The sequence below is a fragment of the Leucoraja erinacea genome, chromosome 1 (assembly GCF_028641065.1).
Source record: "Leucoraja erinacea ecotype New England chromosome 1, Leri_hhj_1, whole genome shotgun sequence".
Lineage (NCBI taxonomy): Eukaryota > Metazoa > Chordata > Chondrichthyes > Rajiformes > Rajidae > Leucoraja > Leucoraja erinaceus.
In genome coordinates, this window is record NC_073377.1 from 146,981,713 (window position 1) to 147,053,801 (window position 72,089).

Genomic DNA, 72,089 nt, shown 5'->3' on the forward strand with positions numbered 1-72,089 from the left:
TGCTCTACACTGTACATCTGAAGAGGTTTGATGGAATATTCAGCAATATGCCCAATCTCCTAAAAAAGGTTTTGAGGAAGTAGTAATTGGAGTGCATCAGAGATGGGCACGCCCATAAACTTGAAACCATTGACTTTCTCCACTGCTATCCTACTGATCCAAATATGTGCATAACCCCCTAGATTTCCATCTAGACATGTTGGTTTCATACCCAAGGTAGCACCGCATTTCTCCCCTTGATGTAGAAGGGATTGACATGAAGCAGAGTGGAGAACCAAAATGGATCAGAGATATGTGTATTTTCTCACATGACAATCCATTTGTTTGATTGATTGAACAGATTGAAAGATACAGCATGGAAACAGGTCCTTTGGCCCACCAAGTCCACATTGACCACCAATCACCCATTCATGCTAGTTCCATGCTATCCTACTTTCACATCCACTCCCTACACGCTGGGAGCAATTTACAGAGACCAATTAAAGTTCAAAACCACAAATCTTTGGGATGTGGGAGGAAACCAGAGCACCTGGAGGAAACCCATGCAGCCACAGGGAGAACATGCAAACTCCACACAGGCAGCACCCAAGGTCAGGAGCAATCCCGGGTCCCTGGCCCCGTGAGGCATCAGCTGCACCGCCATGCTGCCATCTGCTTTCCAATTTCCAGCCAGGATCGTCAGATGTTTTGGTTCATGTAACCTCATTTAGGAAAGTCCATTAAATTATGCCATAAAATAATTAAAATCAGCAGGTAATTATACGACTCATGTATCACATTTCAAATGCCGGCACGATGATTAAATATATTGTCCTGCACATAATACTCTTCTATAATTAAACTCAGGTCATTTAGGAACTGAAGTGAAACACCCATCAAATAGCACGTCTTCTGAAATATTCAGGGCACATAAGAAAGTTTGGCCTCCTATGGATAGGATTATTCATTTCAAAATCAATTAAAAGGCTTTCAGCTGCTGAGTGAATTACAATTACAATTAACAATCCCCCTGCTGTGTAGCTGATGATGAACCATGATGAGCTTCTGAGGGTGTTATATTGAAACAATTCGGAAGGAGGTTTTCCACAGTGTTTGACGGCACTGGGTCTGTACTCGCTCAAGTTTAGAAGAATGAGGGGGGATGTCATTGAAACATACAGAATAGTGAAAGTCTTGGATAAAGTGGATGTGGAGAGGATGTTTCCACTAGTGGGAGAGTCTAGGACTAGAGGACATAGCCTCAGAATTAAAGGTCGTTGCTTTCGGAAGGAGATAAGGAGGAATTGCCTTCGTCAGAGGGTGGCGAATCTGTGGAATTCTTTACCACAGAAGGCTGTGGAGGCAAAGTCAGTTTAAGGCAGAGATAAATAGATTCTTGATGAGGAAGGATGTCTGAGGTTATGGGGAGAAAGCAGGAGAATGGGGTTAGGAGGGAATTCTGGAGATAGATCAGCCATGATTGAATGGCGTGGTAGACTTGATAGGCTGAACGGCCTAATTCTGCTCCTATCACTTATGACCTTATGATCTTATGACCTTATGACCTTATGAAAAAGAACATTGTCAAAGAGCCAGAGAGTCATACAGTGAGGAAACAGGCCCTTTGGCCCAACTTGCCCACACTGGCTACCATGTCCCAGCTACACTAGTCCCACCAACCTGTGTTTGGCACATACCCCTCAAAACCTGTCCTATCCATGTACCTGTCTAACTGTTTCTTAAACGTTGCGATAGTTCTTTCTCTGGCAGCTCCATACATCCACCACCTTGTTGAGTGTTCCCCTCAAATTCCTATTAAAGCTTTTCCCCTTCACCTTAAATCTATGTCCTCTTTTCCCAATTCGTCTACTCTGAGCAAGAGATTCTGTGCATCCACCGGATCCATTCCTCTCAAGATTTTATATGTTGTGTAATACTAGCAGCCAAAGCACTGACAGCCTCTAATGCATTTAAATAAATATTAGGGTTGACAATCATCGATCCAGAAACGTGGCGTAAGACTAGCAAATGGTCAACAAATCCTTCCATCAAGTTGACGGAATTGACTTGTCTGGATCTTCTGACACACAAGCTTCTATTTGTTCCAGCCACTCTATATGGTTAAGAGAAGCTGCCTGACCTGCTGAGTTACTCCAGCATTTTGTGTCCATCTTCAGGCTGATAATGATAGGTAACAGGCCACAAAAATGCCAGGCAATTTGGTCCAACAAGAGGGAGACCAGCTACCTATACGTGACATTCAATGGCATTATCACCAATTAATCCCACATCCTGGATGTCACAATTTATAAAACTGGACCATCCATATGAATTGTGTGCAAGGGTCACATTGACAACCTGAAAGTACTTCCACTTTCTGCAAGGTGCAAGCTAGTTGCCTGATTGAATACTTTGTACTTGCCAAGATGCATGCAGTTCCAAAAGATTTTCAAGAAGTTCAACAATACCTGGGACAACCTGTTGCTTGATACCCCATCCGTCATCCCAAACATTGATTCACTTTGTCACTGACACATGGTGGATTCAGTATGTTTCAACTACAAAATATACCTCACCGGCTTTCTCTGACAGCACCTTCCAAATCCCCAACCTCTACTACCATGAAGAAGGACAAGGACAAGGATACGGCCACATGAACTTCAATTCACTTGGTGAAATGCGCACCATTCTGACCTGTAAGTAGATCATTGCTCCTTCATCATCATTGCATTTAATCTCCGCCATTCCTTACCAACCACACTGTGGGTGAACTTTCAACAGAAGGAATGCAAGGCGTCAAGAAATTGGCTTATCACTATCTTCTCATGGCCAATTAGGGATGTGCAATAACAGCTGGCCTTGCCAGCTCTGAGTGCATCAAGAAAGATGAAGAAATAAAATAAAACCAATTGTGAATGTTTGTGGCTGATTAAAAGTTAATCAGAAATATCTACACCCTACATGATGGCAATGTCAGCAGAGCAAAGAACACAAGTGCCAAAGACAAGGCAGAAGCATTTTGACTAATCTTTAGCCAGAAGGGGTGAGTCAATAATCAATCTTGGCTTCCTGTTGAGGTCCCGACCATCAAAGCAGCACCTTCAGCTATGGTTATTCACTCTGTGTGCTAACAAGAAATGATTGCGAGCACAAGATGCAGCACTTGGCGACATCGCAGTAGTTGGGCCGAAACCGTATGCCTCAGAACAAGTTGTGCTTTGAACCAGGCTGCTCTCGTGCCCACCATCCAGTTTCATTCGGCATTCGGCATTCTTCCATTCTCCCTGCTATCAACAAGATCTCAACAAGTGCCTGGTGTGGCCTGAGAAATGGCGAACAACATTCGCGTTGAGTAAAAGTCAGGAAATTACCATCTCCAACAATGGTAGCATACGGTGGCGCAGCGGTAGTTGCTGCCTCACAACGCTTGCAGCGCCGGAGACGCAGGTTCGATCCCGACTAGGGGTGCTGTCCGTGCGGAGTTTGTAAATTGTCCCTAGTGTGTGTATGATAGTGTAAGTGTGCGGGGATTGCTGGTCGGCGTGGACTCGGTGGGCTAGAAGGTCCTTTTTCCGCACTGTATCTTTAAACTAAACTAAACTAAACAACAATGCTAACCATCTCCCTTTGATGCTCAGCAGCACTACTTTCACCAAGTTTGCCGTAATTACACCAAATGGAGATGACTGGCTAGAAACTTAATCTGGCAAAAATTGGCCTTTCCAACTCAGGACATTTTCGTATTTCCCCACAAATGGGAAATATTTTATACAACTGTGGTGTATAAAGCTAAGTTGAAATGCATCGAGCACACCACCCTGGAGACTGCTCTCACACCACTGTTTAGCTAAGCTAATGCCGCCCAGCATTTGACTGATGTTCATGGATAGTTTCAGCTTTCATTCCATCTACTTAGAGCTTTCTCAGCCCTTCACGAGCTCTGAAAAAGACAAGTTGCTGACCAGACACTGGATCCTATTTACTGTAAGTAGGCTGCCTCTGATGTTTTAAGTTTTGTCAACATCCTCTGGTTTTGACAGAGTTGTATAACTTTTCAGAAACATGCAGCAGGAATGGACAACAAGATGTACCTGATTTTAATAAGCAAGCAAACTCAGAGGACTGGAGTAAATATTAGTTATGGAGAAATTTAGTCCATACTTACAGTAAAAAGAGAAGGCCAGCCTGCCAAAACTAGACAGTGAATATAAGCACAAACTGCTGGAGAAAACAGAGGGCCAGGCAGCATCTCTGGAGACAGGAATAGGTGACATTTCAGATCGGAGGTTTGAAGAAGGATATTAAACTAATACATCACCTGGTTCTTTTCTCCAGAGATGCTGCCTGACCCGCCGTGTTACACCAGCATTTTGTGTCTATCTTTGGTATAATCCAGCATCCGCAGTTCCTTCCGACACAAAACAAGATAGTGAAACTGATTATAAGGTGGGCACTGCTAAATGCAAGAGTCAAGAGTGTTTTATTATCGTACCTCCCAGAGAGAACAATGAAATTCTTACTTGCAGCAGCACAACAGAATATGTAAACATATTTAGGTCGCGACCCGAAATGATACCTATTCCTTCTCTCCAGAGATGCAGCCTGTCCTGTTTAATCCAGCATTTTGTGTCTAGTTTCAATTTAAACCAGCATCTGCAGTTCCTTCCTACACAGAATATGTAAACATAGTATACTGTAAATAATATAATAAATGAGAGAGAAAAAAAAAGTTCAGTGTGTGTATATTTACTCATACTCACAAATACACAGATATTGATACACATAGACACGCACATACATATGATGTGATAAATGACGCGCTGCATCTTCATCTCAAAAACTCAAACTAAATCATTTCATTATTTAAGTGAACAAGGTATTTCTGATATGTCTTTTTTTTTTTACCATTTTCCTTCAGAAACTAGCAGCCGGGTGCATAGTTCCCAAAGAACTGATCATTTCAGTCTTACGTCACAAGGATAAAGATAAATGGCAACTTTGAAAGAAAAATGATTTGAAGTCAGTTGCTCCTTTCAGGTGTGATTACAGACAAAACATTGGCAGTTCTCCCAGGAGAGAGCTGTGAGGTTGACCTGTCATTCACTTTGCCCACATCCACCCACACACAGCCTCCAGCGGGGGGGAAGAGCAGGTCATTAATTGCATGCTCCATTAAATGCACCAGCAGCTTCACTGCCTTGCTGTATTGGTCTTCCACTCTGACATTTCTCATCTACTGTAAATAAATTAACCAGCTGTTCCAGAGAATAAAATTATCCTGAGCACAGAACAAATGGAATTATCCCGCAAAGGTTCAAAAGGTTGTTCCAAACACCAACAAGCCTCCCATTTCCGGAGAAATTTCCGTTGAAATCTCTCTGCTGGCGTTGAGAAAAATAACCTCCTTTGGAGCAATGCAGAAACAGGATAATAATAATAATAATAATAATAATAATAATAATAATAATAATAATAATAATAATAATAATAATAAAAAAATTTATTTGCGGGCGCCTTTCAAAGTCACAAGGACACCTTGCAGAAAAAAATATATATATTTTTTACTTTCAAAACATATACTCAGAGTAAAATAAATAATAAGGACATCACCAATACACAAATTAAAGAAAGAAATCGCTCCAAAGACAAAAAATCAAAATCACAATGTGAAGAGAGAGCAGCGGCAGCTAAACCGCACCAGCTTACACTCTCCCTCCCGACAGGATGATGGTTAACATTGTGTATTCAATAGACAATAGACAAGAGGTGCAGGAGTAGGTCATTTGGCCCTTCAAGCCAGCACCACCATTCAATGTGATCATGGCTGATCAACCACATTCAGTACCCGGTCTTGCCTTCTCCCCATATCCCCTGACTCCGCTATCTTTAAGAGCGCTTGCTAACTCTTTCTTGAAAGCATCCAGTGAACCGGCCTCCACTGCCCTTTGGTGCAGAGAATTCCACAGACTCACAACTCTGTGCGTGAAAAAGTATTTTGTCATCTCCGTTCTAAATGGCTTACCCCTTATTCCTAAACTGTGGTCCTAGTTCTGGACTCCTGCAACATCGGGAACACAATACGCTAAATGCGGTCTCACCAACGTTTTATAAAACTATAACATGACCTCCCAACTTCTATACTCAATGCTCTGACTGGTGAAGGCCAATGTGCCTAAAGTCTTTGTGACTATCGACCTGTCATGAAACTTTCAATGAACTATGTACTTGCACTCTTAGATCCCAGTGCTTTACAACACACCCGAGAGCCCTTCCATTCACTGTATAGGCTCTGCCCATGTTAGTACTCGCAAAATGCAACACCTCACATTTCTCTATATTAAATTCCATCATCCATTCCTCAGCCCACCTGCTCAGCCGAACAAGATCCTGCTACAATTCGTGACAACCATCTTCACTGTCAGGGTAGCATGGTGCATAACATTAGAGCTACTGCCACAAGGGCCTGTCCCACGAGTATGCGACTCCATGCGGCAAGCGCGACCTAACGTGGTCGCTTGAGCCGTACGGCCTCACGGGTCTGGTCCCATTTCGTTCATCGGAGCCGTATGGAGTTGGGCGGAGCTAATCCCGACATCACGCGGGGCTCCGAAAAACTAACCGTGTTCAAAAATTCCGCGCGGCAATGGCCTGCCGGCCCACAGCCACCTCGATGCCGTGCGCACCACCTCGACGGGCGTGCGCAGCGTCTCGACGCCGTACGCAGCATCTTGACGTCGTACGTCACACGCGAACTTCCCACGGACTTCGCTCGAACTTCACGTCACTCACTCAACCTCTGCGCAGCCCCCGCTTCTGGTTTGGTCGCGCTTGCCGCATGCAGGCGCATGCTGGTGGGACCGGCCCTGTACAGGGATCACTCGACCTCCGCGTGGCCCCCGCTTCTGGTTTGGTCGTGCTTGCCGCATGCAGGTCACATTCTCGTGGGACAGGCTCTTTACAGGGCAAGAGACCCAGGCTCAATCCTGACTACAGGTGCTCATTTATACGGAGTTTGTACGTTTTCCCCGTGATCTGTGTGGGTTTTCTCTGAGCTCTTCGGTTTCCTCCCACACTGCAAAGACATCCAAGTTTGTAGGTTGATTGACTTGGTATAAATGTAAAATTAACCTTAATGTGTGTAGGATAGCGTAAGTGTGCAGGGATTGCTGGTTGGTGCGAACTCAGTGGGCCGAAGGGCCTGTTTCTGCACTGTGGCTCTAAACTAAACTGAACTATATCATCCATTTTTGTGTCATCTGTAAACTGCTAATTATGCCATGTACATGCTCATCCAAATCATTGCTATAGATGAAAAACAGCAATGGGCTCAGCACTGAACCCTGAGACACGCCACTAGTCACAAGCCTCCAGCCCAAAAAACACCCTTCAACCATCACCCTTTGCTTCCTTCCATGAAGCCAATTTTTTATCCATTCAGCATTGGCTCTTTGAATCCCATGGGATCTATCCTTCCAGAGCAGCCTACCATGCGGAACCTTATCAAATGCCTCACTGAAATCCATGTATACAACATCTACAGCTCTGCCTTCATCCACCTTTTTGGTCACATCTTCAAAAAACTCAATCAGATTCATGAGACAAGACCTCCCACGTACCAAACCATGTTGACAATCCCTAATCAGCCCCTGTCCATCTAAGTGCATGTATATCCTTTCCCTCAGAATACTCTCTACTAATTTTCCAGCTACAGATGTTAAGCTGACTGGCCCGTAGTTCCCAGCCTATCCCTGACATGATCAGAATCAGTCCATAATTTCACAGTTCAACCCAAAATACTGACATTCTCGTATTCTCGTTCAGAAAATGATGTTGACAAATTATTTTTCTGTGATGCTAAAATTATGAAATTTAATACACTTTGTTTACAATTTTCATGTTCACACCCAACTGCAAATTCTAACATGTGCTCTTCCTCTTCCTGGAAACTCCAATGTGGTATAAAATCAGCAGATGGACAATAAGGGTTGCAAAGATGGCAGAGGTATTGTTGTCTGATGATCTTTGGTATTGAAGCCCATGGGTTTTCTCCTATACACTCCTGCTTCTTCCCTTGCATCAAGGCGGACATGACTTGACGTAGGGCATGAGGTACTGACTGAGGTGAGTGGTGATGACAGGGTGAGTAATGACTAAGAAGGGAAAGCACTTCGATCAGATGGTTAACTCCCACTTTACTTGTCATCAACATTTCCTTATAGTCCTCCTACACTTACCGGCTCAACAGTAATGTGCTGCGCACTTTAAAGCATATAGGTGCTGGCAATGAGCAGCCAAGGCTACATGCAATCGAGGGAAACTTTTTTTCAGTTTATTACCTTGCCAAAGATGCAATTTTTTCCTGGATCATATCTCCGGTCGCTCTGCGGCCTGCCATCGATGGAGCTGGAGGCCTCCTCAGACTGACTTTGAGCCCCACCGCGGGGCATGGACTTAACATTGGAGTCGATCCAGCAGCGAGCTCGCAGTCTCTGGAGAGGCTAGTCAGGAGCTCCAATGATGCAGAGGTTCGACCAGCCCCAATCCGGGGGTCCGATCACCGGCGTGGGGGAGCTGACTTCCCCGTGTGCAGGAGTTGATCGCCCCGATGCGGTGGGCCCAAACGCCGCCTGCTACCGGAGTCAAGATCACCCCGTTAATGCGGGAGAACAAAGAAGGGAAGTCAAACTTTTTTTCGCCTTCCATCACAGTGAAAAATTCGGAGGAGTCAGTTTGGTGGATGTTTATGTTAAAATGTTCTTTGTGTGTTTTGGTGCTTTTTATTTGTATGACTGACATGGCAAATGAAATTATTTGTATGTTGCAAAACATACTTGGCTAATAAAGTATCATTGTGATTGTGATTGTGATTGTGACCTGTTTCTTTCAGCACTTTGTGCTTTTATTTAGATTTCCAAGATCAGCAGTTTTTTTTATGTTATCATCATCAGTAGCAAATATGAATAGTAAGATTAAACGAGAACTTACCAGTTCGAAGTTTGATCGTTATTTTATGAGGAATAACGTTGAGGGAATACGTGGAGAACCCCGCCAGGACGCATGCGTGTCATTCTTCAAAGCAGCGGTGTGAAATCACAGATAACTGTAATGACTAAACATAGTAAGATTAGAGAAGAAGATACCAGTTGAGTATATGATCAAGGGTGGGAGCGGAGGGCACGTATTCCCTCAACGTTACTCCTCATAAAATAACATCCCATATTTGGGAGTACCTGGTTCTCGGGGGATAGACATTAAAAATTCCCCTCATGAGTTTAGTTACCAGGGGGTGTGTCCCAACAGAATGCTGCTCTGTTGCTTGCCATAGGTATGTTGACAGAGCACTTCTGGCGCAGTTGATGGCACTATAACTGAACCCTTCATCATAAGGAGGCCTGCCAGGAATTCCAGAACAGACGGGATGTTCATTGATCTGTGGTTGATGTTGTTGTTGTGACAGTACATTTCCTGATGTACACCAGGTACGGTTGTTTGGTGGACTGTCTGTGGGCCGCTGAAATCATGTCCACTGTTCGGTCCGTCAGTCCCAGATGCAGTAGAGGGGCTTTTAAACTCTACAAATTAATAAGTTCATATGGTTATGACATGGGTGGCTTTCCCTTGTTACGGGATGAACCAGTAAATTTGGTCTATGCCGGATGGTTCTAATACCATGTCGAGTATCACAGGGAACCATGGTTGAGTAAAGTCCGGCACCCCATCCAACTCATGAATCGGTGATCGGCCATGAGAAGGAGGGGTGGTGGTGTCGGCGGTAAGCGAAGGTCCGAAGGTCGGACAACTGGCCGGGCTGCCGACCGACGGGGCCACGGCCAAGGCGTTGCTGCTGCACTCCATGGGCTGCACTACGTCGGGATGGGTGAGGCAGGGCTGGACGTGGCGCTCCGACCCGACAGTCCCTTTGACCGAGTAGTAGCAGTCAAATATGGGGCAAATCAATTTAGCCCAATATACGGATGTCTCAGCTAATACGGGACAACTGGCAACCCTAATTCATCTTGGCCTTGCAGGCAATATCTTAACTTCATGAGTGAATAAAAAAACCATAGAAGTATCGCGACCTGAAACGTCACCCATCCATGTTCTCCAGAGATGCTGCCTGACCCACTGAGTTACTCCAGCACTTTGTGCCTATCTTTTTTATTAAATTACTCGATGCATTGGCTGGCTTACCAGAATATCTGCACAGAATGCTAAGGAATATGTCTATTTCCTCTCTGCCTTTCAGAAGAGGCACTAGAAGACACTAGAAGAGGCAAGCATACCTGGAAAATGGCATCAAGGAAATGCATGGCAATTATTACATGTTTGTAGGAAATATAGTTTGTAATGTTTAATGGTGCAGGCTTTTATTTTTGCATTATTCCCAAATAACAGAAGGAATATGAGAGGTGAGGCTGCTTTTTCTTTAATTGAGAATTGGATTGTGTTAGCTGGTATCATAGTTGAATAAACTGTTAATTACCAGTTCAGCCAGGAAGACCACAGTGACCTTGGCAATCAATGACAATGCAGACACAAGGAACTGCAGACACTGGAATCTTGAGCAAAATACAAAATACTGGAAGAACACAGTGGGTCGGGCAGCGTTTGTCGATGGAACAGATCGGTCATGTTTTCGGTCGGGACCTATCGTCAGACTGATCAGTCCAGTTACACCAGCACTTAGACAGAAATGCTGGAGTAACTCAGCAGGACAGGCAAATTCTCTGGAGAGCAGGAATGGGTGGCGTTTCGTGACGAGATCCTTCTTCAAACTGATGTCAGAGGAGTGGGAGGGACAGAGATAGTCTGTAGTCGGAGACAGTCAGACTGGTGAGAGAACTGGGAAGTGGGAGGGGAAAGAGACAAGTCAATGGTCATACCGCTGTAGGTTTAAGCTATCCAAATGAAATATGAGGTGTTGTTCCTCCAATTTGTGCTGGGCCTCCCTCTGACAATGGAGGAGGCCCTGGACAGAAAGGTCAGTATGGGAATGGGAGGTGGAGTTAAAGTGCTGAGCAACTGGACTCAGGTAGGTTAAGGCGGACTGAGCGGAGGTGCTCAGTGAAACGATCGCCGAGCCTGCGCTTGGTCTCGCCGATGTACAGAAGTTGATAACTGGAACAGCGGATACAGTAGATGAGGTTGGAGGAGGTGCAAGTGAACCTCGGCCTCACCTGAAAAGACTGTTGGGGTCCTTGGATGGAGGCGAGGGAGGAGGTACAGGGACAGGTGTTGCATCTCCTGCCGTAGCTGGGGAAAGTACCTGGAGAGGGGATGTCTACCTTTGATTTAAACCAGCATCTACAGTCTTTCCTACACCAGCACTTTGTGTTGATGACAATGTAGAGTTCATTCTGCACTGGTGTGGCTAGGGCAGATGATAGACCGTTGTAAACATGTCTTTAGTGAAGCACAAAATCTCACCATTTGTCCTTGCTGATGTTCAGTAAGAAAGTTACACTTTGAACATCCTGAATAGATATGTCCTCCTGTTTGGAGCCTTTCTCCTCTCTCCCACTCACTTTTCTACAAGTTGTTTTTCTCCAAGGAATACAGCGCTACTTTAGGACTCTTTCACTAAAGTATGAGACCATTTAGTGTTGTTCAGGATCGTTGAAGTCAACTCACACATTCATTATTATCTGTCATATTTCCCCATAACCTTAAAGATCTGCAGAAGCACCAAATACCCATGGAATTATTGTCAAAGACAACAGAAATAAGCAATTAACCTGTAAGCTTTTTATGATCCCCTGCAAGAGGTTGGTGCGGCACTCTTCCGGCTGGGTCCATGTTCAGCTGCACAAGGTTAATTGACTGATTTAACTTGAGCAGTGAGGTCAAATTTGTCATCACTAGCATTAAATCAGTGTTGCACTCTAATATTTTTGAGCAGTAATAGTTATGTAGGTATTAATGATTTTACTTTTATGGTGTCTGATCACACCATAAGCCTAGACAGCAGATCCACTTTGGAAGAATTCAACATCCAAAAAACCCCCAAAATACACAAACCAAAAAATGTACAGCTAAAATTCTTGCACTGAAATCAAATGGAGAAGTTGAGTTTATTCTAAAGTTTAATCTAAAGCTACTTTCTATTTTAAGATTACAGGAAGATATGCCATCTTAATTTTAGTTTCTCAAACTTATTTTCATTCATATTAATTTGGTTTTCCATGATCACTAAGCAGCACAAAAGATAACCTACTCATTTTTGTAAAGTCATTATTGTTTATAATCTATATCAACGATTTGGATGATAATGTACATGGCATGATTAGCAAGTGATGATTCAAAAGTGGGTGGTAATGCAGACAGTGAAGATGGAAGTCAAAAATTGTACCAGGATAATGATTGGTTGGCCAGGTGGGCTGAGGAATGGTTGATGGAATTTAATAGAGAAAAATGAGGCATTGTATTTTGGAAAGTCTAACATGGGCAGGACCTACACAGTGAATGGTAAGCCTCTGGGGAGTGTTGTAGAGCAGAGGGATCTTGGAGTACAGATACATAGTTCCTTGAAGGTGGTGTCACAAGTAGATAGGGTGGTCAAAAAGGCTTTTGGCACATTGGGCTTCATCACTCAGATCCCTTTGCTCTACAGCACTCTCCAGAATCCTACCATCAGTCAGAATATAGAAATTGAGAGGTCCTGTTATAGTTATAGAAGATGTTGGTGAGGTTACATTTAAAGGATTGTGTTCAGTTCTGAGCATTAGGAAAGATGTTGTCAAAGTTGGAAAGGGTACAAAGAATATTTGCCAGGATGTTACCAGAACTAAAGGATCTGAGCTACAGTATATGGAAAGGTTGAGCAGGCTGGGACTCTATTCCTTGCAAAGCAGGAGGATGAGAGGTGATCTTACAGAGGTGTATAAAATCACGAGAGGAATAGATTGGGTGGATGCAAGAGTCTCCTGCCCAGAGTAGGGGAATCGAGAACCAGAGGACATAGGTTTAAGATGAAGGGGGAAAGATTTAATAGGAATCTGAGGGGTATCTTTTTCACACAAAGGATGGTGGGTGTATGGAACGAGCTTCCAGGGGAGGTAGTTGAGACAGGGACTGTTGCAACGTTTAGGAAATAATTAGGCAGGCACATGGATAGGACAGGTTTAGAGGGATATGGGCCAAACGCAGGCCGGTGGGACTAGTGTAGCTAGGACATGTTGGTTAGTGTGGGAAAGTTGTGCTGAAGAGCCTGTTTCCACTCCATATGACTATGACTCAATCTCTATAAAAGTCTCCACAAAAAAATCCTTTATATTTTATATATTATAACAATGCAGTATTCAAGAAGTGATACATTGGTTCAGTTTAATGAATATATGAAAATCAAATCAAGCTAAATTAAACATAAAAGCTGCAAGACTATAATATTCTTTGCATTTACTTTTGCATATCTCCACCAGTCCATAACTGCATTAGGAATGATACTATTTCCACTACAACCTCATCTGATTCAAACATCTATCAGTTCCTCATCAAGGTTGTTCAATTTGCTGCAGTGTTCAATGCAGCAATCATTGTGATTAGTGAAAGGCTTGGATAGAGCGGCTGCGATGTCTCCACGAGTCGGGGAGTCTAGGACTAGAGGTCATAGCCTCGGAATTAAAGGACATTATTTTAGGAAAGAGATGAGGAGAAAGCTCTTTAGTCAGAGGGTCGTGAATGTGGAATTCTTTGCCACAGAAGGCTGCGGAGGCTGTCAGGGGGTTAGGAGGTAGAGATAGATCAGCCATGAAGGAATGGCGGAGTAGATGATAGGCCAAATGGCCTAATTCTACTCCTATTGCTTATGGCCATATGACCATATGATCATGCTTTCAATACCATTCAGTCAAGAGCACATTAGCTGTGCTTACAGATCAATTCAATGAGTCAAACAGGTATCAGCTGCAGCCATAGAGCAATCAAGTGAGCTTGGAAAACAATCCCCCGGATCCAATCATTCAAACATACCTCAGCCGTGTTCCTGAATATAATTTCCATTCCCATTTAATCAATCAAAGGATTACTTACTGTCCCACGAACGTTCCTGTCACTAAATCGCAGACACAAAGCAGTCGAATGAATCTCTCATACAACATGACATTGCATTTATGTACCATCTTAAACGTAATAAAAACAACTCAAGTTTCTTCACTGCAGAAGCCATCAAATAAAACCTATCTCTGAACCACTTAAAATAGATAGAAACAGAGAAAATAGGTGTAGGAGTAGGCCATTCGGCCCTTCGAGCCTGCACCGCCATTCAATATGATCATGGCTGATCATCCAACTCAGTATCCTGGACCTGCCTTCTCTCCATACCCCCTGATCCCTTTAACCACAAGGGCCACATCTAACTCCCTCTTAAATATAGCCAATGAACTGGCCTCAACTACCTTCTGTGGCAGAGAATTCCACAGATTCACCACTCGGTGTAAAAAATGATTTTCTCATCTCGGTCATAAAAGACTTCCCTCTTATCCTTAAACAATGACCCCTTGTTCTGGACTTCCCCAACATCGGGAATAATCTTCCTTTGGATATTGGAGCAAGTGGGTTTTCAGGAATGTCTTAAAGGAGGAGAGAATGTTTGAGAGAAAATGTTCAGCAAGTGAATTTGAAACATAGAAAATAGGTGCAGGAGGAGGCCATTCGACCCTTCAGTCCAGCACCGCATGAGAGGTAAGAAACCTGTTGAGCTAAAGGCAGAGCAGTCCATTGTGAAGCTGAGCACACAGATCACTCAGTAATTAGTTGCAGAATTACAGTGTGAGTTATGAAGGAAGCTGAAGATGGAAATTTAGAAATCAGTTGCCAATGGATGCAACCATACTTTTGGTGGAGTTAAAGAACCAGCTGCAACCATGCGCATTTGAGCTGCATTGTAATGAGGAGGCAAATACATGTGGAGAAATACAGAAAAATAATCCTACATGGATATTCTAGTAGAACTTTAATAATAAAATTGCTCTTGTATTTAGGTATTAGTCCAATTGTATTGGATCAATAATATAATCATATCTATTATATCTTAAAACTCTGTGGCTGTGTGTGTTTCTGCTGGGTGTGTATGTGGGTGCCACATTCGACCTTTGATTCCATGCTATGCCAGCACTCCGTCATTAAACGCTGTCAATGTTTTTTCCATGTCGCTAGCTCATGTCTGTTTTACATCCGTGTTTTGCACTCCTGAAACCCCCCCCCCCCCCCCCCCCCCCCACTCACTAATTTTGTTGCCTCCTGCTGGCCGGGAGCTATGCATCAGTAGATAGGTCGCGATTTTGGGGTAAAAGGAGCAAATTAATAATATTAGTATAGTTAACAAGGGGGGTAGTTTTTGTGTGCAGGGGGGGGGGGGGGGGGTGGGGGGAGTAGGAGAGGTGTAGTGACTGTGGGGGCAGAACTGTGTGTGATGCCCAATGCCCCCCCCCCTCAAATGCACGTTGGGGGAACAGACCCAACTTGTCGGCACTTGGTCTAGTTATTAATAATAATATAATCATATTTCAATGAAATATGTTCATTCATTCTATCCTGTCTGGCACTACCACCTTGGTGTCATGTTCCTATTACATTCCTTGGCGTAAAAACGTGAGCAACGTTTCACAGCAGAGAATATCCCAGCTCATTTTCTTTAAGTTCATATGTCGGGGAAATCACTGAAGGAAAGAGCAGATGATCTGTTGCAGGTTCGTGGCAGGAGTCACTGGGCAGCATTTATTCCCTATGACACCAACACAAAACACTTGTCACATTCTCAGATTCACTGTCTGCTCTCAGGGCTGGTTTGAAGTTGGCAAAACTGAGGCCAAACACTGTTTAGATATCCACAGGTTGATGCGTAACACCAAATCCAAAAACAATCGCTTAATTTTCTTCACATCATCTTTTATGACCAAGGAACTATTGCATTAAACCGAAGATAGACACAAAATGCTAGAGTAACTCAGCGGGACAGGCAGCATTTTTGGGTAGAAGGAACGGGTGAAGTTTTGGGTCGAGACACTTCTTGTTCCTACTACAATTATTGCATTACCTTTGTTTTATTTTACCATGTTACTCCCTACAAAAAAAACAAAACAACAGATTCTGAAAATCAGAAATAAATTTGGGAATGCTGGACATGTTCAGCAGGTTGGGCAGAGTTTGTGGAAAGTGAAGCAGGGTTAATATTTCTGCTCAACAGCATACTCTGTTTCTGTAACACTTTTCTTCAAATATTTTATAATGCATTGGTTGGGCAATTCAGATATTATTGACATGCCTTATTGATATTGTAAAGTCCTTGAAATGTCAGGAGATGAGTCACTCAGTGCAGTATACACAAGCTCCGACCGGTATTAATGTGGGTGATCCTGTTGAGTTTCTGGTCAAAAGCGACATCCAGGATATTTATTGTGGAGGCTCCGTGATGATAATGCAACTGAATGCAAAGGAAAAGTGATTAGACTCCCCCTTGTTTAAGATGATCTTTGCCAGGCATTTCTCTGGCACAAATGTTGCTACCGCTTCTCATCCCACACTTCCTCCACTTTGATGACCTCGAAAACAATTCCTCCACTTTGATGACCTCGAAAAGATCATCCACACATTTATCTCCTCCCGCCTAGATTACTGCAACTCTCTTTACACTGGCATCAGCCAATCTTCCCTGTCCCGCCTGCAACTGGTCCAAAACGCCGCAGCGAGACTCCAGACGGGCACCCGAAAAAGGTACCACATCACCCCGACCCTGGCCTCTCTCCACTGGCTCCCTGTGCAGTTCCGTATACATTTCAAGACCCTCCTCTAAGTCTACAAAGCCCTCAATGGGCTTTCCCCCTCCTACATTAAAAGTCTTCTCACCCACCACACCACCTCTAGGTCCCTCAGATCAGCCGACTTGGGGCTGCTGAATATCCCGTGGTCTAGGCATAAGCTTAGGGGCGACCGTGCCTTTGCGGTTGCAGCTCCTAGACTGTGGAACAGCATCCCGCTTCCAATCAGAACTGCCCCCTCCATCGACTCCTTTAAGTCAAGACTAAAAACCTATCTATATTCCCAAGGCTTTCCTGACGTCCACTGAGCGAGGGCTATATGTATATATGTATGTAATTTGCTTGTTTATACTATTCTTATAACAAATGTAAAGCACTTTGGCCAACGAGAGTTGTTTTTTAAATGTGCTATATAAATAAATGTGACGACTTGACACACTGTCCAGATCTTGCTGTATGCAGGCATTGATGCTCTATTTACTGAGGACTTGCAAATGTTGAATGTGGGATATCTACTAATGCATATTCCCATTTCTGACCTTGTGATACAAAGCAGGTTATTGTTGAGGCAACTGATGTGAGTTGGGTCTAGGACCCTGCCCTAAGGAAGTCCTGATGCGATGTTCCAGGCCAATTATGCTTCACCTCTAACAAACAGAATTACCTAACTACAAAACACTGCAGGTTTTTCCCCATGAAGGCTGTTGAGTTTGGTTTTCTTGAGGCACCAACTTGTCTATCTTGCAGCAAATATCATGTGCATTCAGTTTAATTTCATTTTTTTCCCTTACATTGCTCTAATTACAGATGCTTTATTGTGCTCGTACACATTGACCCTTCCCCATACATTCTGGTTATATTTACTGTTTTATTTCTCTATCCTGTTGCCTTTTCCTCTCTATTCTTTCTGAAATACCCTTTCACTAGAACCTCTATCTTTTATTTCCAGTGTTGCTTTTATCCTTTACGATTCTCCCTTTAGGTTCCCAACCCCTGCAAAATCCTCGCCGCCCTCATTCCACACCAAACAAGAATATTTCCCCCACTCAATATGATTTACAGAGGTCCAAGTACTCCCATAAACCTTTATAGCTCCTTGAGCATCTCAAACTCTCCTCCCTACATCAGGAAGATTCGTCCCATCTTCCTGTTTTGTTAGTCACTAACTAATGCTAATACTATTTCTATTGTCACCACACATCCAGAATATAATGATGATATTTCACATACAGGTCATGTGATAGGAGTAAATTAGGCCATTCGGCCCATCGTCTACCCCGCCATTCAATCATGACTGATCTATAACCCTTTCTCCTGCCCTCTCCCCATAACCTCTGACACATGTATTAATCAAAAATCTATCTCCTTCTGTGGCAATGAATTCCACAGATTCACCACCCTCAATAAAGAAAATAAATTCCCCCGCATCACCTTTCTAAAACAATGTCCTTTAATTCTGAGGCTATGACCTCTATTACCAGACTCTCCCACTAGTGGAATCATTCTCCCAACATCCACTCTAGCCTTTCACTATTCTGTATGTTTCAATGAGGACCCCCCCTCCTTCTTCTAAGCTCCAGCGAGTAGAGGCCCAGTGCCAACAAACACTCATCATAGGTTAACCTATAGATATAACATTCAAAATGGTCAAAGTTCTATTGAGCATGATCAAATTAGCCCTTTCTTTTCCAGTTGCCAGAGGTACTTTGAGGGGATCAACCAAACGGTATTCAATCCTGTAAAGCAAGAAATATGCCTGCGCATCAACTTTAGGTATGGAGGCCTCAAAGTTTTGGAAATTTGCAGGAAACACATGATGTGGTTGCAGTGCTGAAGCAGAAGCTCTGGCACACTGTATAGACTTGAAATGGATAATTCAATGCGGGCCAAGGCCAAGGAAATTAGAAAAATACGTTTGATAAAGGCTTTAATTTCCTTCTCAGTAAATCTGCTATTATGAGACACTCAAGTATTACAGCAGACTTTCTTTTCAAAGTTATTAAAAAAAAATAAGCAGAGTTTTTATCACAACAGGCCTTTTACAATTGCACACAAATTACAAAAAAAAAAAAAAATATTAAGATGTTAAAATTGTAAAGGCATTTGAGAAATAGAGATTCTATTTCAGAATGAATATTGTTAATTGTAGTCAATGCCTACTATGTTCTGTTGTGCTGAAGCAAAGCAAGAATTCCATTGTCTTATCAGGGACACATGACAATAAACTCTCTTGAATCTTGAATCTCTTGAATCTAATTAACGGTGAAAAATGTTGAAAATCCAAAGACCAGATGCTGGGAATATGAAAAGTAGATAGAAAATTCTGGGAGTCCTCAACAGGTCAAGCAGCGTTGGTTGAAATAGAAAGGAGTTAATGTTTCAAGGCAAAGACCCTACATCAGAATGCAGATTCGTTGCCAGAAAGGCCTGTGTTCACCTCCCTGAAAGAATGGTGAATGGTGCTAGTCTGTTAAAATTTGTGAGATAAGAGATGAATGGATTTTTGATAAAGTAAGGAAGGCAGGTGAGTGAGGATGCAGTAAGGTCAGCCTTCGTGAACTAAGTGAGCACACTAAGCAATTGCTGTACTGAATTAACAAGCTGGAGTGTGAGGTGTTGCACTTTGGAAGGTTGAATGTAAGGGGAAGGTATACGGTTGATGGAAAGACCTTTAACAACATTGATATGCAGAGAAATCTTGGGGTCCATGGCCATAGCTTCCTGAAAGTGGCAACATAAGTAGATCGAGTGGTAAAGAAGGCGAATGGCATGTTTGCCTTCATCGGACGGGGCATTAAGTATAACAGTCAGGAATTCATATTGCAGTTTTATAGGACTTTGGTTAGGTCATATCTCAGCTTAGCTTAGCGATACAGCGCAGATACAGGCCCTTTGGCCCACCAAGTCCACACCGACCAGCGATCTCCGCACTTTAACACTATCCTACACACACTGGGAACAATGTTACTTTTATTCTGAGGTTATGGCCTCTGGTCCTAGACTCTCCCACTAGTGGAATCATTCTCTCCACATATACTCTATCCAATCCTTTCACTAGTCTGTATGTTTCAATGAGGTCCCCTCTGATTCTTCTAAACTCCAGCGAGTACAGGCCCAGTGCCGATAAACGCTCACCATAGGTTAAACTACTTATTCCTGGGATCATTATGCCCAATTTATAATGGTACAGAAGTGTATGTGATCAGAAGTGTTCACTCCTTATATATGTGGTTGGCTCGAATGAGCAACAGAAACCCTCCTGAAAGGAGACGAGGAGGAATTTCTTTAGTCAGAGAGTGGTGAATCTATGGAATTCATTGTCACAGACGGCAGTGGAAACCAAGTCATTGGGTAAATTTAAAGTACAAATTTACAGGTTCTTGATTATTAAGAAAACAAACTGGCTGCTCAACACCCGGCTTGAGGTCTAACTATTCCCATTGTTTATGTTTCATTCGCAAAAAGAAGATTAAGGGTGTCAAAAGTTATGGGGAAAAATCATGAGAATTGGGTTGAGAGGGAAAGACAGATCAGCCATGATTGAATGGCAGGGTAGACTCAATGGGCCAAATGGCCCAATTCTGCTCCCATGCTTTATGAACTTTATAAACTATCCATGGACTCACAGGGAGATCATAGGACAGCAACATACCCTATATTGTAGGAACATATGTCTTCTCAGAAAGACCCAACAAGGAGGTTTAGTCATAGAGTCATAGAGATACAGCATGAAAACAGGCCCATTGGCCCAACTTGCCCACACAAGCCAACATGTCCCACTAGACCCACCTGCCTGCATTTGGCCCATATCCCATAAACCTATCGTATCCATGTGCCTGTCTAAATTTTTCTGAAATATTGCAATAGTACCTGCCTCAACTGCCTCCATTGGCAGCTCATTCCATACCACCCTTTGCGTGAAAAAATTACCTCTCAGCTTCCTATCTTTCCCCCCCTCACCTTAAAACCTATGTCCAATGGTTCTCGATTCCCATTCTCTTGGAAAGAGATTATGTGCGTCTACCAGATCTATTCCTCTCATGATTTTGTACATCTCTGTAAAGATCACTCCTCATCCTCCTGCACTCCATGGAAGAGTCCTAGCCTGCTCAACCTCTCCCTGTAGCTCAGACCCTCGAATCCTGGCAACATTCTCGTAAATCTTCTCTGCACCCTTTCCAGCTTGACAACATTTTTCCTATAACATGGTGCCCAAAACTGAATGCAATACTCTAAATGCTAACTCACCAACATCCTGTACAACTGCAACATGATCTCCCAACTTCTATACTCAATCCGCTGACTGATGAAAGCCACAGTGCCAAAAAACTTTGCGTGAAAAAATCCGATGCCACTTTCAACGAACTATGTTCCTGTACTCCTAGTACTCCTACACTGCTCTACAAGACCTCCCAGAGCCCAACCATTCACTGTGTAGGTTCTGCCCAAGTTACTGCTCCCAACATGCATCATCTCAGATTTCTCTGTATTAAATTCAAGATTCAGATTCAGATTCAGATTCAGATTCAATTTTAATTGTCATTGTCAGTGTACAGTACAGAGACAACAAAATGCATTTAGCATCTCCCTTGAAGAGCGACATAGCAAACGATTTGAATAAATAATAATAAGTGTCCGGGGGGGGGGGTGGTGATTGGCAGTCACCGAGGTACGTTGTTGAGTAGAGTGACAGCCGCCGGAAAGAAGCTGTTCCTCGACCTGCTGGTTCGGCAACGGAGAGACCTGTAGCGCCTCCCGGATGGTAGGAGGGTAAACAGTCCATGGTTGGGGTGAGAGCAGTCCTTGGCGATGCTGAGCGCCCTCCGCAGACAGCGCTTGCTTTGGACAGACTCAATGGAGGGGAGCGAGGAACCGGTGATGCGTTGGGCAATTTTCACCACCCTCTGCAATGCCTTCCGGTCGGAGACAGAGCAGTTGCCATACCATACTGTGATGCAGTTGGTAAGGATGCTCTCGATGGTGCAGCGGTAGAAGTTCTATCTGGACCAGGATCTGAGGAGACAGATGGACCTTCTTCAGTCTCCTCAGGAAGAAGAGACGCTGATGAGCCTTCTTGATCAGAGTAGAGGTATTGTGGGTCCAAGAGAGGTCATCGGAGATGTTGACTCCCAGGAACCTGAAGCTAGAAACACGTTCCACCTCCGTCCCGTTAATGTGGATGGGGGTATGCGTGCCGCCTCTGGACTTCCTGAAGTCTACAATGAGCTCCTTGGTCTTCTTGGAGTTAAGGGCCAGGTTGTTGTCAGCGCACCATGCTGCTAAGTGCTGGACCTCCTCCCTGTAGGCCAGCTCATCGTTGTTGCTGATGAGGCCAATCACCGTTGTATCATCTGCATACTTGATGATGGTGTTAGTACCATGTACAGGTGTGCAGTCAAAGGTGAAGAGGGAGTAGAGGAGGGGGCTCAGCACACAGCCTTGTGGAACGCCGGTGTTCAGGGTGAGGGTTGTAGAGGTGTGCTTGTCTAACCTAACAGACTGGGGTCTGTTGGTTAGAAAGTCCAGTATCCAGTTGCAGAGGGAGGGGTCGATGCCCAGGTTACCGAGTTTGGTGATCAGTTTTGATGGTATAATGGTGTTGAATGCTGAGCTGTAATCGATGAACAGCATTCTTACGTAAGTGTCTCTGTTATCGAGGTGGGAGAGGGCGGAGTGAAGTGCCGTTGAGATGGCATCCTCCGTACTCCTGTTCTTGCGGTAGGCAAACTGATAGGGATCCAGTGTGGGGGGGTAGGCAGCTTTTGAGGTGTGCCAGGACCAGCCTCTCGAAGCACTTGGTGATGATGGGGGTAAGTGCAACTGGGCGGAAGTCGTTGAGGCTTGCCGCAGTGGAGTGTTTTGGCACTGGCACGATGGAGGTGGTTTTAAGGCAAGTGGGGACAACTGCTTGGGCAAGTGACAGGTTGAAGATGTCAGTCCAGACGTCTGTCAGCTGCGCAGCACAGGCCCTGAGCATGCGCCCGGGGATGCCGTCAGGGCCAGCAGCTTTACGTGCATTAGTCCTACTCAGTGCCATGTACACGTCGTAGGGGGTGAGTGTGAGGGGTTGGTGATCGGCAGGTAGCACAGCCTTGATGGCTGTCTCTAGATTGTCCCTGTCGAAGCGGCCATAGAAGTGATTAAGCTCCTCAAGGAAGGAGGCGTCGCTGGATGTGGGGGTGATGTTGGAGGGTCTGTAGTCCGTGATGGCCTGGATGCCTTGCCACATGCGTCGGGGGTCGGAGTTGTTGTTGAAGTGCTCCTCAATCCTGAGCTTATGGCAGTGCTTGGCCTTCCTGATGCCCCTGAATCTGAACATGCATCATCTCAGATTTCTCTGTATTAAATTCAATCAACCATTCTTCAGTCCACCTGCCCAACCGATCAAGATCCTGCTGCAATTTTTGAAGAAGACTTGTTTAACCGAAGCAAACATGAAGATGCTAAAGTGGGCATCTCTAATCCAGAAGAGTGGAAGTACAGCTCAATTGAGATCTCTGGGAAAACCATTACCTCTTGGGATCATGTCCCATTAATCAAAGTATCTGGAACATTTTATGTCAAAGTTTTTTTTTACATTTGTGTTTCATATTAATAAAACAGAGATGTAACGTGTTGCTTAAATAATAGACACAGAATGCTGGAGTAACTCAGCAGGACAGGCAGCATCTCTGGAGAGAAGGAATAGGTGACATTTCAGGTTGAGACTATTCTTCAGACTAATAATTTTGGTTTGTACCACTTTAAGAACTATACCAACTCTTCATCCTTCAACAATGTTTAGAATAGAAGCTTGCAAAAATCTGATGACTCGGTGGAGTAGACATGTAGTCGTCATGTATCCTAGATCTGAATGTTCTTTTATTGATAAAGTACTTTGACAGTTTAATCTTCTGGCAAATCTTCAGTTCCTTACAGATTGAGAAGTAGTCAATTTAAGTACTCTCAAATTAATAGATTTCAAGCAGTCATTTAGCATCTTGTAGAATCTGACATTCAACACATTGAAATTCATTGAAACAAAAGTCAGATATTTACTAAAATTGATTCTGTGCCTATTTTTTGAAATGAGACGGGAAATTAGCCAAGGGGAGACAATGGCCATGACATAAACAGAACACATGGATGTCTAAAATGCAGCAGGGCAAGAAATGACATTTTTAGTCCACCAAAATGTGTACACTGTGATAAAACAACGATTGGGAACTTAAACCAAATTTTATATGTGTTGGCATGTCAGGCATGACATCTTCCAATACATCTCTAAATTGCAGTCAATGTCACTCTCAGTTTCAGATTTAGATTCAGATTCAACTTTAATTGTCATTGTCAGTGTACAATACAGAGACAACAAAATGCAGTTAGCATCTCCCTGGAAGAGCGACATAGAATATGATTTCAATAAATAAATCTATTTACATGCATACAGTCATAGTGTTTTTCCTGTGGGAGGAGAGTCCGTGGGGGTGGGGGGGGGGGGGGGGGGGGGGGGGGGGGGGGGTGATTGGCAGTCACCGAGGTACATTGTTGAGTAGTGTGACAGCCGCAGGGAAGAGGCGGTTCCTGGACCTGCTGGTCTGGCAACGGAGAGACCTGTAGCGCCTCCCGGATGGTAGGAGGTTAAACAGTCCGTGGTTAGGGTGAGAGCAGTCCTTGGCGATGCTGAGCGCCCTTCGCAGACAACACTTGCTTAGGACAGACTCAATGGAGGGGAGCGAGGAGCCGGTGATGCGTTGGGCAATTTTCACTACCCTCTGCAGTGCTTTCCGGTCGGAGACAGAGCAGTTGCCATACCATACTGTGATACAGTTGGTAAGGATGCTCTCGATGGTGCAGCGGTAGAAGTTCTATCTGGACCAGGATCTGAGGAGACAGATGGACCTTCTTCAGTCTCCTCAGGAAGAAGAGACGCTGGTGAGCCTTCTTGACCAGAGTTGAGGTATTGTGTGTCCAAGAGAGGTCATCGGAGATGTTGACCCGCAGGAACCTGAAGCTGGAAACACGTTCCACCTCCGTCCCGTTAATGTGGATGGGGGTGTGCGTGCCGCCCCTAGACTTCCTGAAGTCTACAGTGAGCTCCTTGGTCTTCTTGGAGTTAAGGGCCAGGTTGTTGTCAGCGCACCATGCTGCTAAGAGCTGGACCTCCTCCCTATAGGCCGACTCATCGATGTTGCTGATGAGGCCAATCACCGTTGTATCATCTGCATACTTGATGATGGTGTTAGTACCATGTACAGGTGTGCAGTCATAGGTGAAGAGGGAGTAGAGGAGGGGACTCAGCACACAGCCCTGTGGAATGCCGGTGTTCAGGATGAGGGTTGAAGAGGTGTGCTTGTCTAACCTAACAGACTGGGGTCTGTTGGTTAGAAAGTCCAGTATCCAGTTGCAGAGGGAGGGGTCGATGCCCAGGTTACCGAGTTTGGTGATCAGTTTAGAGGGTATAATGGTGTTGAATGCTGAGCTGTAATCAATGAACAGCATTCTTACGTAAGTGTCTCTGTTGTCGAGGTGGGAGAGGGCGGAGTGAAGTGCCGTTGAGATGGCATCCTCCGTACACCTGTTCTTGCGGTAGGCAAACTGATGGGGATCCAATGTGGGGGATAGGCAGCCTTTGAGGTGTGCCAGGACCAGCCTCACGAAGCACTTGGTGATGATGGGAGTATGTGCAACTGGGCGGAAGTTGTTGAGGCTTGTCGCAGTGGAGTGTTTTGGCACCGGCACGATGGAGGTGGTTTTAAGGCACATGGGGACAACTGCTTGGGCAAGTGACAGACAAGTGACTCTGCTAGATTTGCTGCATATTCTCCCACAGAAAGGCTTAATTGTAGAAGTCCAACAGTGGTGTGGGAAATTCATGACAGAACAACAGGTGAATATGAGGAGAAAGTTTTGTTTCGTTTAGTTTAGGCAGCAACTGTGGAAGGAGTGGACAGTCATGCACAGCTGGTATTCCCAGACAACCTGAGGCTCCCAGAGAACCACAACATGCAGGGGGAAGCCGCTGAGCAGGCTCCCTGTGGCCGAATGCAATTCCCAGTGGAAACTGGCCTACAAGGTGTGGCCTCCAAAATGGTTCCCTGCAGACAGGACCCGGCGGACCACAGCCTGGAAGGGGGAGCTCACCGAGCCGGCCCCTGCTTGTTCCCCGAATAGAGGCCGGTAGCTGAGGAGAGGGGACTGGGGTCTGGACCACCACACCCCCGATGTTAGCTGCGGGAGGCTCCCTGGGGCACTAAGTTGCATGGGCGAGGAGATAGACGTGGGTTCGCTGGTCAATCAACACATCCAAGGAAGGTGGTGACTGGAGGCCTGCAGCAGACTGGGGCTTGCCTAGAATGTACACTGCTCATAACCTGAGAGCGGCCTGGTCTTGGAAAATGTTGCCAGGACATGGTGGCTCTAGCATGTGGGATGTGTGCAATATTTCCGTACACTTGCTTATTGGAGATGTGCTTGGGTATGGATGCTACCAAGAGAATATTAATCTGACCTGTAAAGTGCATCTCTCCCTCAATCCTCCTGAAGCCACTCTTACAGGAGTCATTTGTCTCAATCTCTTAAGTCCCACAAAATCAGCAATATTGTTCCCCTGTGCTAATTGTTCCCCAGGTAGATAAATATCTCAGAGAGAGTAATAAATGGTCATATATCAAGGGATTCAAGGGATTCAAGGGATATAGGGTTAGTACTTGGAAGAGCACTGAGGTGGAAGATCGACTGTGATCTTATTGAACGGTGAAGCAGGCACAAGGGTCTGGAGGCGGCATGAAAGACTCATTCCTGATTTTTATTTCGTATGCTCATATCATTTAAGTTCACAATTCTGGGTTGTTAAACCCACTGGCTCATTAAAATCTCCCCTTAAACGTCTTCTGTTGAGTCCATTCCATTTTTAATCATCGTAATTGTCAAAGAGTTTGCTCCTGAAGGTTTCCTTCATGAGGATTCATCATTTAGTTTTTGCTCCTCGCCCACATATATCAAGGAATAGCAGTCAAATAAATTATATTTAATTGCTCTTTACATTATGAATAATTAAAGAGCTAGATCAAATTGCTTTAGAACTCTGCAGATGGCATAAATGATTTAATTAAAAATACAGTCTACTATTAACCTCTTGCATCTTCTCTGAAACAGGGTCTCCTTTCAGAAAACTTAATTTCCCTTTAAAAATATTTTTTTAAATGCATCATAAATATATGGAAGTATTTTTGCACAGCTGTTCAATTGTATTCTGCTGTATCCATTTGAAAACAAGGTGAAATTGATTTTGTAAGTCCATTAGGGAACAAGATCAGCAGTAGAGTTAGGAGTTCCAAAGCCTCCACATCAAATTATTCATTTCATATTTTAATGAAAAATCTAGAAGGTTTGTTTGCAGGAAATCAATAGGGGGAAGGGGGCAAGAAAGTGAACGTGAGGAAAGTTGGATCAATCATGATGTTATTGAACGGCAGGGCAGTCTCAACGGGCTGACTGTCTCTTCCTCTTCCTCGTTCTTATGGAGATAGGAACTCGGGGAGAGGGGAAGACGATAACGATGCACAAAAAAGGGAAGCATTGGAAAGAGGGACACAGGAAAGAAATGCACAGTACAAAATGAAAATCAAGTAAAGGAGAGGCAGCAGGAGGGAGTTGTGCAAGAAAGAGAGTGTGGATGATGGAGATGTTTGATCAACAGGTATGTTATCAGGAAAAGTATTGGAACTTTGAAGACAATTTTCTCCTGCTGTTCAGAGGACTTGATGGCTCTGAAGGTATCCATCAGTACGTGCTGACAAGTGGCTCAGTGGTGCAGCTGGGAGAGCAGCTTCCCATGCTCCATGCCAGCCATTCTTCCTGAGCTTTTTCAACTTCCATTTGAAGTGTTGACTCTTTAAATAGAGCTGAGACTGTACTACAAAGGTGCACATCACACCCTTGGCACAGCTCAGAGATCCAAACCTCATGTGCTAAAGATAATTAAGATGGGATAACAAATACTCCCATGTTAATTCATATTCTGGGTTTTGCCAGTCTGCCAGATCACATCACGAAAGCAGCAAGCTTCTGCTCGCTTTGGAAGTGAATCCGAAGTGTAAATCAGGCCACACAGTCAATATCATTAACCACTGCAATAATAAGCTGCATTCCCACATAGTCACATAAACAAAATCATGCACATGGCAGCTTACCCAATTCTCATAGCTTAAATATGAATAGTAGATAAAGTATGAAGTTCTATGGTCTAAAGTGCCAGTGGGTGGAAGCCTCCCAAGGTTATCATTGTGTTGAACAAAACACTTGCTGGTGGCATGAAATACATGCACTAAGTTAACGCACAGTTAATTTCACAAAAACGCTATACAATGTCAATTCTATGCCACTTTTATTTTAATTCCTAAATTACATATGATCTACATTAGTTGTGGGAGGTAATCGTAATATGGCTTAGAATGTATTCCTTGTGATACATTTACTGGTCACGATCGTGACTCGGTATCAAGAATTTTTTTTTGTTCATGTCTTTTCATGCTGACAATATAAATCTGTACATTTCATGCTTGTGATTACAAACCGTTAACAGTGCTGTGATTACCTCCCCTCATTTAATTATGTGTGAAAATTATTTAATTGATACTCTGTTTGAAAAGAGTGTTGATAATCCCTAATGGTATGAATGTTGACTTTTCCAGTTTCAGGTAACCATAACCCCATGTGTATCCTTCTTTCTCCTTATCATTCATCCCAGGTCCTCTATTATCAGTTCCCTTTCCTTTACCCCCCTCCCTGCTCCTGTCCTCATCACCCATTCCTCACCTCATCCTGTTTCTGTCCACGTGCTACCCACATATTGCATCATGTGCCAATTCAGTATTCCCCATTACTACTTCTCCATCATCATTTTCCAGTGTTCACTCTTGCCTCTCTTTTACTCTTTATATATTTGGAGAAAAAAAACTGACGGTATTCTCTTCGATGGCTGATCTCTGCCTCCTAACCCCATTTTCCTGCCTTCGCCCCATAACCTTTGACAGCCGTTCTAGTCAAGAATTTGTCTATCTCCGCATTAGAAATATCCACTGACTTGGCCTCCACAGCCCTCTGTGTCAATGAGCTCCACGGATTAACTACCCTCTGACTAATGAAGTTCCTCCTCACCTCCTTTCTAAAAGAGCGCCATTTAATTCTAGACTCTCCCACCAGTGGAATCATCCTTTTCACATCTGCTCTATCTATCCCTTTCATTATTCCGTATTATTATTACTTAGCTTACCTTCATACCATCATCTTTTCGCTCCTTACTAGTTTTTTGGTTGCCTTCTGTTGATTTTTAAAAGCTTCATAATCCCTTAGTTTAACACAACTCTTTTCCATATTTTATGCTCCTTTGCTTTTATGCTGTCCTTGAATTCCTCTGTCAGCTACTGTTGCTTTATCTTTCCCTTAGTATGTTTGGTTCTCTTTGGCATGAAAAGATCCTGCATCTTCTGAATTACTCCCAGAAACTCCTGCCATTGCTGCATTCAACTTTAGCCAGCTCCTCACTCATGCCTTTCAAGTTACCTTTACTCAACAGTTATATGATACATCTGATTTCAGCTTCTCCATCTCAAACCTCAGGTCGAATTTTATCATATTATGATCACTGCCTCCTAAGGTTTCCTTCACCTTAAGCTCCCTAATCAAATCCGGTTTGTTACACAACTCAACATCTGGAATTGCCCTTCCCCTAGTGTGGCACGGTGGTGCAACAGTGGAGTTGCTGCCTCACAGCGGCCAAAATCTGGGTTCGATCCCGACTACGGGTTCTGTCTTTCCGGTCTTTGCACGTTCTTCCCGTGACCTGTGTGGGTTTTCTCCGGGATCTCCGGTTTCCTCTCACTCTCCAAAGACATGAAGGATTGTTGGTTAATTGGCTTGGTATAAATGTAAAATTGGCCAAGCATCTGTCGGATAGTGTTAATGTGCGGGGATCACTTGTTGGCGCAGACTCGGAGGGCCAAAGAGCCTGTTTCCGTGCTGTATCTCTAAACTGAACTAAACTAGTGGGCTCGACCACAAGCTGCTCTAAAAAGCCATCTTGGAGGCATTCTACAAATACCTTCACTCGGGATCCAATACCAACCTAATTATCTCAGTCTACCTGTTTTATGAAATCTCCCATGACCACTGTGCCTTGCCTTTCTTACATGCCTTTTCTATCTCCTGGTGTAATTTGTACCCTGTGATGCCGGGTTGCTGTTTGGATTTTATATACAGGCCTCCATCGGGGTTTACACTTCCTTAACTCCAAGTATTCTACATCTTCTGATCCAATGTCATTTCTTGCTCTGGATTGGATTTCATCCTTTACCAACAGAGCCACCCGCCCCTTCTACCCACCTACCTGCCTTTTTGATAGGACGTGTATACTTTAAATATTCAACTCCCAGCCCTGGTCCTCTTTCAGCAATGAATCTGTAATGCCCACAACATTGTACCTGCCAATTTCTTACTGCACTATAAGCTCATTCACGTAAGGCATGCTTCTAAAATATTGAATTTAATTGAATTGAATACCTTATTGTTACGTGTGAGAAGTCACAATGAAATTCTTTGCTTACATACCCTGCCAAAGTATGCAAATAGTTGCCCATAAAGTGAACTTACAAACTTCCCACACCTCAATTCCCCTTTGTTCCTCCCCCCTCCCTCCCTCCTTCACATCGGTCCCCTCACGCCGAGTCCTCCCTCGGCAGCGGCGTCCTCACTCCCACATGATCCATCCTCGTCCAGGGTTCGGCGCCATCATCTGCCGCCATACCAACCTCTGCACTGTCACCACCGGCTCCTCTCTGGCCACTTCCGTGGTGCCGACTCAGGCGCCAGCCTCGGGCTCCGTCAACCCAGGCATCGATGGCCACGGGCTCCATCAAACCACCAGGCTCGGGCCACGAAGGTCCAGCCTCGGCCTCTCAGCGGCAGCTGTGGCAGCTCCAAAAGGCTTCTGCCTCTGCGGCACCTCGGGCTTTATAACATCTTCAGTTCTGAGTTCAACACCCCTCTTTTCAAAATGGTCCCCATGTTGCCCGATATTTGATACTTATCCCTTTCTGAACTTCATGTTCCATTTCTTATTCTGGAGAGTGTAGGAAGGAACTGCAAATGCTGGTTTAAACTGAAGATAGACACAAAATGCTGTAGTAATTCAGTGGGTCAGGCAACATCTCTGGAGAAAAGACCCTTCTTCAGACTGCGTAAGGGGAAAGGTGAATGAGAGATATAGACGGCACCTCGAACAACCAAATGAAAGATATGCAAAAAGGAACAATGATGAAGGAAAGTTGGAGCCACAATGGTCCATTGGTGGCTGTGGGATAAGTGATAATGTAATACAGACAGTGAAACTCAACAGGACAACTGAAACTAGTACAATGACTAAAGTGCGGGAGGGGTGGCAAGAAAGGGGATGCAAGGGTTACTTGAAGTTAGAGACAATACAATACAATCCAATACAATCCAATACAATTTATTTGTCACTTGAACCTCATGGAGGCTCAAATGAAATGTTGTTTCTGCAGTCATACACACAAGAAAAAAAGACCCAAGACACAACACAAATTACACAGACATCCATCACAGCGCATCTCCTCCTCGCTGTGATGGAAGGCAAACACTTATCTCTCCCCTGCACTCCCCATTCCCCTCCCGATGTCAGAGTTAAAGCCCCCGGCGGGCGATGGAAATTGTCCCACGGCCATTAACGCCGCGCCGGGCGATGCAAGGCCACGCTCCGGGTCTTGTTGTTGGAGCCCCCGGCGGGCGCTAGCAAAGTCCCGCAGCCATTGAAGCCGCGCCGGGCGATGTAAGGCCCTGCTCCAGGTATTCCTTGACCCCGCAACTCAGGCGGGAGAAGTCACCGTTGTGGAAGCCCCCAACAGCGGTCTCCCAGCAGGGACCCGCAGGATCCCGATATTACTGTCCACCGGACCTGCGGTTGGAGCCTCCAAATCTCCGGGGGTCGGGTCGCAGCAGCGCGCCACCACATCTCTTCCCGCTCCGAACACGGCCAGCTCCGCGATGGTGGGTAAGTCCGCAGCTCCGTGACTGGAGCCCCAGGTCGTTCCGGTTGGAGGCCGCTCCACGTTGCTCAGCCCCAACGACAACGGAGACCCGACAGGGAAAAGGTCGGGTTCTCCGTGCAGGGGAAAGATTTTAAAAGTCCCTCACCCACACACATACCCCATCAAACAAAAAAAAATAAAAACTACATTAAAACGGGACAAAAAAATAACAAAAAGACAGACGGACTGCAGAGGCCGCTGCGATGTGAGTATCAATACTCATACTGCTGGGTTGTAAGCTGCCCAATCAAAATATGTGATACTGTTCCTCCATTTTGCATTTGGCCTCACTCTTATAATGGAGGAGGCCCTGGACAGAAAGGCCAGTTTGGGAATGGGAAAAGGTAGTTCAAGTATTTGACAACCAGGAGATCATGTAGGCCGAGGCAGTCTGAGCAAAGGTGTTCAGCGAAATGATCGCCAGTCTACGCCTGGAACAGCAGATACAGTAGATGGAGGTGCAAGTGAACAACTGCCTCACATGAAAGGACTGTCGGGGTCCCTGGACAGAGTCGAGGGGGAAGGTATAAGGACAGGTGTTGCATCTCCTGCGGTTGCAGGGGAAGGTACCTGGGGAGGTTTGGGTGGGAAGGGATGAGATGACCAGGGAGTTGCAAAGGGAACAAATTCTGCAGAAAGTGGAAAATGGTGGAGATGTGAAGATGTGACTAGTGGGATCCCGTTGGAGGTGGCGCAAATGTGGGAAGATTATGTGCTGCATACGACAGCTGATGGGGTGAAAGGTGGGGACTAGGGGGACTCTGGCCCTGTTGAGACTGGGGGGAGGGGGAGCAAGAGCGGAGCTGTAGGATACCGAGGTTACGTGTGGGATTGATAAGGTTGGAGGCTATGGAGGCCAGTCAACCGGAATTGATACAATCGGAGATAGTCTGCAAAATGATGGTCTGGTGCTCATCTGTGAGTAGGAGCAGGTGTCCGACAGCAGGCGCTGGAGACTTATTATTCTGGACATAGACACAAAATGCTGGAGTAACGCAACGGGACAGGCAGCACCTCTGGAGAGAAGAAATGGGTGACTGTCAGAAATGGGTGAATCAGTCCCCTCAGTCAGTCAAGGGACAGACTGACTCCCCTGACATCAGTCTGAAGGAAGGTCTTGACCCGAAACGTCACCCATTCCTTCTCTCCAGAGATGCTGCCGGACTCACTGAGTTACGCCAGCATTTTGTGTCTACCTTCTTTATACTGACTACCTTCCTTTTGTAGAGCTCTTAGCTCTTAGGGCTAACAGAATCAAGGGATATGGGGAGAAAGCAGGAACGGGGTACTGATTTTGGATGATCAGCCTTGATCATATTGCGTGCAATTGCGGTGCTGGCTTAAAGGGCCGAATGGCCTACTCCTGCACCTATTTTCTATGTTTCTATGTTGATGTGTCCACTCTCAATCCCGACTACAGGTCTCAAATAAAAAAATCGACAATTCCTTTCCCTCCACATATGTTGCTGGATCTGTTGATTTTTTTCAACAGCTTATGTTTCGTTCCAGACAATTTCATGTGATTCCAGAGACCAGTTACAAAGTATATCTTTCATCCAGATTCTGGCATAATATTTCAGGTTTTTTACATTTCAAAATTCCTGCCCATTCTACACCGTTTTGATATTCAAGCAGCAATTTACTTTTAGCATGAAATTCAATTGTATAATATAATGTTATAGTATAAATAGCCAATGTATTCTCTTTAATGGAGTAACTGGGATTGCTTAACATAGGGAGCCAGCTGTCTAATTGGATTCTCTAAGTTAAAATCTAAATTATCAAATGTATTATCTCAGGCCAGATTGAATCAAACAGATAATAAACCATTAAAGCATTCAGGCAATTGCAACATCTAATCAAGCAAGGCATGTTGAAATATTTACTTTGCATGCATGCTCCATGGATGGATACTCTTGAGAGAATAACACCAGTTCAATTTGCAGCTGAGTCTGAGCTATTATCCTGAGCTACTAACCACCTCGTTGGGGACCCTCGGACTATATTTGATCGGATTTTCCTGGACTTTATCTTGCACAAAACGTTAATCACACTATTCCCTTTATCGTGTATCTGTACTCTGTGGATGGCTCGATTGTAATCACATATTGTCTTTCCGCCGACTGGTTAGCATGCAACAAAAGCTTTTCACTGTTCCTCGGTACACGTGACAATAAACTAAACTCAAACTCAATCTTCAAATAAAAGGATTGAAGTCTTGTGTCTGAAGATGAAACGAATGAAAGGAAGAAATAGACATAGCTGCTCATTCACACTGGAGAAGAGAGGCTGGCCAAGCAAAGCAGAGTTTATGTGTAGGAAGGAACTGCAGGTGCTGGTTTAGACCGAAGATAGACACAATATGCTGGAGTAACTCAGCAGGACAAGCAGCATCTCAGGAGCGAAGGAGTGGGTGACGTATCGGGTCGAGACCCTTCTCCAGAGCTTGGCTTATGTTGAAGTTAGGTAAAGTTACAGTAAATAAAGGCAGCACTGTGGTAGACAGCTGATAGAGCTGCTGCCTCACGGCGCCAGAGACCCAGGGTCCATCCTGACCTTAGATGCTGTCCGTGAGAAGGTTGCATGCCTTCCTTGTGACTGTGTGGGTTTCCTCCGGGTGCCCTGGTTTGCTCCCATGATCCAAAGATGTGCGAGTTTGTCGGTTAAGTGGAGAGTGGATGAGGGGGTAGGCTAAAATAGAACTAGTATGAACAGCTGATCGATTGTTAGCATGGATTTGGTGGGCTGAAGGGCCTGTTTCCAAGCTGCCTCCATCAAAAATTAAAGATGAAAACTTCAGTGACCTTATCAACACAGCAATAAAGTAATACATAAGTCAGTGGATAGATTTGATTAGGTACCTTTAAAACGGTGCACCTACCTTGACTCCTTCATCTGTCTTAACCCTTCTACTATTATTTTCAATATTTGACATTACACCCATGTCTCTCAACAGAAACGCCATCACCACTGGGTTTATGTGGCAACTAATTGATAACTGGCCATTAATCAATGGCTCTGGCACAATTTAGCCTTACCAATTGTAACAAAATATATGGAGGATTCAAGGATTCCGATCAATGACTGGAGAAAGAACATTTTGAAGAGCACAAACAACTATTTATTAAAGCAAAATACAGTAAAACTCTTAATAAAGTAACAAAGTCACACCCCTTAGAGTGCCAGAGACTCATTCAATATTGACTCGGGGTGCTATTTATTTTACGTTCTCCCAGTAACCGCACAAGTTTTCTCTGGGTATTCCGGTTTGCTCCCACACTCCAAAAATGTACATGTTTGTAGGTTAATTGGCTTTGGTTAAAATTGTAAATTGTCCCTAATGTGTAGGATTGTGTTAGTATACGGGGTGATTGCTGGTCAGCACTGACTCAGTGGGCCGAAGGGCCTGTTTCCAAGTTGTCTCTCTCATGTCTAAACTCTGACGTCTCAGCACATCCTGTCTCTGATGGCTGCCACCAACACAGTCCATGGTCCAAGCTCTCTCTCTCTCCAAATGTCAGGCCCTCTCTTCCCAATGGAGAATTTAAAAAATGGTCTTTCGCCAAATCCTTGAATCCTGCTTATATTTCCTTACACCCTAAAATTTTGAAAGTCGAAACCCTCCAATACAAATGAAAATGAATCAACTTTCTTTCTCTGTTTTCAAATAGATATCTGAAATCTGTTGTCACTGTAAGCTTTACCATTCCATTCATGTCAAAGGACGGGGGAATTGTAACCACAATTTAGGTAGCGGATTATACACTTCTCAGAAAACCACTCAAAAGAATTCTGACAGATAGTTAGAAGTTGCCCCCGAAATTCAATCAACTCCCACATAGCATATCCAAAGCTGGGATTCATGCCTCCGATAGACACAAAAAAACTGGAGTAACTCAACGGGTCATGCAGCATCTTTGGAGAAAAGGAATAGATGACATTTCGGGTCTGAAGACGCTTCTTCAGTCTGAGGGTAAAGAGGAACAAGAGATATAGACTGACCACTAGGGGCGCTGCATTGAAGGCGCCTCTCCCTACAGTCTGTCCGTTTTTTCCTATCTTTTTTTTATTTTAGTTTGTCTAACAGTTTTGTTTTGGGGATTCTTTCATTTTTCTATGTGGGGGAGGGGGGAGGGGTAAGGGGGAAACCTCTTCCCAGTCGCTTCTTGGCGAGGATGTGACTATTTCTCTGAGTTGCATCCTCGCCCCCCACTTCGCAGCCTTTCCGACCGCAGACCGGACCAGAGCTTCGGCAGCGGCGGTGCAGAGCTGGTTTCATCGTGGAGCGGGCGATACCTACTTGGATCGCCGTTCGGAGCTCCGGAGCGTTGGGCTCCCGGCGGGGGCGGCGCTGACCGAAATCGCGGAGTCCCTGGGGCCCTTTGCCGAGGGCCGCCAGTGGGAGTCTCTGCCCGGCGCGGCCTGTGGACGTCGGGAGCTGCGGACTCCGGTGGGAAGCGGCCGTTTTGGAGGTCCAAGCCGCTGAGGTTGGCCTCCAGACTTGACGTCGGAGAGCCAACATCCCAGCGAGCGGGCCTGAGCGGCGGGTTGCCCGTGGTGGCAACTGTGGAGGGCTCCGGAGACCTCGACCACGGGTGAACATCAGAGGAAGAGACTGACTGACTTTGGTGCCTTCCCCCACAGCGGGAAACTATAGATTCTGCTGTGTGGGGATATTTTATGTTGAACTATCAACTCTATGTTGTGTTTGTTATTTTATTGTATGGCTGTATGGTGATCACATTTCACTGTGCCAACTGGCACATGTGACAAATAAATGTATCTTGTATCTTGTATCCTTAGGAAAAATGAATGGAAGATATGCAGAAAGCACCATTAATCAAGAGGAGAGTTCGAGGGAATATGTAGGGCATACAATGGGTCATTGTTGGGTTGTGGAAAAAGTGACAACGAGTAAACAGGGAAACTCAACAGGATAACAGTAAAACTAATACGATGACTAGGGGGGGGGGGGGGGGGGGGGGGGGGCGGGGGGCAGAGCGGGAGGGAATGCTGGGGTTACTTGAAGCTGTAGATACCAATATTCTTACCACTGGGTTATAATGTGCCCAAGCGAAATATGAGATGCTGTTCCTCCAATTTATGTTTGGTCTCACTCTACCAATAGAGGACAGAGAGCTCAGTGACACATTGGGGAAGGGAGTTAAAGTGTTTGGCAACTGGAATATTGCGTAGGCCAAGTAGGATTTTTTGCTGTCAACAGGTTATAACAGTAACCTTAGCAAAGGCCAACAAAGGACACGCTAGAGGCAGGAAATATGTTCCCAATTTTGGGGGAGTCCAGAACCAGGGGCCATAGTTTAAGAATAAGTGGTAAGCCATTTAAAATGGAGATGAGGAAAAACTTTTTCACACCGAGAGTTGTGAGTGTGTGGAATTCTCTGCCTCAGAGGGCGGTGGAGGCTTGTTCGCTGGATGCTTTCAAGAGAGAGTCAGATAGAGCTCTTAGGGATAGCAGAGTTAAAGGATATGGGGAGAAGGCAGGAAAGTGATACTGATTGTGGTTGATCAGCTATGATCATATTGAATGGCGGTGCTGGCTCGAAGGGCCGAATGGCCTACTGTGCACCTATTGTGTATTGTCTATTTTCTATTATGGGAACATGACACTTCAAGGTGCAAAAGGGCAATTACTGTATCTGCCCCACACTTGCCTGAATTTGTGGGTAGATGGCCCTGGTTCCTTCCAGAAACCAGGGGTACGTTCCTGGTGGTTAATTGGCCTACCATTAATATCACTGTGGCTGGTGGGGATCTCAGGTCCTCTGGTAGTTTAAATTACCCCATAAAAATGATATTATGTAATGCCAGTGGAATTTTGATTGTAAACACATTCACTCATTTTAATGAGTAGGAAGGAATTGCAGATGCTGATGTATACAGAAGATAGACACAAAATGCTGGAGTAACGCAGCAGGTCAGGCAGCATCTCTGTAGAAAAAGAACAGGTGGCGTTTCAGATCAGAACCCATCTTCAGACCTTGCTCTTATAATGCTAGTGTTATGTCAATAATATATCAATAAGTATGCTGATGATGGTCTGGCAGAAAGTGGGGTTTAAAGATAAAGTAAGAAATACATGTATTTATCCAACACTGTGACAACTGCAGAATATGCCAAAGCACTTTACAGTCGGCGGAATACATTTGCAACGTGTCATGTTTCTTTTTGTAGGATGTGCAGTGGCCAGTTGGAACACAATGTTAATCCCGAAAGTGACCACTGAGCCAGCACTCAGCAAATCCACAAATTGAACCAATCTAGTTAAGAGCCTGCAGAAGGGTAGTACGGATCACCTGAATGTTTGCAAACTAAGCCCCGTATTAAGCGGGATGAACATTGCTCTGAGACAGCGAACTGAATTATTTCAATCTATATCAGTTCAGCCTCAGATTTCTTGCAACCGAATAAAAATCCTTGTAACATGAAATTCTATACCAGATCAACAAAGCATTGGTACTGACCCAGGTTAACATTCTAATGACTTGTTCACTGTGCAATTTCTATTCTTGCTCTATGTTTTTGGACTTACAGCAATTAATGCAATACAAAATGTATTTACAATTTGGATACAACAATGAAGTACGTGGATATGTTCATAAATTCATAAGTTCTAAGAGCACAACTTCTATGTGGATTGTCACCTTGTCGTGGGGAGAAGCGTGTGTGGACCTGCGATCCTGAGAGCGATGCTGACTGGAGCTATGTCCCTGGTAGGGCCACCCATAGCGGTAAGGTCGAGGGGGAGGTCTCTGACAAAGAGCAATACAACCAAGACATCAATGGTGGAACAGGCGGAGGGCGATAGCTGACCTTAGTGGAGCGTCACAACGGCTGGGAAGGCGGAAGAAGGCTGCAGCAGAAAAGTGTCTCCGGTCGTCTTGGACTCCATGCCACCGGATGCTGACCCAGATCTGTCAAGGACCGTGGGGTGGCTGTCTGTGCACCAGTCTTCCCACATTAAACCAAGTCATACACAGGCATCCTCCATATAGGGAATAGCACCCTGGAGACACCCATGGTCAGCTATGACTGAAGAGGGCCTAAGACCTAAGAAGAGCACAATTAGGTTATTCGGACACATCAAGTCTACTCTGCCATTCAATCATGGCTGATCTATCTTTCTCTCTCAATCCCATTCTCCTGCCTTCTCCCCATAACCCCTGACATATGTATACATCAGGAATCTGTTCAATTCTGCCTTAAAAATATCAATCTACATGGCCTCCACAGCCTTCTGTGGAAATTAATTGCACAGATTCACCACAAAATAAATTCTTCCTCATCTCCTTCCAAAAGGTACATCCTTTTATTCTATGCCAATGGCCTCTGGTCCTAGACTCTCCCACTAATGGAAAAATCATTTCCACACGCACGCTGTCCAAGCTTTTCACAATTCGGTAAGTTTCAATGAGGTGTCCCCTCATCCTTTCAAACTCCAGCGAGTGCAGGCCCAGTGCTGTCAAATGCTAATCATATCATAATAATCATACTTTATTAACCAAGTATGTTTTACAACGTATGAGGAATTTGATTTGCCATACAGTCATACCAATAAACAGCAACAAGAACACAAAAAAGACCACCGTGACTCCTCCACATTCCTCACTGTGATGGAAGACGTAAATCTCTTCCCTTCTTTGTTCTCCCACGATCGGGAGCCTCGAGCTTTCTGTTCATGGGATGATCTTGGCTCCCGTAGCCGGCGGTCGAGCCCTCTGCGTCGGGGCGATCAAGCTCCCGCATCGGGGAGAACTCATCTCCCCCGCGCCAGGCGATCGGACCCCGGATCGAGGCTAGTCGAACCTCCTGCAACTTTGGAGCTTCCCGACAACAGTCTCTACCCGAGACGGCGAGCTCCTCGATGTTGAAATCCACAGGCAAGAGATTGCAGGCTCTGGTAAGCCTACGGCCCCGCTCAGTCTCGAGCAAGGCCGCCAGCTCCATGTTGTTAGACCGGAGATACGATTCGGAAAACAATCGCATCTCTGGCAAGGTAAGAGATTGAAAAAAAGTTTCCCTGACCTCCTGCCCCACCCCCACATAAAACAAACCAGAGAACATTAACACATACTTTTTAAAACACACAATCACACACAATAATACTTTATTAGCCAAGTATGTTTTGCAGCATACGAGAAGTTTCATTTGCCAAGTCAGTGATAAAATATAAAGAAACAGAACACACAAAATACATTTTAACATAAACATCCACATTCCTCATTGTGTTGGAAGGCAAAAAAAAGTTCAAGTCTCTTCCCTTTGCTCTCCCATGGCCGGGAGCCTCGAGCCTTCCGTTGATGGAACATTCTTGTCTCCCGTAGCCGGCGGCGTTTGGGCTCTCCGCATCGAGGTGATCAGCTCCTGCATCGGGGGGGATGTCAGCTCCCTGCGCTGGCGATCGGATCTCGCGTCGGGGCTGGTCGAGCCTCTGTGTCGTTGCAGCTTCCCAACTAGACTCTCCCGAGACTGTGAGTTCCCGATGTAAAGTCTGCAGGCCGCAGTTGGAGCGATCCCAAGCAAGGGATCGGCTCCGATGTAAGTCCACACCCTGCGTGAGGCCCAAAGTCAGTGTGATGAGGCCTCCAATTCCATCGATGATAGGTCACAGAGAGCTCGGACTGCAATCCAAAATTAATTGCATCTCCGGCAAGGTAAGAAACTGAAAAAAAGTATTCCCCGACCCCCTCTCCGAACCCCACATAAAATAAACCAGAGATCAATAACATATACTTTTTAAAACACACTAAAAATAACAAAAAAGATGAAAAGACAGACAGACCGTTGGCGAGGCTGCCATCTGATGTTAACCCAATCATTCCTGGTATCATTCTCATAAATCTCCTCTAGTCCCTCTCCAATGCCAGCATATCCTTCCTCTGATATGGGGCCCAAACCTGCTTACAAAATTGCTCAGCGTGAACTTTTAAGAAATTGGACCATGCTTCGAAGTCTATTTCCATCACTAATTAGGAAACAAATGATCAACTTGTGACTACTTCCATCAACCTTGACTCCATAATCCTCCATTTCCAACGTTGTGTCAACCTCCATTTTACAGTTTTAAGTTGAGCAACTTTACTAGAAAGAGAATGCCAGATGTCTCCTGCATTTTATGTAACAAAGCACCTCCTGACATCAACCTTGCACTACATTTAGCATTTGTCTTTTTGCTCTGACATTGCCCAACAGAGTAAATAATTTCTATCTTTCTCACTAAATCCCTCATTTATCTTTAATACTTAAATTAGATTGCAATATTATCTCTGAAACATGAGAATAAAAGCCTATGCCTGAAAATTCATCCTTCACAGGTGACATTGAAGGCTCTAAGTAGTTATGGTAGCAGATACTAGACTGAAAGTCACAATGCTGATGTTAATGGAATTAATTTTGGAGATAGATCATAATACAAAGGTGCTTAAAGGGCTTGTCCCACTTGGGCGACATTTGCGCGTAAATTACGCAACATCATGCCGCGCACGTGATTATTACGCGCGCATGGTGACGTGGTGACGTACGCGCGGCACCCCAGGATTTTATGATGTGAAAAACTCTTTGCATGCCATCTGCGTAACGTGCAAATGGCGCCCAAGTGGGACATGCCCTTAACACTACAAGCAAAGATTAATTCATTGACACTGCTCTCTGCCGTCAGGTCATATAGTTTAACTCTTGACATTGGCAACAGATAGGAAAGTATCTGTCATTATAAGAACAAGTGAGTTTGCAAGGCCAATTGTATGTGCACTGTGCTGGAGAATATATTTGCATAGATTGAGCACATGGAAACAATGATGGGAGAGGTTTAAATGAAGCACCACAAGGGTAGTAATCTCCAGATTACTCCCAGTTGCATGTAGCAGTGAGGGTGGGAACAAGAACATTGGACATAGTTTTCAGGAGAGAGTTAGATTTAGCTCTTAGGGCTAAAGGAATCAAGGGATACGGGGAAAAATCAGGAACGTGGAACAGATTTTAGATGATCAGCCATGATCATATTGAATGGCGGTGCTGGCTTGAAGGGCCAAATGGCCTACTCCTGCACCTATTATCTGTGTTTCTATGATTCTAGTATGTGTGGCTGAGGATTTAGGCAGGGGATATAGATTCAGATTTTCAGACCTTTGGGGTCTTTCCTGGGGCCAGAGGTGAGCTGTACAAGAGGGATGGGTTGCACCTGAACTGGAGGGGGACTAGTAACATGCGGGATATATTACATGTTACTCCAGAGGGTTTACACTTGATTGGCAGGAGAATGGGATCCAATGCAGTTATGAGGCTGGAGGTCGATACAGGAGTCAAAGGCTGGTCGTTCAATAAACAGGCAGGAGCACGGCATGGAGAGAGGATAGACGGTGCCCCTCTCTACCCTCTGCCTCCTGCCCCTGCGTTTCTCCCACTCTGGTCCCTCTTTCATTCCCAATCCTCCCACACATACCCTTCTTTCTTACAACACCCCACCCCGTCCCCCCATCACCCAGCTTCTCCCTCACCCTCACCATCGGTCCAGCACCCACACACTCATCCCATCTCGTCCCTTCCTCCACCATCCCCATCTGCCTTTCCCACCTCTCTTACTCAGTAACATACTCCACCTTCTGTGCCCATCATCTCACCTCATGATTATCTCTACCATTCACATCCCCCAACCCTTTCTTCCCACTTGACTCCAATACACCCCTCCTCACCCCATCGCCTATCATGTGCCAGCTCTTGACCCACCAACCCCTTCCTCTTTATACTAGCTATCCCCTCTCTGTTCTTTCAGCTCGGAGGAAGGATGTCAAACTAAATCTGTCCTTCCATAGATGCTGCCTAACCCACCAAGTTCTTCCAGCGGCTTGGCTTTTGCTCAAGGTTCCAACACCTGCAGTCTCTTTTGTTTGCTGTGCCTGAGGCACGGCAAGCACTTTGTGGAACATGGCATTCACTGAGCTTGACTACGACTGAAGTCATTGAACTTCTTGTGGTACAGCATCCCTGACCCAGGGCAATGGGCCCAGCATTGGCCTCCTCCGCTATCTGTTGCTGCAGTCTGGAGGCCCCCTGGTCTTACCTGTCAAACCGCATCTCTCTCGTCCCACAGGTCCACTCCTGTTGCCCAGTCGTGATATTTGCTTCCTGGCGGGAGCGCAGTGACACAATCATTTCACTTGGCAAGCAGCAACATGTTGACATCCTGCCTGTATTCCCCCTCAGCTGATGTCAGAGTCATCTCTGGCCTCCACTGCTCTCGGTTTAGGTTTTTTTTTTAAATTTATTTATTTTATTTTTTTTAGCAGTAAAAGAAAGAAAAGAAAGAGAATAGTAGAGAAATAGAGAAGTGCGTGATACCGAAAAGTGAGAAGAGGGAAAGGAAAAAAGAGAGAAAATAGAGAGTGAAAAAGAAGTTAGAGAAAACAGGAGATTGAAGGAGAAATAGCTATTTATTATTCTTGACCACCCTTCACCTGATCCTGAAACAGTTTCTACGGTTATGTTGCACCATATGCTTGTAAGAAGTCGATAAATGGAGACCAAATCATTGAATTGATCTGCTTTGTCTGTTACGAGGAGTCACATTTCTTCAAGTTGTGAGGTTTCCGACATGTTTGAAATCCACATTTTAAACGTTGATGTGGATATATTGCTGACACTGCTCTCTGTTGTGTGTCAGCAAAGTGCATTGGTGCACAGCCAGAGGCCCAGAAAGTTGGCTGAAAAAGCAGCCTTCTTCATGAATGCTCTCCACCTGACTCCAATACACCCCTCCTCACCCCTTCACCTATCACGTGACTGCTCTTGACCCACCAAACCCCCTCCTGCTGCCCTCCCTCCAGGACATCTACTCTTGGCGGTGCATTGGAAAAAACCCAGAGGATCATCAAAGACCCCGACCATCCAGACCACAGTCTATCCTGCCTGCTGCCCTCAGGCAGAAGGTATCGGAGCAGCTCCCATACCACCACACTCAAACAGCTTTTTCCCCAAGCAATCAGGCTGTTGAACCAACCAGCCCTGAAACTCACCTTTAATTTAATATTCACTTTTATAATTTAATGCATGCACTTTATAATTCAATGTTAAATTTACTGTACAGAATCCTCCAGCACAAGATTTTCATACTGGATTGTACCATGTATGGACTGGGAATGATAGCAGTCAGCCTTGGAAGCCTTACCCCACTACTCAAACCTCACGTCAAAAACCTTGGCGTAATATTTGACTCAGCACTGAAATTTGACAAACAAGTCAATGCCCTGGTAAAAGCTAGCTTCTTTCAGCTTCGGACGATAGCTAAAATAAAACAATTCCTCCAGTTTGATGACCTGGAAAAGATCATCCACACATTCATCTCCTTCCGCCTAGATTACTGCAACTCCCTTTACACTGCCATCAGCCAATCTTCCCTGTGCCGCCTGCAACTGGTTCAAAACGCCGCAGCGAGACTCCTGACGGGCACCCGAAAAAGGGACCACTTTGCTCCCTGTGCGGTTCCGTATAAACTTCAAGATTCTCCTCCATGTCTACAAAGCCCTCAATGGGCTTGCCCCCACCTTCATAAAAAGTCTTCTCACCCACCACTCCGCCTCCAGGCCCCTCAGATCAGCCGACTTGGGGTTGCTGAATATCCCACGATCTAGGCATAAGCTCAGGGGCGACCGCGCCTTTGCGATTGCAGCCCCTAGGCTGTGGAACAGCATCCCCTTTCCCATCAGAACTGCCCCCTCCATCGACTCTTTTAAGTCAAGACTAAAGACTTATCTATACTCCCAAGCCTTTCCTGACGTCCTCTGAGTGAGGGCTACATGTATATATGTATGCAGTTTGTTTTGTTGTGCTATTCCTATAACAAATGTAAAGTACTTTGACCAACGAGAGTTGTTTTTTAAATGTGCTATATAAATAAATGTGACTTGACTTGACTGGAATGACAATAAACCCCTTGAATCTTGAATCTCTTCATATTGGCTACCTCCTCTCTGTCCTGTCATTGACACATTCTGAGATTATTTAAAAGTCACTTGAATGTTGTGGATTAATTGTATGCTCATTGATGACTATTCTTCATGGTCATCCAAACATCTCAGTTCACGATCACAAGTTATAGGGGTAGAATTAGGCCATTCAGCCCATCAAGTCCACTCCGCCATTCAATCATGGCTTGTCTCTGGCCCATTTTCCTGCCTTCTCCCTATAACCCTTGACACTGGTTCCAATCAAGAATCTGTTTGTCTCTGCCTTAAAAATATCCACTGACTTGGCCTCCACAGCCTACTGTGGCAATGAGTTTCACAGATTACCTACTCTGTCATAGCTTGTCATAGACATTGTCGTGGGGAGGGGGGGATCCAGTTGCCGTTTTTTTGGCCATCCTGCTATGACTATGGCAGTCGCCGGCAGTCGCCGAAAAAAATTGCCTAATTGAGACAGGCTCTTTACTCTCAGAATAAAATTGTATACATAAGAGGATCTATGAAGCAGACGAACGGGAGTAATTAGAAAGCTTTGACTGGTGGCAGACAAGTTGGATAAAATGGCTCCTTCAGTGTTGAATGATGGTGGCAGCATTGATGGTCAATGGTTTGTGGAACTGTTTAAAAATGTGTCACTAACATCCTGAGAAACTAGGGGGCATGAATCATATGAAATATGAAACTGATGAGTTTGCTACATACAAAATATTGCTCCAATTTTTTGCCACAAGTTCACGGTGATTATTATGAAGACCACACCAAAAATCATACTTTTAGTTTTAGAGATACAGCGTAGAAACACACCCTTCGGCTCACCAAGTCAGCGCCATCCAGCAATCACCCGTACATTAGTTCTATCCCACACACTGGGGACAATGCCAATTAGACTAAAAACCTACACGTCTTTGGAATGTGGGAGGAAACCGGAGCACCCGGAGAAAACACATGCAGTCACAGGGAGAACGTGCAAACTCTGTACAGACAGCACCCATAGTCAGGATCAAACCCGGGTCTCTAGCACTAAAAGGCAGCAACTCTACCACTGTGCCAACATAGATTTTATGAGCATTAAATTTGACATCTATAAGTTTTACAAGAAAATGGGTTTGCATTTGAAAATAGAACGCCTTTTTTGATCAATAATTTGTTCTTAATCCTTGTTTCGTTATTTTGTATAAAATTAGGACTTGCAGTTAAATAATTGAAGCTTTGGAGTTTTTTGCTGCTTGGCTGACATGACGATTGGCAGATCTCACCAGCAGACACATAACATGACTGGCAGATCCTTTCTCATTTCTATGCATGAACTCACACACTTAGAATGTGCACATTTCAAAACCAGATATTCCTGTCATTTCATTAAGGATCCAAAGACAAAGACGGGCAAGCTTTTTTTTGTCTTTTTCTTAATCCTGGCTGAATATATATACAAAACAAAATTAAGCCTTTAGGTTATGAAAACAGCCTGAGGGAGGATTGAATGAGCCCTACCCTTGTCCAGAATTCTGCATTATTGTGCATTCTGAACAGTTTGCTACCACTGAATCACATGGTTAGTTTTCACTAAAATAATTTAATTCAACTAATGATTTTTCAGCTGTGTTTTGAATAACTGGATACAAATATGTACATTTCTGTGATTCAATTACTAATAAAGCACAATTCATATTTGTCTGGTTCAATCCAATATTCTTCATGAAGATTTTGCAAAGAAAAAATCCTCCTGCTACCTTCTTGTCCCTAGCTGCCTAACTAAAGGGCCTGTCCCAATTTCACGACCTAATTCACAACCTTTTTTACTCATGGACATTTTTCATCAGGCTAGAAAAAAACGCCGCAACCTACTTGATGCCACGAGTACCTACGGCCAGCATCACGGCCTGCTACAACCTACCTACGACCTCCTACGACCTCGTGACGACCATGCTGCGAGTATGAGTCAAGGGCAAACTCGGCAGAGGTCGTGAATTAGGTTGTGAAAGTGGGACAGGCCCTTAAGAAAGATCATTTGTAAACCAACTATTAGAGCCTGCAGCAGATGTAGCTGCCAGGGTTTTAATCAACAGACATTCCCCCAGGAACTCACACATGATGTAAATGACATGCAACAAAGACTACTGCGAACTGCTCACACTGGACAGTGGACTACTCAATGGTTTTGAAACTCAAATAATGAAATCAGTATAGCGCCTCATAGAACATAGAACAGTACAGCATCAGAACTAGTCTAAAGGACCTGTCCCACTGTACGAGGTAATTCAAGAACTCTCACGAGTTTAAAAAAAATCAAACTCGTGGTAAGTACGTAGATTGTACGTAGCGGGTACGTCGGAGCTCGGGATGTCTCTTAGAGGCTTGTAACGCTAATGGCAGTTACTCGGGAAATGCAGTAAGCTCGTGAAGATTTTTCAACATGTTCAACATGTACCTATGGGCGGCAATTACCATAATTCTCCGAGTTCGAATCAGGGGAAGTTCGGGAGAACTCTTGAATGAACTCGTACAGTGGGACAGGCCCATTACAGCCCACAATGCCTGTGCTGAACTAGATGCCGTTAAACTAATCTCCCCCATTGGCAGGTGATCCATATCCCTCCATTCTCGGCATATCCATGTGCCTTAACTTTACTCCTCTCACCTTAAAGCTATCTTCTTCTTGCGTGTGCCGTGCACAACCTAAAGTTGCCGGACAACTTGTTCTATTTGATCTATTTGTTTGTGCACGCCGGGTTGATTGCATTACTCAAAACAGGGTGGACTACTCCCACCCCACCTTAAAGCTATGGCCAGTACTTTAGTACTGAACTCTAGCAGCAGCCAAATTTTCTCCAATACTCAGTTTGGAAGGGCCTGAGTGTTTAAAGAAATTATTTTGCATATGGTGAAACATTGAAGAATGCAGACGATGGAGAAATGGTTGGAATTGGAGTAAAGAAGAGTTTTCCCAGAGTAGTGTGTTGGGGCTGTCCCACTGTACGAGCTAATTCAAGAGTTCTCCCGAGTTTCCTTTGATTTGAACTCAAAGAATTACGGTAATAGCCGCTCGTAGGTACTCAGGGCTCTCGTGGACATTTCTCAACATGTTGAAAAATCTTCACGAGTCTTCCCGAGCTTACCGCATTTCCTGAGTACCTGCCGTTAGCGTTATGAGCCGCTAAGAGACGTCCCGAGCTTGATTGAACCTTAGAGTTAGTACTAACTGTCAGTTAGAGCAAGTTTTTGTTTAAGGAGGGAAAAGACTGAGCATTGAAAGCAATGGACTGGGTCATACTGCCACCCAATAAAATTAATTGCTTGTTAGATTACAATTAATTTATCCAGGGAAGAAAAATGTAACTGCAGCACTTTTCAAACAAGGGGCTAGATTCTGGAAGCATCTTTGGAGAATGTATGAATTATACATGGAATTTACTAGGCACATTAAAATGAAAGTGCTTTGTTACCGTGGAAAACAGGTAAATGTTGGATGGTTAGCTTCAATGATGGTGGAGGTGCAAGTGAACCACTGCCTCACCTGAAAAGGTAACTTCACTTGGACCATCTCCGACATCTTCCTACCATTTCTGGATCTCACCGTCTCCATCACAGGAGACAGACTATTGGCCGACACCTACTACAAACCCGATGACTCCCATAACTATCTAGACTACACTTCTTCCCACCCTGCTTCCTGTAAAGACTCTATCCCCTACTCCCAATTCCTCCGTCTACGCCGCATCTGCACACAGGATGAGTTTTTCCACACCAGAATATCTGAGATGTTCTCATTCTTTAGGAACGATGGTTCCCCTTTTATAGATGAGGCTCTCACTAGGGTCTCCTCGATATCCCGCAGCTCCACTCTTGCTCCCCATCCCCCCATTTGTAACAAGGACAGAGTCCACCTTGTCCTCACCTTCCACCCCATCAGCCGTCGCATACAGCATATAATCCTCTGATACATTCACCACCTCCAACAGGATCCCACTACTAGCCACATCTTCCCATCTCCACCCCTTGCTGCTTTCCGCAGAGACCATTCCCTCCGCAACTCACTGGGCCACTCACTGGTCAACTTCCCACCCAAACCACCCCCTCTCCAGATACTTTCCCTTGCAACTGCAGGAGATGTAACTGTCCCTCAACCTCCACCCTTGACTCCATCCAGGGACCCCAACCGTCTTTCCAGGTGAGGCAGAGGTTCACTTGCACCTCCACCAACCTCATCTACTGTATCCGCTGTTCCATGTGTCAACTACTGTACATCGGTGAGACCAAGCCCAGGCTTCGCGATCGTTTCACTGAACACCTCCGCTCACTCTGCATTAACCTACCTGGTTGCTCAACACTTTAACTCCCCTTCACATTCCCAATCTGACCTTTCTGTCCTGATCCTCCACATGAGGCCCAGTGCAATTTGGAGGAACAGCACCTCATATTTCACGGGTAGTTTACACCCCAGCGGGATGAACATTGACTTCACTAACTTCAGATACCCCTTGCTTTCCCTCTCTCTCCATCCCCCCCCCCCCCCCCCCCATTCCCAGTTCTCCCACCAGTCTTACTGTCTCCGACTACATTCTATTTCTGTACCGCTAGCTACCATGACATCAGTCTGAAGAAGGGTCTCGACCAGAAGCATCACCCATTCCTTCTCTCCAGAGATGCTGCCTGTCCTGCTGAGTAACTCCAGCATTTAGTGTCTACCTTCGATTTAAACCAGCATCTGCAGATCTTTCCTACACATTATGAAGTAATCATGAGCAACTTACTTTTTTTGTGGCAATATTATATTGTGAAAATGCTAAGGTGTGCATTAGTAGCTCTGTAACCAAAATGTGTGCATTATTTGGGGTAATAGTGCACAACACCAGGTTTTCAATTAGGAATTTAGTTTTAAATACAATACTGGCACTGCTACCCAATTTAATAAAGTGCATGGATAATGAAAATATCTTTAAGTTTGTAATTCGCTCTGAAACATAGAAACATAGAAACATAGAAAATAGGTGCAGGATTAGGCCATTTGGCCCTTCGAGCCTGCACCGCCATTCAATATGATCATCGCTGATCATCCAACCCAGTATTCTGTACCTGCTTTCTCTCCATACCCCCTGATCCCTTTAGCCACAAGGGCCACATTTAACTCCCTCTTAAATATAGTCAATGAATTGGCCTCAACTACATTCTGTGACAGAGAATTCCAGAGATTCACCACTCTCTGGGTAAAAAATGTTTTTCTCATCTCAGTCCTAAAAGATTTCCCCTTTATCCTTAAACTGTGACCCCTTGTTCTGGACTTCCCCAACATCGGGAACAATCTTCCTGCATCTAGCCTGTCCAACCCCTTAAGAATTTTGTAGGTTTCTATCCCCCCTCAATCTTCTAAATTCTAGCATGTACAAGCCGAGTCTATCCAGTCTTTCTTCATATGAAAGTCCCGACATCCCAGGAATCAGTCTGGTGAACCTTCTCTGTACTCCCTCTATGGCAAGAATGTCTTTATTAAACATTAAACTTATCTACTTATAACCTTATAATAACATTAAAAGGTTATAAGTAGAACTATTGAAAATCAATACTTTTGAAGAAGGGTTTCGACCCGATGCGTCACCTTATTCCTTTTCCTCAGAGATGCTGTCTGACCCGCTGAGTTACTTTAGTTTTTTGTGTCTACCTTCGGTTCAAAATCAGCACCTGCAGTTCCTTCCTGCAGTTTTGTTCTTAGTTGTGTCCTTGTCAGCCAATGTGACGTTTTGTTGAATATCCCAGTTATTCTCCATTGAAGGCCTACGGAGAAGCCGCCGTGGAACGCGGTGGTTGAAGCGAGGTTGGGACAGAACCCCGAGTTGGAGCCTCAAATGGAGTCAGGCCGGGGATGGAGTCTTGGGGTCGAGACGGGCCGAGGATGGGATCGGGCCGAGGTGGACGGGCCGTGTCACTGTGAACAAAGGGGGAAACGGCGAGTGGGGGAGGGTCACCGAGAACTAAGGGGGACCCAGATTGGGGGGTGCATCAAGTACAAAGGGGACCTGGTAGGGGGGGGACAAAGAAGGGATGGGTACTTTTTGTAACTTTGTCGGTCCCTTTGTGGTGACTCTTATGTGTACTTTATATGCAAAAACAAAGAATTTCATTACACCTAGCTCGGTACAAGTGACAATATGGTATCATCATCATCATCATCATCATCATCATCATCTAATCAGCTGTTGACAATGACACCCTCACCTATTCATCTTTATGGATTACGTGATCTACGGATGCTGCGCAGAATTCAGAAATGGCAAATACTATCTGACTTTGCTGTATTCAACACTAAAGAATCCTTTTTGCAACACAACATGAGCAGGTGCCATGTTAGGGATTACTCAGGGGTTACAAAATTATGCACAAGTAGCACCCATTAATTCAAAACAAAAACTAGTCTTCAGAATATCTGCTGTGATATACATTGAAAGCAGTAATCAGTTTGAAATTAAAAGGACAGTTTTGCAATCAGACATTGTGAGCTGTCTACACACTTGACAATGACTCATTACTGTACGCATCAATCAGCTGAATGTAAGACAATGAAGTATGTTAATTGGACTGCCTCAAACCAGAAAACTTCATCTTTAGTTAATTCACTCAATTGTGATAGAATTGAAGAAAGCTTCCAAACCATACCATGGTGCATTAAGCTTGATCATAGGCATAGACTTTGGTTTAATCCAGCATTTTGCGTAGGAAACAACTGCAGCTGCTGAATTAAACTGAAGATGGGCACAAAATGCTGGAATAACTCAGCGGGACAGGCAGCATCTCTGGACAGAAGGAATGGGTGACGTTTCAGGTCAAGGCTCTTCTTCAGACTCTGGAGGAAGTATCTCGACTCGAAACGTCACCCATTCCTTCTTTCCAGAGATGTTGCCTGTCCAGCTGAGTTACTCCAGCATTTTGTGTTTAAGAAAGAACTGCAGCTGCTGGAAAAATCGAAGGTAGACAAAAATGCTGGAGAACGTCACCTATTCCTTCGCTCCATAGATGCAGCCTCACCCGCTGAGTTTCTCCAGCATTTATGTCTACCCAGCATTTTGTGTTATTTACTTATTCTTGTCTTCTGTTTTATAACGTAAACAGTACATTGTAAACTTGATGTACTTTGAGTTTGGCGAATTCTACTGTCAAGGTGTCCAAGAGAATGTCTGTTTCTCTTAATGAATAAACACTTTTATATCAACCAAGTTCAGCCTCCGAGTGATTTACTTCTAAAAGTCACAACATGCCACATCACTGAGAAGTTTGGATCAACTGTAAAAAGAAACTATCAAAGCTCCATGCATCTTTGGTTTAATTTAGAGATACATTGTGTAAACTGGTCTTTCCCTCCACCAAATTCACGCCAACCAGCGATCCCAGCACACTAACGCTATCATGCACACATTACGGACAATTTACGAGTCGTCCTTAAATACAGGAGAGGTGCCGGAAGACTGGAGGGTGGCAAATGTTGTACGTCTTTTTAAGAAGGGCTGCGGGGAAACTGCCGGGAACTATAGGCCTGTGAGCTTAACATCTGTAGTTGGAAAGTTACTGGAGAGTATTCTGAGGGATAGGTTATACAGGCATTTGGATGGGCAAGGGCTGATTAGGGACAGTCCACATGGTTTTGTATGTGGGTCGTCGTGTCTCACAAGACTGATTGACTTTTTTGAAGATGTGTCGAAAAAGGTTGATGAGGGCAGAGGGTAGATGTTGATGGACTTCAGTAAGGTGATCAACAAGGTTCTGCATGTTAAGCTGCTCTGGAAGGTTAGATCGCATGGGATCCAAGGAGAGATAGCTGAATGGATAGCAAATTAGCTTCATGGAAGAAAGCAGAGGGTAATAGTGGAAGGTTGCTTCTCAGACTGGATGCCTGTGACTACAGGCTGGGCAGTTACTGTTTATCATCTACATAAATGATTTGGATAAGAACATACAGAACAAGATTAGCAAGTTTGCTGATGATACAAAAGTTAGTAGTTTTGCAGATAATGAAGATGGTATGAACGATTGCAGCAGAATCTGGATCTATTGGTCAGGTGGGCGGAGGAATGGTTGATGAAATTTAATACAGAGAAGTGTGAGTTATTGCATTTTGGGATGTTGAACAAGGGCAGGACCTACACAGTAAATGGTAGGCCTCTGGGTAGTGATGTTGAGCAGAGGAATCTAGGAGTACAGGTACATGGTTCCTTGATGATCGAGTCACAGGTAGATAAGGTGGTCAAAAAGACTTTTGGCACTTTGGCTTTCATCAGTCAGAGTATTGAGTATAGAAGTTGGGAGGTCATTTAAAGTTGTATAAGATGTTGGTGAGACCGCATTTAGAATATTGTGTTCAGTTCTGGGCACCATGTTATAGGAAAGATATTGTCAAGCTTGAAGGGGTTCAGAAAAAATTTACGAGAATGTTGCCAGGACCAGAGGGTGTGAGCTATGGGGAGAGGTTGAGTAGGCTGTGTCTCTATTCCATGGAGCACAGGAGGATGAGGGGAGATGTTTTTGAGGTATACAAAATCATGAGAGGAATAGATTGGGTAGATGCACAGAGTCTTTTGCCCAGAGTAGGGGAATCAAGGACCAAAGGACATAGGGCCAAGGTGAAGGGGAAAAGATTTAATAGGAATCAGAGGGGTAACTTTTTCACACAAAGGGTGATGGGTGTATGTAACAAGCTGCCAGAGGAGGTAGTTGAGGCTGGGACTATCCCATCGTTAAAGAAACAGTTAGACAGGTACATGAATAGGAAAGGTTCGGAGGGATATGGACCAAGTGCAGGCAGTAGTGGGAGTAGTGTAGCTGGGACATTGTTGGCCAATGTTTGGCACAGACATTGAGGGCTGAAGGGCCTGTCCCAGTGCTGTACTTTTCTAAGTTCTATTTTATACTTTGTTTCTTCAGTATTATCCTAGTTAATATAATGCAGTTAGCAGCAGAACAAAAGATTTCATCAAAATGATTTGCTTTGCATATTGGAGTTCCAAATTGCACTTTAATGAGGAATTAGACAGACAGGTGCATCCTTAAATGCAGGTGCCTGTTTTGTATTAACCTCTTTCCAGGAAATGTCAGCAGCTGCTGATGCTTTGCATTTTCATTTTCAAGCATGGTGAAAGTGGTTTGCATTAGCCATCTCCTTGGCAGTCCTTACGTTCTGTCCATTAAACACCAAGTTGCAGAAACATAGACACAGAGAAAATAGGTGCAGAAGTAGGCCATTCGGCCCTTCGAGCCAGCACCGCCATTCAATATGACCATGGCTGATCATCCAGAATCAGTACCCCGTTCCTGCTTTCTCCCCATATCCCTTGATTCCATTAGCCCTAAGAGATACATTACTCTCTCTTTAAAACATCCAGTGAATTGGACTCCACTGCCTTATGTGACAGAGAATTTTAAAGATTCACAACTCTCTGAGTGAAAAGGTTTTTCCTTATCTCAGTCCTAAATGGCCTACCCCTTATTCTCAAACTGTGACCCCTGGTTCTGGACTTGGCCCACATCAGAAACATTTTTCCTGCATTTTTCTAGTCCGTCCAATCCCTTAAGAATTTTATATGTTTCCATAAGATCTCCTCTCATCCTTCTAAATTCCAGTGAGATAGCATTTTTATGGTACAACTAGACTGTGTGGGGCCCGTTGGATCCCAGCTTCACGCGGGAGGGCTGGTCCCCCAACGCAATATTCCACCTCTCCACCAATTCCAATATTGTTGGCCAGTGGGGGGAGCTTTCTGGAGCGCTAGCATGGGTGTTGTGGGCCGAAGGGACTAGTTTCCAGAGGGCTACTATGGACATTGTGGGCCGAATGGATTCTTGGGCTGGCAGCTTAGTCACTGATGCCTGGCAGCTCAGTCACTCAGGCCTGGCAGCCTGGCAGCTCAGTAACTCAGGCCTGGGGGGCTGGTAGCTCAGAAACTGCCGAAAACACGTGACAGAGTGTGAGAGAGAGAAGGGGAGAGGGCGGACAATCAATTTTAGACATTTTCATCATTTTTTAGATCACAGCAATGAAGGAGGAAAGTCTACACGCGCGGATCTCCGGAGCGCTAGTATGGGTGTTGTGGGCTGAAGGGACTGGTTTCCAGAGGGCTAGTATGGACATTACAGACTGAATGGATTCTTGGACTAGCAGTTCACTAAGTCATGGCTGGTGGGCTAGCACTTCAGTTACTTACAGCTGGTGGGCTCGTAGTTCACTTACTCATGGCTGGTGGACTGGCAGTGCAGTCACTCATGGCTGGTGTGGTGGCAGTTCACTCAGTCACCATTCACCCCCCCCCCCCCCACTATGCTCCTTGCCACCCCCCCCCCCCCCCCCCCCCCCCCACGCATTCAGTTCATCTCCCCTCAACATCCCCCCATGCATTCTTAGTGGCTCTTTCCGACAGCGCAGCCATTCCTGCCTATTAGGTACCCATTGTGATGAAGAACACGCAGGCATGGGGAGTGGAAAAAAGATTTCTTAAAGTTTAAAATGCGGATGACTTAAAATATAATAACAATTTAAATGTTAAAGATGATTTATTAAGTTCAGTTATTTCTTGTTATGTCTCTTGTTGTGTTCTGCTGCTCACTGCCTCATGATGACTCTTTGCTGTTCATAAAAAAAGAGACAATTTTAATATAGAGAGATTGAGTGGTCAAATATTAACAAAGAAAATCTGAGAATTTACCTTAAAAGTCATCATTCAGTGCAGGCAGCAAATCCAATGTCACAGCACTTCAAGCAGAGTGCAGGCAGAAAATCCAATGTTACAGCACTTCAAACAGAGTGCACACAGCAAATCCAATGTTACAACACTTCAAGCAGAGTGCAGGCAGCAAATCCAATGTCACAGCACTTCAAGCGGAGTGCAGGCAGCAAATACAATCTCACAGCACTTCAAGCAGAGCAGGAAATCCAATCTCACAGCACATCAAGCAGAGTGCAGGCAGCAAACCCAATCTCACAGCACTTCAAGCAGAGCAGGAAATCCAATCTCGCAGCACATCAAGCAGAGTGCAGGCAGCAAACCCAATATCACAGCACTTCAAGCAGAGTACAGGCATCAAACCCAGTCTTATTAACTTGCCATCCCTTTGAGATGCCTTCTCCTTTTTTCCTTAACTGTAGCCTCTCCTCCCTCAGAATTGCCCCAGGTTTTAACTAAATCTACACTGTTTCCCTAAGTCTGTTCTCACCCATCTCCTCCAGCCTGAGCTAGAGTAGGCTTCCTCATCTGTTCCCTTTTCACTCACCTCATTCATTCATACTTGCCACCAGGATTCCACCACCAGACGACTTCCCACCCCTTTTCAGCATTCCAAAGTTACCATTCCCTCCAGAATACCCTGGGCCGCATTTCCATTTTCAACCACTCCTTGCAGCAGATTCATCTGCAACTGCGGACATCACCTGACATTTTTTCTCTTCCTGTTCCACCATTCAGGAGCCCAAACAATCTTTCCAGCACAGGCAACAATTTATATATACTTCTAATGATGAGATCTCCTCTAAGACTTTATTTTGCACTAAATTAAGGACGGCACAGAGTTGCTGCCTTACAGCGCCAGAGACCCCTGTTTGATCCTGACTACAAGCGCTGTCTGTTCAGAGTTTATACGTTCTCCCTGTGACCACATGTGTTTCTCCGGGTGCTCCGGTTTCCTCCCACACCTCGAAGATGTGCGAGTTTGTGGGTTAGTTGACTTCTGTAAATTGTCCCTAGTGTGTAGGATAGAACTAGTGTACAGGGTGATCGTTGGCCGGTGCAGCCTCGGTGGGCCGAAGGCCCTGTTTCCACGTTGTATCTCTGCACCAAAACGAAATGTTGTACCTTTTATCCTTTATCTGTGCTCTGTGGATTGGTTGGTTGTAATCATGTGTCATCTTGTCCTTGACCAGATAGCATGCAAACAAAAGTATTCCACTCTACCTTGATACACGTGACGATAATAAACTAAACTAAACTAATCTAAACATTGGAGAAACCAGATGTAGCTGGGATGGCTGCATTGCCTTTCACTACAGTCAGTCCCCAAGGGTGATCCTCAGTTCCAGTCACTTGTCATTTTAATTCTCCAACCCAATTCTACTGCACTCTCAGTCTATAGCCTCCTCCATTGTTCCGCAGAAGCCAAAGCAGGTTTGAAGAGCAACATCCCAACATCCACCCGAACACATGTCTTTGCAACTCGATGAATCCATCAATTTCAGGGATCTGACTCTTTTTTTTTTAAGCAGGATCAGCTGTACCTTGTCATTTCAGACAACAATCTTTCTCTTCATCAACACACACAGATTTTGTGACTTTCTGAGACGAAACTGCAAATACGTTGTTTTAACCCTTTGTTTTTTATTGCAACTATAACATAAAATCTAAGAACCATGTTCTCCACCCATTTTGCAGTGCTGCAAATGTTCAGATGTCTGCTACCCTCATAGGAGTGAATATTCTCATTAGTATCCAAGAGAGCAATTTAGTTGTGTAAGAAGGAACTTCAGGTGCTGGTTTAACCCAAAGATAAACACAAGATGCTGGAGTAACTCGGCGGGTCAGACAGCATCCCTGGAGAAAGGGAATAGGTGTCGAGACCCTTCTTCACACTGATGTTTCGGCTCGAGACCCTTCTTCAGTCCGAAGAAGGGTCTCAACACCAATTTCTTTTCTCCAGAGATGCTGTCTGACTTGCGGAGTTACCTGTCTATCTTGGAGCAAATTAATTATCGAGCAAGTTGTTCACAGGGCCTTCCCATCTGAGCTTACTGCCGTCTGCACCAGGAATCCATTGATTACCATCAAGGATTGCTGAATGTTGAGCAGGCACTAACTCCAGCAAGTTTTCCCTGCACTCAGCCGGAGGCGCTTGTTTCTGATCACCTTGTCAAATAAAGCACCATTAGATTTCAAACTTGTCGAGCCCTTGTTGGTCTAAGTTGCTTCATGATAGATGATGTGTTTATTTTGTTTCGGGAGATAAAGAGCAACACAGTGTGACTGATTGAAAATCTATCTCACTGGTCCCAAGATAGGCTGACTGATTGTTCCGAAGGAACCCCCTGCCATCAGCCAGTCGGACATCATCATGTTTTTGTCGGCTGTTGGTATATGGTCACACACTGGAATCTTAATGTTAAAGTTGGGCAGTGGCCAGCGCACAGCAACGGCAAGAAGAGGGTCTTGTTCTTTTTATTGGAAGGAACAAAGGAGGATCTGGCATGGGGGAGGAGGAGGGGGGAGAGATGGGGAGAACAAAGGAGGACCTGATGCGGGGTACTTTGTAATTTTGTCAGCTCCCTTTATGTGGCAACTATTTGCATACCTTGGATATGCAAGCAAAGAATTTCACTGTGACTTCCCACAGCGTATTCATTCACTCATTCATTCATTCACCAGAGAGTACCAGCTTGTGAATAGAAATAGCATCTCTGTGGAAAAAAAGACCAGTACAGATATGTGCATTACATAACTGACTTTATTTCAATCGGTTTAATTCCTTTGTAATTCAATGCAATTTAACTGTTTTTTCAAAAGATTTATTTTTATTATTATTTTAATTATCGCTATCTGCCGGTGAGTCATCAAAGTAGGTATGTTACAAAACGTACCTGAATCGTGGCTGAGCATCTGCCCCACCCCTTGTGTGTGATTTTGGCGCTGTTTAGAGGGGGCGGGTTTAAAACGCAATTTTTACTAGGCTGTTCCAATCGAAAATGTTCAGCCTAGTAAATCATTAACGGAAAATCGCTGAAAGACCCCGTCGCAAAAGGTATTATTAGTTTTTATGGCCTTGTATAATATTTATAGTAGTTTAAAAATCACTCTCTCACTCCGCAACCTCTCGCAGCCCCAGGGTTTTATAAAGCAAACAATTAAAGGTATGTACCTTATTTTTACATTAAATGGGGCTTGTATATAACCCTGTATATGATGTTTTCTATAGCGAGTAGCTCATTTTGGGCTCTTTATATCCCGCAGTATTTTTCTGGGCACTTGAGGGCACAAATCCAGCGCAATGTGAATGTTCTAAACCAGCGCGTTCACAGGATCCCACTAGAAAGCCGATTTAAATTGACTTTAATTTACAGCAATTGAACACTAAATTCCTTCCATTTGGCCTATAAATTGATGTAAATGAGATTTAAAAATCATGTTTTATTGTGAATTATTTGTGAATATTATTTGGACACTTAGGCTATTTAAAGATGTTAATCATTTATTAAGAAATGGATAGATGTTTAGACTAGTAATTGAAGTTTGAAATTAGCTACAATTGGGTAACTAACTAATTATATGCTTTAATTTCAGGTCATCCAAGTAAGATTATTTTTATATTTGTTTCAGAATGCTTCAATCTATGATAACTGAAAATTTCATTCAGTTCTCTTAATTTTTAAGAAGGTTATGGGCTTTTGACTGTCCACGATCACAGCTTTTTTGTTATGTCCATAGAAAATCAATAGGGAACAAGATGCTAATTTCCGAGTATGAAAATGGCCATAACTTTTTATTACTTGAGATATGAAAGTGAATTAGGTGTCAAATTAAACTTATTGTTATGCTTTATCTGATGGGATAAATTGCAGACTTGATTTTTTTAATCTCAAAATTTTGTAACATTGCTAATCAAAGGCTATCAGGATGGTTTGGGACCAGTTGGGCCTCTAGATCTGAGGTTTTGTAACAGCTCCAAGTCTGCTCCACTTCTCCGAACATCTCTCAGCTGTGGGGTAGGGAATGGGGGGGAGAGGGAGGGGGTAGAGTAGTCAAGTTGTTTGAACATCAGGGGAAGGCTGGTACAGGAAGATAGGGTGATTTTATGAAACACAGCGAAAAATATGAGAGTGTGGATTGTCTGCCAGTCACAAAAACGTACCAATTTAATTCCTCGTGAGATCAATGTAAATAGTAGTCACAGTTTTTAATAGAGAAGACTGAAACGTCCACATTGAAATGTACTGTACAGTCTGACATTAGAATTTTTATAATTTCACGATCTACTGCATTACACCATTTTAAAACCCATGGTCCATTGGCAACATTTATCTCTCCTGACTACATTAAATAAATTAATACAATCTTAACAGTTGTATTTTACAACTGGAACTCATTTGTCATTAAGCTGGAATAGGTGCAAAGAGGTTTTGCAAGGATGTTGCCAGGAGATAGAGATACAAATACAGTGTGGAAACAGACCCTTTGACCCACCGAATCCGCACCAACCAGTGTTCCCCGCATCCTACACACACTAGGGACATTTTTTACACATACACCAAGCCAATGTACCTACATACCTCTATGTCTTTGAAGTTTGGGAGGAAACTAAATATAACTGAAAAAAACAGACGCAGTCACGGGGAGAATGTACAAACTCCATACAGACAGCACCCATAGTCGGGATCAGACCCGGGTCTCCAGCTCTGCAAGCGCTGTAAAGGGCCTGACCCACTTGGGCGACCTAATCGTCGAGTTAAAAAAAGTGTCTTCGTCCTTCCAGCTCGAGGCCATTCACCTGGAAAGCCTCGAGCTGGATTGACCGTTCACGTTGAAACTGCGAGCTGGATCAACCGACCGCACACAAATACATCTTGAAGGCGGGGACCAGGAAAGGCGGAGGAGCGCTGTCTGCGCGATTGAAGAGAGGAAGGTAAACGGCTGCATCAGACGCGAAGGGGGGGTGAGAGAAGGGGAGCGAAGGATTGGGAAGGGGGCAGAAGGAAAGAGAAGGGGAATTGATTTTTCCCACAGCAACCTTTTTTGTTACTCGCGGTAATTTTTTATCGTCTTGAAAAAACGCCGCGACCTAGCTGAGGCCTCGAGTACGCGGAGACCACTCTCGACCATGAAGGAGAGTTACGAAGACCTCCTACGACGTCATGGCGACCATGCTGCGAGTATGGGTCGCGGGCCAACTGGCCAGAACTCGCAGTAGAGGTTGCCCAAGTGCGACAGGCCCTAAAGGCCGCAACTCTATCGCTGCGTCACGTGGTCACCTTTAAGGGTCCGAGCTGTAGGGAAAGGTTGGGCAGGCTAGGACTTTGCTCTCTGGAGCAAAGGAGAATGAGGTGTATAAAATCATGAGAGGAATAGATTGGGTGAATGTACCGTCTTTTACCAAGGATAGGAGAATCAATAACCAGAGGACATAAATTTAAGAAGAGAGGGGAGGATTTAATATGAACCCGATAGACGACTTTCTTCATTGAGAGGGTGGTATATAGTACAAGCTGCCGAAAGAGGTCGTTGAGGCAGGTAATATAATGGCATGGGCAGGTACATGGGTAACAAAGGTTTAACGGGAAGAAAGCAAGCAACTAAGACAAACTGTGATGGGACACCTCTTTGTTTGTGTCAAAAATAATTTATATAATTATGATTACGATACAAAACAAAACCGTGGTGACACACCCACCACCATTGTACAAATTCACCAAATTATCTAGACACTAAATTTCCAAACAACTATGTTACAATCCTTACAAATATACTAAATAACTGCTATACTACTATGTCCCTCACTAACACCACCTGGGCGTGGACGTAACCCCGAAATGGGGCAAGCATAAGGCTCGGGCAAAGCCCTCTTCCGCCTGGTGCCGTGACTCGCAGATGGCCAGCTTGGCCATGCCTAATGCCCCTGTCCCACTTAGGAAACCTGATCGGAAACCTGGAGACTCTGGAGACTTTGCGACCCACCCAAGGTTTCTGTGCGGTTCCTGGAGGTTGCAGGTGGTTGCTGGAGGTTGCAGGTAGTGGAAGCAGGTAGGGAGACTAACAAAAACCTCCGGGAACCGCACGGAAACCTTGGGTGGGGCGCAAAGTCTCCAGAGGTTTCCGTTCAGGTTTTCTAAGTGGGACAGGGGCATTAGACCATTGTCTATCAACCAGGACATCTTCCGCTCTACCCACTCCCTAGATCCCGTCACCAGTCCTCCGGTCGCTGACAGCAGAGCCGCTCCACCCCCTACAGACTCTAGGTGGAGTGCGACTTGCCCTCTGGACCTTGACTAAGGGATGCTCTACTGGTCCCTTAGATGGGGCATCTTGGTTGGCAAGGATGAGTCCCACCGAAGGACCTGCTGGGTTACCTCAGCACTTTGTGTCTTTGTATGGACATTTATTGTGGGTTGCTATCGGTGTTCAAGCTGGACTAAGTCCTGAACGTCCGCACAGACCCTGGGAATGCAAGTTACTGACAGAAAACCCGAAGCAGATCTCAGTTTTGATGGGATTCCACTGGGCAATCTGCAGCCGACCCTTCACCTGGCAACAGAATATAGAGACCCCAGCGATGTTAATGGTGATATACTGTAGTACACTAGGAGGCAATGGGGACCTCAGAAACTAAAACATTAAATGCTGGAGTACCTCAGCGGGACAGGCAGCACCTCTGGCGAGAAGGAATGGATGACGTTTCGGGTTGAGAGCCTTCTTCAGACTGAGTCACTCCAGCATTTTGTCTGTCTTAGGTTTAAACCAGCATCTGCAATTTCTTCCAACACATTAAAACGTTAAATACTTTAATGTTTTCTTTTAATGTTTTACTGAAGTATTTCCTCAACCATCACATGAGATGGCTCTACTCTGAGAAAGAGAGATCAGTTGTTGTCCATTGGTAATTGGTCATCACTAATCCAGTACTGCATGTACCTGCTGTGCTTTGACGTCAGGTAAACTAATTTGTATAACCAGAACATTACTGCACTGGGAGTAGATGGGAATTGAGTATCTATCATCAAAAGTTCTTGTACAGTTGTTAGATACAACCAACTGCTGAAGCAAAAAAGGATTAGTGTTTGCCGATTTTTCAGTGGCGACAAAATTTCCTTTCAAGCATAGACCAGACTGTGCTGATAGAACAAAGCCTATTATCTGTCTGTGGCATGATGTAGCTCTGCCATTTGTACTTAAACCATATTGAGCACCATTGCCCCACTGTTAGTTCAACAGCAGCCTATGGTGGCTCTCATTCCCTGCACAGAGATGAAGGATGTTGAGAATCACAACTTGAGGTCAAGTCTAATTGCCATATGCACAAGTAGACTGTGACACAGGTGCAATGAAAATCTTGCTTGCAATAATATCACAGGCATGTAGAGTCATACAACATCTAATAACATAGATGATACACAAATCACACAAATTCTACAACAGTGGGGAAATAAGACTGCAAAAAAACAAGACATGAGTGTAAAACAGTATTAGAAACAAAATAGTCCACAGTGGTGCAAGAGGTGGTCCGTAGTGTTCTGTTGCCGAGGAGGGAATAGGGTTGAAAGAAATTGTCTGTTCCTCAACTGGGTGGTGTTGGACTTCAGACGCCTGTACCTCCAGCCCGATGGTAGCAGTGAGAAGCGGGCGTGACCCAGAACATTACGACACTTTTCTATTGTTTCAATAAAAATAATAAATGTAATTACCCTGAAAAGGCAAGGGAAGTGAATGTTGTTTCCCAAGTCCACTCTTTGGTTCAGCATCAGCCTGGTGTAGCACACATACAGTGCATTACCAGTGGCAGTGCCCTAATAGACACAATATTGTCCAGGACATCTGTCACGTCTCAGCCCTCTCTCCCAACCTGTCCTACTCCCCCCTTGCCCCCCCCCCCCCCCTTTAAATGATTTACCATACACTGTGCTTTAGCCGTCTTAATTACAGCGCCAACATTCCTGTTCATCGTGGTGTGTGTCTGTATCACTTTGGCTTTGCACCATGTGCATTTTTTAGACAGGGCAAGCGGGGGGAGCACAATCTAAAAAATTCACACAGGCTGGTGAAGGAAGCGATGTGATCGTGTGTGTTCCACTCTGACAGTCACCATTCCAGTTGCTGGTTTTTCAGGCGACTGCCGGCAACTTGACAGTCGCCACAGTCCGCTGAAAAATCGCCTAAGTGGGACAGGCCCATAAGGCAAGATTTCCATTTCACAAAACCATGTTGACTTCAGCCTATTTTATCGTGAATTTCTAAGTACTCATAAACCTCATCTTTTATAATGGACACTAAAATCTTACCAACCACTGAAGTCAGGCTAACTGGCCTCTGGTTTCCACTTTTCTGCCTCACTTCCCTTTTCCCAAGCACCATCAGGTTCTTGTACATTACACAACATTAACCAATGAGCTATAGACTGCAGGTACAAAAATTTGCTGGAGAAACTCATCGGGTGCATCAGCATCTATGGAGCGAAGAAAATAGGTGACGTTTCGGGTACCCTTTTCAGACTGATTGTGGATAGGAGGAAAAAGGGGAGGAGGAGGAGCCCCGAGGGCGGGGGGATGGGAGGAGACATTGAGGAGACAGCAAGGGCTTTCAAAATTGGGAGAATCAATGTTCATTGTGTTCACGAGCCTGTTATGCTGCTGGAAGTAAGGTGCTGTCAATTTTCTGTTGTTGGTACTATGACAATTAAAGAGGTTTGGGATGGGAGGGGGAAAAATGCTGAGCCCCCAAATTAGGCGGACTGACGTTAAAGATTCGGCGAAAAATCGCCCAAACCGCCGCTGACTGTCTCCCCACTGTATGAGACTCCTGCAGCTTCCTCCAGACAGGTCCAACCTTTGTCGCACCTGGAACGACTGCTTGGGCTTGAATGTGAGTCGAGGGGGGAGGTGAAGGGACAGGTGTTGCACCTCTGTATCAACAGTACCCAGGGATCTGAAAGAAGGAAGGTCTACAAGGGAGTTGAATTTCGAGGTGTCTTTGAGGCACACATGGGGGGAATGGGAAGGTCTGACCAGAATCCAAACTTGTTCGATCAGAAATGGCAGAGGATTATGTGTTGATTCAGTTTGAAGGTCAGGACCAGGGGACTGCCCTTGTTAGTGCAAGACCAAATTAGCAGTGTTGCGTAATCTACCCCTGCATCTATGGTTGAAGAACGAGGACATTTCGGATGCCCTGGTATTATGTCTCATCCTGGGAACAGAGATGCGGAGGAATTGGGAATAGGGGATGGAGTCTTTACAGGGGGCAGGGATGGTTCTTTAGCCATGCGAGTCATAGTTTGTCGGTCAGGAGTCTGTCCCCTCGATGGAGATACAAAGTCAATACTGGTCTAAAATGTTTAAATGGTCCAGGTGTATTGGTGTGCCGGGTGGAAGTTGGTGGTAAAGTGGATGAAGTCAGTCAGTTGTGTGTAGGTGCAGGAGGTGCCCCAAACAGTCGTTGTGGTAGAGGTCGGGGATGGGGCCCTGTACGTATTGAACAAGGATGTTCAATGAACAAAGACAGGCGTAGCTGGGGCCCATGCGTGTGTCCATAGCTACGCCTGTGTTTGGAGGAAATGGGAGGAGTCCATGTAAAGTTGTTGAGGGTGAGGAATCCGATCCTAACAGGCTGGGTATATAGGTTGCTCCTCTGACACCCCCCTGCTTCGAGGCAAACCTGGTGGGGATGAATAGATGAATGGAATCATGGTGACATGATGGAGAGAGTGGAATGCGTGGAGGCGGCTACAATACCTGAGGTGTCTAAACAACTTTTTAAGGGATTTGGGGATAGTATGGAGTCAGGTATTAGGTCAGTTCGGTGGGGCACAAAGTCAGAGACAAATTCTGCGGGAGAGCCAGGTTTTGGATTTTGGGAATTATCTGCGGGCCGATGTAGTCCTGGGGACGATGAGGTTACTTGGTCTGGCGGCTTGTGCAGTCGGTGATGGTGCTGATATGGTAGCCTTGTGCCATGTGGGGTCATGTACCAAGGGTAACTGGAGGATGTCGAGAGTTGGCGCGTGGCCTTTTTTTGTATTTATTATTTATTTACTACCACGGCACCTCCCTATTCGGCTGGTTTTCCAATTGGGTTTTTTTTGAACTGTTGAGGTTTTTCAGTTTTATTTGGATTTATTTATTGAATTTTCTTTTTTGTTTGTTGTGTTTAAAGCCTGTTATAAAATAATAAAAAATTTTGTTGTTGGTACATGTGACAATTAAACATGCATCAGAAGGAACTGCAGATGCTGGTTTAAACCCAAGATAGACACAAAAAACTGGAGTCAGACAGCTATCTCTGGAGAAATGGAATAGGTGATGTTTCGGGTCATGACCCTTCTTCAGACTGAGAGTCTGAATTAAACACTAACTCTTGATTCCTGTCCTTCTATCTGAGCTTCCTGGACAGTGTCAACTCTTGACATCCCAAGTCCACGGTCTCAGCTCTGAGTCTGCATCCTCTCCAGGTGCACTGCCTCCTCCAGAGGAGAGTCCCAGATGTTTTCCATGCTTGCCACCGAAAGGATAAGAGAGCTCTTTAAGCAGAAATTAAGAACATTGTTCCCAGTATCGCTGCAAGCTGAATTACATAATTAATGTACTTGACAGAAAGATTACATATCTCATTTTTGAAAATAATTATTTCTTTGGTAATACACATCCTGAACTCATCTGAAATATAACCAGAAAGAAGTTAGAAATCTTGATTTAATCCCTCATTATCACCTTTCCAGCACCTTTGGCTCGAATTAATCAAAGGAGCTTGGGCGGTCACGGTGGTGCAGCGGTAGTTGCTGCCTTACAACGCTTGCAGCGCCGGAGACCCGGGTTCGATCCTGACTATGGGTGCTGTCTGTACGGAGTTTGTACGTTCTCCCCGTGACATGAATGAGTTTTCTCAGAGATCTTCGGTTTCCTCCCACGCTCCAAAGATGTACAGGTGTGTAGGTTAATTGGCTTGGTGTATGTGTAAATTTTACCTAGTGTGTGTAGGATAGTGTTACTGTGCGGGGATCACTGGTCGGTGCGGACTCGGTTGGCCAAAGGGCTTGTTTCCGCGCTGTATCTCTAAACTCAACTAAATTAACTGCACAAGTGACAGGCATTCATAATTGCTGCAGGGGACACACCTCAGTATTATTAATTATGCTGCCAGAGCTCATGAAACATGGTACTGCAATGCAATGACTGGGCTTTACTTCTCAGTTTTAGCTTGGTCTCTAATTGGAGATATCCAATAAATGTTTCCAAAATGTTATAAATGTACCAGACAGATGATATATCATTACACTTGCTTTTAAAATACTGAACAAAAAGAATCCCGTTTTGCATTTAAAGATAACATCATCACTCATTAATCAGGCATGAAGAACAAAGCTTCACTGACAATCTCCTTGATTTTGTAATGGGTTTTCAACTGCTTGTGAACCATTGCATTGATTGGTGTTAGTGATTTATGCTTTGCTTGTCAGTATCGGTAAAGGATGGCTTGTTTTTGTTTATCCCTCACAAAGGCACATCAGCTAAGCTGTGTTGGACATCATTTTTTGAAACAAATAATCATCCCCAAAGTGGTTGAATTGAAAGCATGTAAAGTTGTCAGATGCTGAAAATCAGCATATTGGAAATTATAATGCTCTCTCTGGAAAAGTCGTCATTAATCACAGACTAAATTGATCTTAAGCTTCTTTCAAACATGCTTGCAAATAAGCTCCTCTTCTCTACGGTAGACACAGAATGCTGGAGTAACTCAGCGGGACAGGCAGCATCTCTGGAGAGAAGGAATGGGTGACGTTTAGGGTCGAGACCCTTCTTCAGATTTCTCTCCTCTGGATATTGAGTTTCTGGTAGGATTTTGCATCTGCTATGGATGAAGCCGTCACAGTGTGATACATAAATTAATGCCACAAATTGAAATGATCAAGTTTCATCTAAAAGCCAATTGAAGAGATGTAATTACACGGTGACTAAGTCTGGAAGCAAAATATTCACAGGGCCTGGTATCTTGAAAGAAGGAACAAAATATAAAAGGTCTGGGTGGTGAATAGAGATTTACTTTACTTTATAAATAACCAATTATAACCATATAACAATTACAGCACGGAAACAGGCCATCTCGGCCCTACAAGTCCGTGCCGAACAATTATGTTCCCCTAGTCCCATCTACCTGCACTCAGACTATAACCCTCCATTCCTTTCCCATCCATATACCTATTCAATTTATTTTTAAATGATAAAATCGAACCAGCCTCCATCACTTCTACTGGAAGCTCATTCCACACAGCTACCACTCCCTAAGTAAATAAATTCCCCCTCATGTTACCCCTAAACTTCTATCCCATAATTCTGAAGTCATGTCCTCTTGTTTGAATCTTCCCTACTCTCAATGGGAAAAGCTTGTCCACGTCAACTCTGTCTATCCCTCTCATCATTTTAAAGACCTCTATCAAGTCCCCCCTTAACCTTCTGCGCTCCAGAGAATAAAGACCTAACTTATTCAACCTTTCTCTGTAACTTATTTTCTGAAACCCAGGCAACATTCTAGTAAATCTCCTCCGTACTCTCTCTAATTTGTTGCCATCATTACTATAATTGGGCGACCAAAATTGTACACCATACTGCAGAATTGGTCTCACCAATGCCTTGTACAATTTTAACATTACATCCCAACTTCTATACTCAATGCTAGATTTGTAAAGGCTAGCATACCAAAAGCTTTCTTTACCACCCTATCTACATGAGATTCCGCCTTCAGGGAACTATGCACAGATATTCCTAGATCCCTCTGTTCAACTGCATTCCACAATTCGCTACCATTTACCATGTATGTCCTATTTTGATTTGTCCTGCCAAGATGTAGCACCTCACACTTATCAGCATTAAACTCCATCTGCCATCTTTCAACCCATTCTTCCAAATGGCCTAAATCTCTCTGTAGACTTTGGAAATCTACTTCATTATCCACAACACCACCTATCTTAGTATCATCTGCATACTTACCAATCCAATTTACCACACCTTCATCCAGATCATTGATGTACATGACAAACAACAGTGGACCCAACACAGATCCCTGAGGCACCCCACTAGTCACCTGCCTCCAACCTGACAAACAGCCATCCACCATTACTCTCTAGCGTCCCATTCAGCCACTGTTGAATCCATCTTGCTACTCCTGCATTTATACCCAACAATTGAACCTTCTTAACCAACCTTTCATGAGGAACCTTGTCAAAGGCCTTACTAAGGTCCATATAGACAACATCCACTGCTTTACCCTCATCAATTTCCCTAGCAACCTCTTCAAAAAATTCAAGAAGATTAGTCAAACATGACCTTCCAGGCACAAATCCATGTTGACTGTTCCTAATCAGACCCTGTTTATCCAGATACTTATATATATTATCTCTAAGTATCTTTTCCATTAATTTGCCCACCACTGAAGTCAAACTAACAGGTGTATAATTGCTAGGCTTACTCTTAGAACCCTTTTTAAACAATGTAACAACATGCGCAGTACGCCAATCCTCAGGCACTATTCCCGTTTCTAATGACCTTTGAAATATTTCTGTCATAGCCCCTACCATTTCTACACTAACTTCCCTCAATGTCCTGGGGAATATCCCTGTCAGGACCTGGAGACTTATCCACTTTTATATTTTTCAAAAGTGTCAGTACTTCTTTTTCTTTGAATCTCATAGTATCCATAGCTACTCTACTTGTTTCCCTTACCTCACATAATTCAATATCCTTCTCCTTGGTGAATACCGAAGAAAAGAAATTGTTCAATATCTCCCCCATCTCTTTTGGCTCTGCAGATAGCTATCCACTCTGTCTCGCTAATGGACCAATTTTATCCCTCATTATCCTTTTGCTATTAATATAGCTGTAGAAACCCTTACTTGCCAAAGCAACCTCATATCTTCTTTTAGCTTTTCTAATTTCTTTCTTAAGATTCTTTTTACATTCTTTATACTCCTCAAGCACCTCATTCACTCCATGCTGCCTATAATTATTGTAGATCTCTCTCTTTTTCCGAACCAAGTGTCCAATTTCCCTTGAAAACCATGGCTCTTTCCAATTTTTACTATTTCCTTTCAACCAAACAGGGACATAAAGATTCTGTACTCTTAAAATTGCCCCTTTAAATGTCTTCCATTTCCCTTCTACATCCTTCTCATAAAACAAAATGTCCCAATTCACTCTTTTTAAATCCTTTCGCATCTCATCAAAGTTAGCCTTTCTCCAATCAAAAATCTCAACCCTAGGTCCAGTTCTGACCCTCTCCATAATTATATTGAAACTAATGGTATTGTGATCACTGGACCCGAAGTGCTCCCCAACGCATACCTCCGCCACCTGACCTGTCTCATTTCCTAACAGGAGGTCCAGCACTGCCCCTTCTCTAGTAGGTACCTCTATGTATTGCTGCAAACAACTATCCTGCACACATTTTACAAACTCCAAACCATCCAGCCCATTTACAGAATGTGTTTCCCAGTCTGTGTGGAAAATTGAAATCTCCCACAATCACTACCTTGTGCTTACTACTAATATCTGCGATCTCCTTACATATTTGCTCTTCCAATTATCGCTCCCCATTTGGCGGTCTATAATACACCCCTATAAGTGTTGCTACACCATTCCCACTTCTCAGTTCCACCCAAATAGCCTCCCTAGACGAGCCCTCCAATCTATCCTGCCAAAGCACTGCTGTAATATCTTCCCTGACAAGCAATGCAACACCTCCACCTCTTGCCCCTACAATTCTATCACACCTGAAGCAACGAAATCCTGGAATATTTAGTTTCCAATCACAGCCCTCCTGCAACCATGTTTCACTGATCGCCACAACATCATACTTCCAGGTGTCAATCCAGGCTCTAAGCTCATCCACCTTTCTTACAATGTTCCTACCAATAAAATAACTTTAGACGTTAGAGAAACAGTGGAAAACAGGCCCTTCGGCTGACCAGCAACACCCCATTCACTAGCACTTTTCTACACACTAGTGGCAATTTACAGGAGCCAAATAACCTACAAACCAGTACATCTTTGGTTGTGTGGAAGGAAACCGGAGCACCCGGAGAAAATCCATGCGGTCAGAGGGAGAACGTACAAACTTTGCACAGACAGCACCCATAGTCAGGATCGAACCCGGGTCTCTGCGCTACTGTGCTACTCGCTGCGCTACTGTGCCACCCCTGTGAGATCTTGGCTTATTACTAAGTGGAATCAATATGGGTGGAAATGTGAAATTGACAATATTTGATTTATTGCAGCAAGGGGAAGCCAAAGCATACTAGCAGCCACTGGGTCTGTCATCGAAGATGAATATAGATATGATGGCAAGCAGCTTGATAGAGACTTTGAGTCACTTCATCTGCTTCCAAAGCCACTGAGGGTGGCATAGTGATGCAGCAGTTGGTGCTACTGCCTCACGGCTCAGGCATCTATGTCCATGTCTGTGAGCTTGAGTGCCGTCTTTGCGGAGTTTGCACATTAGTTATCCAAATTAGGAGCAGGGATCTCAGAAGAAATATGGACAGACTGCATGAACCATTGGGGAAAACCGGACACAGAAGTGTTGCTCGTGAATCTTGCATATTTTTCTAGCCAATCTAAAAAGCATTTGCTTCTTTGCCTCTGAATTCAACAAGGCAAGAGGTTGACCCCTCCTCCATGTGAAACCCTCTTCAAAAACTCTGTGTTCCTGGGTATCACTGAAGATCTGTCCTGGGCTCAGCACTCATCATCAATGGAATCACAAAGAAATAAGTTAAAATGTACTGTCATTTGAAATTATAGCATATGTGGAAGGTGTATTAAGTTTTGGCTTCCAATGATTTTCATTTAATCACTGAGTTCATCCTCGCTAATTTTTTTAATAATACAGTGTGACAGTATATTAGCTGCAGTATGACAGCTGTCCCTTGCTGGCTACTGAATCATAATTATGTGTACCGTTTCTGTTAACATAACCATCTTGAAACAAAGAACGCTCAGAGTCTACTCAAGTCAGAGGTACGTGACAGTGCTGTGGCAACATGAGTTAACCACCACCCAGTGCAGAGTAAACTCTCCCTGAACAGCTGTAAAGTTGTTTCTTTTCAGACCAGACCAGGGTGGCACGGTTACGCAGCAGTAAAGTTGCTGCCTTACAGCGCTTGCAGCGTCGGAGACACAGGTTCGATCCCGACTACGGGTGCTGTCTGAACGGAGTTTGTACGTTCTCCCCGCGACCGCGTGAGTTGTCTCTGAGATCTTTGGTTTCCTCCCACACTCGAAGGACGGACAGGTTTGTAGGTTAATTGGCTTTGGTATGTATACTCGGTATAAGGGTAAATTGTCCCTAGTGTGTGTAGGATAGAGTTAATGTGTGGGGATCGCTGGTCGGCATGGACTCAGTGGGCCGAAGGGCCTGTTTCCACGCTGCATCTCTAAACTAAACTAAACTAAACTAAACCTCTTATTCAAAATCTCAGGTTGTGGTTCGAGGATGTCCTCAAATACACTGACAAAGCCCAATTAGAACTAAATTGGATTTTCTGCTATAAAAGTCCATGTGAGCTATGCTTTGTGAATTGAT